Source organism: Cyclospora cayetanensis, unplaced genomic scaffold (genome assembly GCF_002999335.1).
Source record: "Cyclospora cayetanensis isolate NF1_C8 unplaced genomic scaffold, CcayRef3 CcayRef3_contig_118, whole genome shotgun sequence".
NCBI lineage: Eukaryota > Apicomplexa > Conoidasida > Eucoccidiorida > Eimeriidae > Cyclospora > Cyclospora cayetanensis.
The window spans coordinates 54,782-122,162 of NW_020312057.1; the positions used below are offsets into that span (position 1 = coordinate 54,782).

General features: G+C 54.0%; 6 protein-coding genes, 1 non-coding gene and 1 pseudogene across 7 annotated transcripts; 4 read left to right on the plus strand and 4 right to left on the minus strand.

Moving 5' to 3' along the window:
• Positions 1-4,909: 4,909 nt before the first annotated feature.
• Positions 4,910-6,672, plus strand: LOC113147033 (annotated as a pseudogene).
• Positions 6,673-7,906: 1,234 nt separating this feature from the next.
• LOC34623801 lies at positions 7,907-19,507 on the minus strand. The gene is made up of 11 exons (XM_026336160.1): positions 19,373-19,507; positions 18,729-18,829; positions 14,014-15,716; positions 13,668-13,858; positions 13,046-13,496; positions 11,989-12,764; positions 11,615-11,893; positions 11,097-11,385; positions 9,028-10,976; positions 8,120-8,893; positions 7,907-7,996 (listed from the first exon to the last, which is right to left on the minus strand). Exons 1-11 carry the CDS (start codon positions 19,505-19,507, stop codon positions 7,907-7,909), a joined length of 6,738 nt encoding a protein of 2,245 aa, XP_026191945.1.
• Trnag-gcc lies at positions 19,347-19,417 on the plus strand. The gene has a single exon. It is a non-coding gene; the product is annotated as a tRNA-Gly (tRNA).
• Positions 19,508-20,312: 805 nt separating the features above from the next.
• LOC113147037 (Holliday junction resolvase MOC1, chloroplastic-like) lies at positions 20,313-26,019 on the plus strand. The gene is made up of 12 exons (XM_026336169.1): positions 20,313-20,385; positions 20,921-21,244; positions 21,585-21,793; positions 22,166-22,234; positions 22,553-22,870; positions 23,072-23,559; positions 23,692-23,846; positions 23,909-24,079; positions 24,143-24,513; positions 24,566-24,859; positions 24,986-25,656; positions 25,854-26,019. Exons 1-12 carry the CDS (start codon positions 20,313-20,315, stop codon positions 26,017-26,019), a joined length of 3,309 nt encoding a protein of 1,102 aa, XP_026191954.1.
• Positions 26,020-40,999: 14,980 nt separating this feature from the next.
• On the minus strand, positions 41,000-42,453 carry LOC113147041 (trinucleotide repeat-containing gene 18 protein-like). The gene is made up of 5 exons (XM_026336177.1): positions 42,410-42,453; positions 42,089-42,291; positions 41,702-41,950; positions 41,418-41,555; positions 41,000-41,325 (listed from the first exon to the last, which is right to left on the minus strand). Exons 1-5 carry the CDS (start codon positions 42,451-42,453, stop codon positions 41,000-41,002), a joined length of 960 nt encoding a protein of 319 aa, XP_026191962.1.
• A 5,970-nt stretch (positions 42,454-48,423) lies between these two features.
• Positions 48,424-55,338, minus strand: LOC34624541 (histone-lysine N-methyltransferase 2D; the record flags this gene model as incomplete). Its single annotated transcript, XM_026336182.1, has 10 exons — positions 55,123-55,338; positions 54,601-54,818; positions 53,836-54,236; positions 53,583-53,706; positions 53,283-53,454; positions 52,979-53,108; positions 52,479-52,742; positions 51,792-52,117; positions 51,422-51,468; positions 48,424-48,463 (listed from the first exon to the last, which is right to left on the minus strand). Coding segments are annotated over exons 1-10 (1,938 nt in total), but the record flags the coding sequence as incomplete, so codon positions are not given.
• Positions 55,339-55,521: 183 nt separating this feature from the next.
• LOC34621367 lies at positions 55,522-58,808 on the minus strand. Its single transcript, XM_026336192.1, has 4 exons — positions 58,425-58,808; positions 56,814-56,955; positions 55,706-56,112; positions 55,522-55,590 (listed from the first exon to the last, which is right to left on the minus strand). The coding sequence occupies exons 1-4, from the start codon at positions 58,806-58,808 to the stop codon at positions 55,522-55,524; spliced, it is 1,002 nt and encodes a 333-aa protein (XP_026191977.1).
• A 2,639-nt stretch (positions 58,809-61,447) lies between these two features.
• On the plus strand, positions 61,448-65,499 carry LOC34621368 (aspartate--tRNA ligase, cytoplasmic). Its single transcript, XM_026336207.1, has 8 exons — positions 61,448-61,625; positions 61,823-61,981; positions 63,042-63,319; positions 63,550-63,847; positions 64,027-64,190; positions 64,408-64,686; positions 65,109-65,322; positions 65,438-65,499. The coding sequence occupies exons 1-8, from the start codon at positions 61,448-61,450 to the stop codon at positions 65,497-65,499; spliced, it is 1,632 nt and encodes a 543-aa protein (XP_026191992.1).
• The last annotated feature ends 1,882 nt before the right edge of the window (positions 65,500-67,381 follow it).

Genomic DNA, 67,381 nt, shown 5'->3' on the forward strand with positions numbered 1-67,381 from the left:
CTGCCCACACATTTTCCCCGACACGCCCGCCTCGTGTGCCCTCGGCGCTTAATAGTCATACAATTCAGCATTTCTATGGCTCCAGTTGAATAATCCTCGTCGACAGGGGTCACTTGCGCGCGCCGAAGGGTGCGAAGAATTCTGAGTATTTTTTTTCTGTGTAGAAGCTAAGTTTTAATAGCTTTGTGACAACTTTTGCTTAATGGTAATTGATAGTCCTATAAAGGGCTTTGATTTGTGGGGGAACCGCATGTGATCCCGGCCACCTCGCCGCAAACTTCATGTGGTCATTTTCCAGTGTACCTCGTGAAGCCTGCCGATCCATCATGACAAAATCATCATGCTCAAAAGCATAGCTGATCACTGTTCACCATAAGTATTATAAAATATTTATCCATCCCCTGGCCTTTAGTATGCCTGGTCCAAATTGAGGCTCCCTCCTCTAATCCTGACCTGTGCTTGGCTGCTTCTCTTGAGCTTTTCACATACATTCTTGTGCACTGGCCAGCTGCGTAATAACTTATTTTTCTGCCAAGAGTGGCTGCGGCCCCAAGATCACCACTTGGAGGTCCGAATTAAAAGGGGCCTTCACTCTAGAGAGGTGATCCGGAAGGGCAATGGATGGACTCAATTAATAGATGTTTTTATTAACGAACTTAGAACAATAAAGTTTAAAAAGCAAAGCAGTTGAAGTTTCCTGAGCCAAGTGGTGACTTTTTCGCAGTGCAGTGTGCGCCCAATCCCTTTCTCTACCTTAAAGTGGTTCGCAGATGTCATGAAATTGTCGATATATAGGCAGATTGTAAGGGCACGCCAAAGCGCACTGATCGATTCTACAAAGCTTTCAAATAATTTCTAGCAATGCTTAAGCGATATCCTGGGCCGCGATCGATCTGGAGCCAGGGATGAAATGGGCGTAGTGCGGAGTGTGCCGACAAAGTGCATTCTATCCTGCCCCTTGATCTCCGTCACCCCAACAATCGATTTTACAGCTATACCAGTACAATATGCAAGATTGATTGAATAATTCGTGCGAAACCACAGTTTGGGGGAGGCGAGCGGCTTCAGCTGTTGACAATCTGGGCATTGTAGTGAATAGTTCTTCGCCGCGGGAAGCACAGCAGTCTACGAAAACGACCGTGAGAGCTTTTCCTCTGTAGTGTGCCACCCTTGCCCGAAATAGCGTAGCCATATGATTTGACCAGACCGGCAGTGTAGATGATAGGTGGAATGTACAAACAAAGGAGTCCCCACGATGTTTTCAATCCCTGCAGGCCACTCGCATCGTGGAAGTGTTTCACCCTTGTCATTCTGGATTTGACAATTAAAAGGGATGCATGGGTGTCAGAAGCATACGACCAACGCCATGCTCGTAGAATTCGTATATGAAGACAGATAAGAACGGAGGCTCTGCACAATAGTGAATCCCTGCAGCTTCGCGAAAGCATGTGGTAGCACGCTGATGGCGCCCGTGGTATACTTCACTGTAAAGCCGAACTGCAGGAAGCAGCTAAGTCTGTGAACAACTCATGGATAATCAAAGCTTTGATATTTACTCTAGGGCAGATTAAAGAGTGGTCGTCGGACTGGACAGCAAACTGAAGCCCACATGAATAGTAGCGGCATTTGTATCACGCACCGTTTCTTCGCATACTTGTTTTCCTGTTACTGGATACCGCTGCTCGTATTTGGTAAGACGATGTTGAAAAAAATTGGTATTTAAAAGGTGCATGGCCTGTTGGAAGATAACGAACTCCGCCATAGCGTCACTAACATCTGTTGGAAAAATTGACTAGCATCAGGGGAAGCTCAAGCACGGGAGGTGTAAGGTGGCCGATGGGCGACGTTACTGCCGCATCATTTAACTTTGTGCAGGTTATGGATTGCATTTTCTTTTGCAGATCAGGCAAACCAGAGAACAAATTTGAAGCTGAATTCCTGGTGAGAAGATGCAAGTCCATTACTTGTCAGCGCCTTTGCTGGTAGATAAAGGTAAATGCCTCGCCTTGATTGCTTTAGTCTCCACCCGAGATGGCTCACTTTCTAGAGTAGGATGCAGGATTGTTTTAGAGAAATCAAGCACTCCCGTAGCTCCGCATTTCACTGATTGTCCCGCAGCAACTGGAGCGCACGCTGTTGGTGCTTCAGGTGCTTTTCAGCGTGTTGGCTGATTACTTTGACGTCACAGCCATCCATCCACCCTTAATAGATTCACGAACATCCCAACATGTTCGATGTTTCAGATAGTTTGAGGTAATTTTCAGGTCCAAAAAACATACAGGTAAACTCGAGTGTGCGAGCGCGAGTGTGGAACGCCTTTTAGTGCCCCTCATCATGGTGAATGGGGATTTTGAATCATTCTTCGGTGCAGTCAAATGTCGAGTACACTGATGCTCCGTGTAGTTTGTCCGTCGTTTTGCCACCTGTGAAAACATCTGATCCACAGGGATCTCGCTAAGGGTTCGAAATCAGCGCAAATGTGCGTCCTTCCGAGTTTTTTGGTACAAAACTGAGTTATGCCCGAAGGCGCTGGTCGATCCCTGCACTTCTTTTAAGCAAATCGTCCACCTTCCACCGAATTTTATCTTCATGCCTTTGAAGTTTTTCATACACGAGAACGCACTTTGGGGCTGACCCGGAGAGTAGCTCGGTACAGTGCGCTAGACAATCACCAGCCGGCCAGCCTGCTGGCTGCTTGTCATGAGATATCCCATTTGCCGACTTCTGCCTGTCATTTGCCCATTCGTGCTGTTCATCGGCTGAACGTACAACTCAAACCCTAGCTAAGAACCTGTTGCTGAACCACTTAGACCGGAGGCATGCTCAGAAATATCTTCTTTTCGCGCTGCTGAGCTGCCCGCGTAGCGATTCGCCATACCTCGGTGAGGTGCCGACTATACCTTGTCCCCCAAAGGCGATACGAGCGTGGTTGAGGAAGCAAAAAGGCCCTTCTTCCTAGCGCTTCTTGGCATACTAACCTCGATAGCGCGCAGCTGTGGCTACATGAGCGTCTACCATTGGGTCACCTATGGCATACCTAGGAAAGCGCCATCGTGTACGCGTCCAACGTAGACGTCAAAATGATTATTATATGGCACCACTCCGATTTTAAGTAGCATTTGACCGCGGTTCCTCCTCCGATTCCTGCATTATGCCGCCCGTCAGCAAAACTGAGTTTCTATGGAAAAACAGATACACTGAACACCCAGTGAGAAGTGACCCTAGCAGTTCTCTTACATTTCTGCAAACTTGTAAGAGCGCAGAAGCGACCTGTGGTGGGTCTCCAACTGCTGCTTTATCTGCTGTAGTCCGCTGCGCTGCAGCCTGCGTGGCTGCCTTCCTTTCCTAATGTGCCTCCTATGCCCGCCAAGCGACCTGGCTTCGCGCGGATCAGCTTTGCCGTCTAAATTCCAGATTGTACGGCCTAGTTTTCCAGGGTTCACATAGAAGAAGCAGGTGCTTTGTTCAGGGCGTCCTTGGGGCTGCTTAGGACCATGGGTTTTTTCCAGCTTTTTTCCAGGCCCTCCTAAAAATGTAGCCTAGGGCCGGCTGGAACTTACTTTATTTTTAGAGCCCCCCGACAACGATTTGGCGTGTCTTTTTCAGCCGAAGGGCAGAGGCCGCGCTTCTATGCAGCTGAAACCTCAAAAGGCCCAGTTTTGCGGGAACGTCGCCATCCAGTTGTTAAATTGCTGAGTCGCTGGCCATCGTGCAACGACCTGCCGTGACTCTCTGGTTAGACACGAGATGACCATCTAGACAAATAGCAGCTTCTGTCCGTTTTGGCTTTTGTAAGTCACAGATTCATAGGTTTTTGGTACACGCTCTATTGATAGATTCCCCTGTTTCAGCTTCCGTAATTCTCCCACATCTTGCTTCTGAGCTGGTCTCAACATAAACTGATGAGCTACGGATATAAAGGCTTAGAAGACGATCCTCCTATTGGTAGCCGACGCTCTGTGCATCATGTGCAAATCTTTATTGCCGGTTAGTCAGGGCTGCTTCCAAAGAGCCCCACTCTCCATGCTCTGTGCAACGCCGCATCTCAAGTCTCTGTAAAAGGACACTGAGTTCTTAAACTATATAAAACTAATAAGAAGTTATTGAGCGTTTTTAAGAAAGGTCCCTCCTTTCCCATGCTTCCTCCTTCCAAACGTCCAGCCAGCTTCTAACACCCACAGCAAGGTGCATATTCTCTATAGCTTACGCGCTGATAGAGTCGAGTCGCTTCGTACGGAGCTAAATCTATCCTGCAACTAGCAAAAAAAAATGTAAGGTGATGTCTAATCTACAATCCTGCCCATGTCCAAACAACATAAAACTTTTTCTTGAGCAATGGTTTTTGAGTGGGAATTTCGTTTGCTGTTCAACTCCTAGCAGGTTCATTACTAGCATATGGTTTCGTTGGTTTACAACGATTTTCTTTCCGTTGGGATTTAGATTGCTGGATATTCCTGGAGCAGCTTGTCTATTCTTATGTATACTTATTTTTAGAGCTCTAGTATTCAACGGATACATATAACTAAGCCTTGAGAAGTAAAACAACTGCTACCCGTCTCCTGGGCCATGAAAGGCCATGGGGTCAACTATCTTTGGGGCTGCTCCTGTAACTTGCAATTCATTGTGATGTATTTCATGCTTGTAACAGTTCTTCTAGAAGGCCGTATTTAGCCTGTCCTACATTCACAATAAGCTTTTGTAATGCATTTTGTTTTACCATCTGTAGGTCTAGCACTTGCTGTGGTACATGCTTTCTACATGCATCCCATCGGATCTACTGGTCAGAATAGGTACAAGCGTTGCTTTGAAATTCCTTTCTTTTCTCACATCTGAGGGTCACAGATAAATCAATTTAATTGCCTAGCTTCACTTTATATGAGCGCGATTATGCTTTTGTTTGCCAGAAGCAATGAAGCCAGGTAAGCATATTCCTGTGGCAAACTCTACCACAGTGGTACATCCTAGCAACGCTATTTAAAAGCTCTCCCGGAGAGGTCTATTAGTATATGCTGGTTGCATTTGTTCACTATCGTTGCTGTCATGGGGAGTTCGCTTACGTACTACTGTACTGCTCCTAGGTCAACAGTTGTCTTTGAAATTTTTAATTTATTGGAGCATTATTTATTTACACTCGTTGTTGCTTTTGTTGTTGGAGCGCATCTACCTAAAAAGCATTTACTTCTTTCGGAATCTGCTTAACTACTAGAAACTTTGCAAGTTTATATACTTTACTCGGAATTAAAACACTAATCCTCTACAATTCAGCTTATTTACATCGAATCCAGTATTTTACCCCCTACGAACTATTGAATTAGGCGTTTTCCAATTCGAATTTGCCTTTTAAATTATCACTTGCAGGCACATTACTGTAAGCACGAATTAAACTGTAACTGAGTTTTTTTCGATTACATGCTGTAGCGCTAGGAAATCAAGGCTTTTGCAGGCTGACATCAATTGCGTGGAGCTATTTTGACTTAATTGGTGGCTACGCGAGGTCTGTAGGCTGGACATGAATACGAGTTCTTTCCAATTTATTTAGATGTTTCAGAAGCAGCTTTTCCCAAAGCAGTGTGTATTTTACTTCCACTTGTGCCAATTGCTTGGGCTGTAGTAAGTGCAACACTGATTTCTAGATCCGGGTTATGCATTAGTTAGACATATAGCCTCCAGTACATACATCTCAAACGTCATTGGCCCCAACTTCAACAGCGGCAGTTGGTTCAATAGTATTTGATTTAGCTTTTAGCCAATTTAATATGTCTTATATTTTGTAAATTTCCTGGATTCAATCGCTCTATGAGGTGCTTCTAATGCTTCAAAATCATGGTGTCCCCATGCATGGGTCTCTTCAAATAAAGCCACTGTGTTATTTGTTACTCTTTAAATTCTTACTGGCGGATTAGTAATGCTAGTATTACGCTTACTTGTAGAAGTTGAATTCCTCCAAGCTGCATTCAATGATTATCCAGTAGTTCACACCAAAATTTATGGTGGTTTCGGGGACATTCCGAAGTATGTATAATATATTGCCTGCTATTACTGTTATTTCGCAGACATTCTCTACTTCAGCAGGTAAACCAATTTGGGAGGTCATGATGCGATCTGAACGATTGGTTGTATCACCGTATTCCGGGTCTTTAGCATGGACACATCACGTGGTGACAATGGGTGTTAAGATAGATACCAGAGAATTTTCCTCTGTTAGGTGTGATGCTTACTGTTCTAACTGGTCCCAAAACTTTCAGCTGGTGAATTGATATTACGGGCTATTCAGTTAATGCAATACTTCTTGATACTTCAGATGTTTTATGCTCTGTATTCTTATTGACGGGAGGTACCACTGGCGTAGTTCTAGCTAGATGTCGCTCTCCACAGTACTTATTATGTAATTGCTCATTTTCCCCTTTGGTGCTAGATCTTAGCGCGGCGATCCAACTCATCTAAGGATAATTCTATCATCAAGATATACCGTTTGATTATACAGCGGATAGTTTACCTATAATTACATCAGCTTCTCCATACTTGAGAGTATGCTCGAAAGAATCCTTAGGAAATATTTATTACACTTGTGACCTACGCATCTTTCCTAATATTACGGCCCTTAGAACCCCCGATTATCCTGACAATGTCGAACATATGAGAACACAGTGCATTTGGTTGATGAGAATATAGTGCGTTTGGTTGGTTTGCTAGTGCTGAATATTTTATACTCCCTAACCTGGTACAAAAGAGCTGAATGCGAATCCACAAAAGATAAAATTTGAAGATGCATAAAACGTGTCAGTCAACCGATGAAACGGTAGGATGGCTGTGACAGGTCAAAATTCCAGAAGCTCTGGTCCTTAAATTCCATTGAAGCCTCCATGACCACTTAGCACACCCCCTTGCTTAAAGGTTTACTTTGGTACAAAACTCATCGTTATATGTGTGGCCTAGCTGGTCTAAGGGCGTCTTCATGCATTCCGATCTCAATCGGCCAGCTGTATTACAGCACGAGGCATAATGCGGCCCCTTAATGCTCGTTAGGCGAATACGAGTTTTGAAAAATGAACCTATTTTAAGATCATTTAATTATTTTAATACGACTGTTTTGGGAAAAAGGTTCTTGGCTGTATCAACTTTGTGGTGACGGATCTTGGGAAGCTTTAAAAATGTTTCAGCGTAAATGTTATGTTAGAAACAGCAGTCGGTTGAAATTATTTGCGAAGGTAGTTGATGGTGAACCTCCTGCTAAAGAAAAATGGGTCCTGTTGCAAATCGATTTTTCATGGCCAGAGTACGGAAGGGATAGGAAAGCTTAATCGTTGTCAAAGCCAACTGCCACACACATTACTGAAAAAGGTTGAAATTGATTAAGTTCGGTAGTGGAACCTCTATCGTAAAATGTGGGAGGTGCAAGACTCCGCTCTGCTGTTTACTCTTATCAAACAAACAAAGGGAATTAACACGAACTCGTGTGGCATTACCTATTGATCTGAACTGAAGTGTAGTTATTCAGAAAGAGGGAGCCTGACGTGAAGAATCAGTAAGGCTTCGACACTAATTTTCTAGAAACGGTAACGATCAGCTCCCGCGCTCGCCCTTGCGCAGTCTCTAGCATCTCAGCCGTCGGGTACTACACTCGCTAGAGGCTAGTAATGAGATGTGGCTTGGGCAATAGAACCTTTGACGAATGAAGCAGCGATGGTGACTAGGGTTCCCTAGGGAAGGATACATTACACTAATTAGCCCGGTTACGGCTAGACACTGGCCGGGAGGCAGCAAAACAAATAGACAAAGGAAAACAAGATGCAATATTCAGGGACATCATTAAACCAGACTAGTAGACGCTGGGCCTTAGAGAGAGCTGAACTATTCTTTTAAAAAGTTTTAGTGGAGGGCGCAGTCACAGTCTTTTGTGCAGAAGTCAGTTGTAGAGGTCAAGATCTCCAATTTCCTTCCAATTACCTGCTTCGTCTCCAGCACACAAGCTGAGGACACCAGGACGAAGGCATTGCTGCAACAAACATACGCACGAGTACTCTGAAAATAAACTAGCAAAAGTACAGCTCGTCGGTAGCTGCCTGGAGCACGTGCATAGGCATAGCTTATAAAGAATACTCAGGGCCCTTTTACTTACAATGGAAACTAGAACGCCTGGGGACGACAGAAGGGGAGTAACAGCTAAAATCTGGCTTTTAGAGTGTACGCCATCCCGAAGTTGCTGCAGTGTGTGCTGGTCTAGAGAGCGCACGATTCGGCCCGTGCTTTTTTCCACCAAAGCTATCCCGTAATGTTGGAAATCTCGGGTCAGTGAAGGAGAATCCGTGCAGGTGACTCCGTCCCTGGCCTGTGGTTGCGACTGCGCCACATATCCGTCGCTCTCCCATGACTCGCTCATTCCTTCAATGGTGCTGCCGTCACTATCCATGCGGGAACCGTTGTTCCTCTGCCGGGCATAGCTTTGTGTCGCCTCATCGGCCTGCCCATTCAGCAGCAGGGCTTCCGAATCCCATGGGAACGATCTCTTGAGGCGCCCCTCAGCATCTTTGTGCTCGCTCAAAACTCCTCCACACTCCATTGTATCCTCGGGCACTTGCCGAAGGAACTGCAACACGGAGGAGGGCAGCTGGAGCTGGTGCAGAAGCACAAGATTCCCCAATCCGCTAATGGTGTCAGTGCTTCGCTCGCTCCACCTCAATAGCAGCAAAGAATTGTCGGCTGTTGAAAGCAGCAGCAGCCGCTGCATTTTAGCCTCAATGGAACGCGTCACTGTTCCATACGGCATCATCTGAAGGACCTGTATGACCGGGTGCGTGCCGGTGATCGAGCTGAGCCTTGAAGGGGCAATCCGCGTGTATGTGCATCCCGTAAACCACGCTTGAGCTACTTCAAAGCTCGGACCTTTTACGTGCTGCGACATCGATAACGTCCAAAAAACTAAGAACCTCTAGGCTTTTTATGTGGGAAGTCGTGACAAGAGGTATGCAGAATGCCCAGCTACGTTACTGCGGTGAGCGAAAACTCCTCGGGGCAAAATACACTTACTGGAATAGAGGCCATGTTCCAAAGTAGGCGAAGCGGGAGTTCTTTGGCATGGTGCTGTTCTTGAAGATCGGTGGGTGGGTGCTGGAAGAACCTGAGATTGACTGAAAATATTGCGAGCAGCGATGGACCAACGACAGCCCACATGCTTCCCCACAGTGGCTGCAGCCGAATTGTAGAGAGCATTGTGCTGCGGCTACGACTTGCACTTCTCTGAGAGGACACTGCGGGTGGGTCTTCATCAGCTGTACTGTTGCTGCTTGTGCAGTGGGTGCTGGTAAGTGAAAGCGCAGCTGCGTCAACCTGTTTAAGGTACTCGGCGTGCCGGCAAGCGCAGGCCGAGATGTCATGAGACGCAAGGGCCAGGGGAACCCAACCTCGGCAGCCACCTTCAACTAGATCTACTAAGACCACAATGAGCTTGCCAATGTTTCGGCTGCTCGCTTGTGTCCTGCTGTTGCCTTGCACCAGGCACACGACGATAGCAAAATCCGCCGTGAGAGGGCTGGCGAAGGCCACACGCAGGGGCCTCACCGTAGGGACTCGTTGACGCGGGGTGCTACTTTGCGGCTGTTGCAGCTTTTCAGACACTTGTTTTAGTAGGTCCCGTGGGAGCCACTTGCTGGGCGGGAGAGGTTTCTTGGGAAGAAGGCTTGTAGGGAATGAGCGCTCGTTAGATTCGCAGTGTCTCAGGCACTCAGGAAGAGCTGGGAGTTTCTTTATGCCATTGAGCACATTTGGATGCTTGTTGGCACGTTTCGGAAAGGGGATGCCAGTACTGGAAGGAGGGGTGGAAGACGAAGGAGGCAAAGGGTTGTTGGATGGGGAGGCAAGACACGGCAAGCATGTTGACGGCTCCCCAAAGGTCGTCGGAGGATTCCTCACGTGCCCCTGCCGGACGCCGTCTAGTGCGTCTCCTTCTTCAGTCTCCGGTTCAGCACTGCCCGGTGTAGAAAACAAAAGCAGCTGAGCGGCTGAATCGCTGGCCAGGAAGAGGTCATAAGAGGGATGCTTCGCGACAGTGACGAGAGGTGCTCCTTTGGTAGGGCCACAGGCTGTGGGCGGTGCGGTGTTCTCACCACCAAGTGCCTGAGCCACCGACAAGTCGGTCTGTTGTTGAGCGGTTTGCTTCTGCTCGGCAAATGAGCAAACACGCAAGGATTCAGGTCGGAGCTGCTCAGGATTTTGATGGTGTTCTGAAAAGGGTTGCTCGAGATCTCGCGCAAGGGGGTCCGAAAAGTGGATGGAGTACAAGTCCCTCCCCGGGTGTAGAGCCAGCTGGTGCTCTCGACACAACTCATGTTGCGTTGAGCTCTTAAGGGGGAAAAGGCAAGTATTCCAGTACTGCATGATCGGGTGTATTTGATATTCATCTCCCCCTGATCCTCCAGACGCGTTACTTCGCACCTTGGATAAGTCCAGAGTGGGTCCATTCGATATACTGGATTGCAGATCGTCTCTCTCACCACCTGGTGGAGAGGCTGCGGCTTTCTTTGCCCCTTCGAAAGAGCGTAAAACTGATGCGTATCTTTGCCACCCTTTGAAACCACGCTGAAGAAACATGTGCTCCAGCGTGCGTACACCACGACGAAGGGCGAGGCGCCGGCGCACACGCTCCCTCAAAGGACGAAGAATGAACTTCTTGAGGAGGAGCATCCTAATGGCTAGAGTGACAGCAGCCATCTTAATTTTTCTCATCAAGCACGCCCTACGTTGTAGCCAAAGTAATGTGGGGTGAACCTGTAGCACAATACGGGCGGCTACACGCCAGCGCAGCCTCTGTATCGCGGTGATAAGCCGACAGAGATCTTCAGGGGTCTTGAAAAATTGACTAGGGTCAGCCATAAACTCAGTCGCTTCCCCGTACGCGGCACCCTTGAAACAAATGAGTGAGACGCCGCAAATGAAGGATCCTGGTCTGCATTTGGAAAGCAGTCCAAGCGTGGCTGACACTGCAGCAAGGCACGCAAGCGCAACATAAATATCAGACTGTCGTTGGCTGATGCAGGCAAAACTGTGCATTCATCAAGCGTATCGACCTTTTCAGGACGCAGGAGTGCCTGTTCTTTTACCGAGAGTGCGGTCTCGAGTTGTTGCTGGATTGCAGTGCCTCAAAGTCTCGAGGATGCGGCGCTGACGAGCAACTTCCTGATCAAAACTTGCTGATTCTTCGGCTGAAGAAGACTGCTGTTCTTTTTGGGCTGCTAGCTGCTTCACCTTGTCTTCCTGCTCTTGCAGCCGCCTTTTCAAGAGTGGTACGAGTACTGTGCGGAGCTTAGAAGCCACAGGGTGGAGCGGAAGTCGGTGAGGAAAGCCGGAATGAAGGATGTCCACCAAAGCCAAAGTTCCTGAATGTTGGAGCTGCGAGAAAAGAGAGGCAGCAGCAGGAGCTTTGCAGCAGTTGAAGAAGCACCGACGTAGAAAGCAGGGCCAGCATGGCTTGCATCGACAGTCTAATTACCACGGGCTATGTAGAGCTCCAGGTGTTCTGAACGATTCAGCCAAAACGTATACACTAACTGTTTTGCATCTAAAGCTCGTGTCGCGGCTGCTGCGTGTGCTTTGTCCCTCATCTTGGCTGCGTTCTTACCTGCTGCAGTACGACCTTTCTTTCAAAGCTGTTTGGCTTCATGCAGCCGTTTGGGATGAAGCATCGTATGAAGTGTAACTGCATGAGGGGTCCAGTGAGCTCCTGACTGAGTTCCTTAACGCTCTTGACGAAACGCTTGGTAATTGAAGAGAACTGGCCGCCACCTACCGATAGCGAGACTGCGCCTTCCTGCTGCTGCATTGCTTCGTGCTGCTCCATTGCTTCCCGCAAAAAAGACTTTTGGGACTTGGCAACGAGGCGCTCCAGTTCGTGTTCAATCTAGGCGCACAAAAGTCAGCGCAGCACCACTTTCAGTCTACGGCAACGAAGGAAGCAAATGAGACTGCCCACTGGCCTATCTGCATATATCTCACTCTGTCTTTGTTCAGATCCAACCAGCCATCCGTGCCATAGAGAACCGTCCCCGCGAAATGTTTGACCGCAAACACCCTTTCCTGTACCTTGCCTGACCCAGTGTTGCCTATTGCTGCACCCTCAGCTCCACGAGTTGACAGTTGTTGAGCTGTCACAAGACCAATCGAAGAGAGGTCGGAGTGCTGAAGATGCTGCAACAGCTTTCCACTTGCTGCAGCATCTGCAACACGCATACCGTGGAGCCCCTTGAGACAAAAGAGAAGATATTGGTCACATGTTGCTTGCTGTTCGCGGTGAGTATGCAGCATCGAAGAGCTGGCTTTCGGCTGCTGTAGTTGCTGCTTTGACGAGGTGCAGTAGGCAAACAGGTCTCTCCAAAAATGTATGTCGTCTCTTGCTTGGCCCTGAGCTAGGAGCCTGCATGAGTCGTCGAGGCGCCGAAATACCCCCTCTTGTAGATCTCTAAGAAGGACGGAGGTGTCTGGAAGAGAAGCAAAAAGGCTTTGCTCAAGGTTTTTCTTGAATGTGGCATGAGCATTGCCCTGCCGGCCAAGTTGTTGCTGCTCATGGTACCCGTCCTTATGGATGTGGTGGTAACGTCTGTGGCCGACTGTGATTGCTGGATTGCTAATGCCTTCTCTTGTGTAAAGGGCTATCTCCTCTTCAATCACCCGCTTTACAAAAAGCTCCTGTTGTTTCTCATTTGCGTAGTTGATGCAAAGCTGTTCAAGGCCGTTCTCGAGTCCAAAGCATTCGAATCCGTAGATGTCAAGAACTGAAGCGCACCATCCGCTACCACAGGCACCGGCAGTTTGGAGCTTTTGTTAGGATTTACACTTGTACAAACACTCTCAGTAAGCAGCTAGGTGGCGCACGAAGATGAGCACTGTTTAGCGTAGCACTCTGGCTGCTTCAAGCATTTCGGAGCATAAAGCCGCTTTTAAAATCATGCTAGCGACAAGGAAGTCACAGACACTGGCTACTCCAAGTCGAAATTTGCGCATTCTTATAGAGTTCGCATCAGTAGAAATTTACGGCAAGGTTTCCATGCCTTACTGCCAATGAACTTGAGACTTTTACTGTCGTCCTTGTTGAGAAGCGAATTGGTGTACCGCTGCCTTCCCTGCAGTTCTCGAGCGGTGCTTCCGTTGAGGCGATTGACGATGTGATCAAAGAGACGACAGTAAACAAATTTAATAAGCGAGCAGCAGGCACTGCTGCTTTGCTGTTGGCTTCTTAAAGTGACAAGAACGTCTCCCTTTAAAATCATACGTCGGAACTTTAACAGGTCCTCAAGCTCTGTTTTCTCCACCCCAAGAAGGGACGCTGCATGGGTGAGCGCTTCCGTCGCGGTCGTGTCACGTAGCTCTAGAGAATCATCATTGCCTTTGGTGAATGACACGTTGGACAGATGGAGGAGGCCGGCGAGCAGTTGCAAGAGCTCATCAACCTCCCCGGACGAGAAATCTGCACGTTTGAGTGCCTCCACCAATGCTTCAAAATTTTGCTGTGCATAAAGTGGAGCGAGCCAGCAACCAAGCGAAAAAAAGGCAGAGGACATCATTCGGTAGAGCACCTCAGACGCACTGACGTGTTCTCGCGCTTCAGACTGCTCTGCCACCAGCCAAATCTACTGCACAGTAGTCCATAGAGCATATCAAGCCTGCAGCCAGCTTACCTGATCCACCGCCTTTGGAACTTGGGCCGCCTCTTTCGTGGACTCTCCACTGGGGGCTTTGCATGCATCCTGATGCGATTCCTTGAGAAATACTTTCTGCAGAAACTTATGAGAGTCCTGTGGCTGCAGCATGTTGTAGAAATCTGTGTCTTCGTTCAACCCCATAGAAATGCGCAGTTCTTCACTTGCACCTGAGGCAGCAATGCGCCCCGCCGCTTGAAGCAGTAGCAGTAAACAAACTTTGTAGTTCCTCGCCCGCTCTGCTCAACGATGCACCACTTTCCAATACTACTTTGATGTTTGCCGAATCAAGGTAAGGCCTTTACACGAAAAATGCTATTCCTACCTCGCAACAACTGGTAGAAGACATGAAAGTTCCGGTCTCCCCTCTTGTGTGCAGTGATTCGAGCAGCTTCCAGCAAGTACGTCCGCAGACTGCCCCCCCTCAAGAGCCCTCCGTTGTCAAAATGCAAAAGCGTCAGCCGGCCGATTCGGCTGCTGTTGTGGTTTCTTCTGGTGGCAGCGTTGCCGAATGACTCAAAGATCGCGTTACAAGAAACAATACGCTGACGCAGTTCTGCTGCTTCACTCAGCGTCTGCACTCCTCCGGTAAGCGCTGCTGTTTGTCTTCGCCTCTCTGACAGAGTAAGGGCTAATTCTGGGTCGTCTGACGAGCTGGAGGTGCCATCTTTCCAGACTTCCGAAGTGCTGTCTGCTGAGGTTGACGCATGCGTAAGGAAAAGCATAAGCTGCTTGCTCGTCTCTGTTTTTCCTGCACCACTTTGGCCCGATACCACAATGGTTTGGCTGATTTGTGTTCCTACGAGACGCCTCAGAGCTTCCTCAGCTACAACATATGGATGCGGCGGCGGCCTATTCTGCCGTGCCGTGCATTCCTTAAAGGCTTGCTCCGTAGCAGCTGCAAGTGCCTCGGGCTTTCCTATTCCGGTGGTTGCCCCCAGTTCGATGCTGTTGTTCGCAGTCCTTGAACTAGTTTCTGTCACACTTTTCGGTAAGGTAGCGTTTCCTGAGCCTCTAGGAGGGCCATCACGAGAAGGGAGACTGCGTAATGGCAAGATGCCTGGCAGACGGTTCAAAATGGATATCGCGTCACCGGAGCTGACAGGGCTGCAAGGCGACAGCACCTCCTTCGCATTGCTGCATTGTTCTTCATTGAGTTGGCGGCGATACGCCCGAGCGAGTTTCCTCCAATGCCTGTAGAGAAGGATCTGTTGCGTAGAGTACAAGTGCGGCAATGGCTTGTAGGGGTTCACTGCTAGGAGTACATGTGCAGCGTACGTGTAGATCTCGTTCCGGAGGTACCTATGTTGAAGCTGCTGGAGCAAAGCAGCAGCCGAAAGAGTGCCGTAACTAGCAGTGTCGTCAGGAATTGGGTGCGGTGGCATGGGTGGCGCATTGTAAGGCCAGAGGTGAGTGGAGGGGACTGTGAAAGGCGGCCGGGGAACGAAAGCTGCGGCAGCCGCAGCAGCTGCTGCTTCTGCTGCTGCTGCTACTTTTTCCTCTAGATTTGATGCCGAGGTACGGATGCCTTCCGGGGATGCGGGCAAAGAGGAGTCTGAACACTGACATGCTTCTGTGCCGGCTTCCGATGCATCATAAGGGTCATGTTCGGAGTCGGTGTCAGACTCACCCGATGAGCTTCTGAATCTCTGAGAGCCTCTTGGAGACAGAGGGTCGGTGAATGCTTCAGTGGCGGCTATTGGTGCCTCTAGTACCCAGGCACTGCTCTTATTCTTCTTCGGTCCCGTCTTTCGTTTTCCAGCAGGGGGTCTTAGCTTGGACGAATCATGTTCTACCTGTGCATGTGACTGCTCTTTAACACCCGAATCGAGGCTACATGAAGTCTGCCCGGTAGCAGCCAGTGTTTGGGCATCGCAAACTGCTGCAACAGCTGCCAGCGACGCTGCGATACTGGAAGAGCCTTCAGGGTGGACTTCCACGCGAGATAACCCAGTACTCATATCATGACCCAAGACCTTCACAGTTTCAAAACCCTCTTCGGTGCTGTGAGTCCAAGCTAGCGATCCAACGGGGATGAGGTGCACTGCGCCCCCATTCCCTTCCCCGCGGCAGCAGTTCCGGGAAGACATTGCTCAGTTGCTGTCTTGAAGGTCACCACCTCGAACTACAAATAACATGGGGTATCTGCCGTATGGATCCAAACGCTTTCAACATGGAACGCCGTGTTGTGTCGCTCAATTCTTTTGAGAGTGCCTGTTGCAGCCTGAAAAATTCCGAGCAGCTCGAGGTTTTCCACAAGGAAACCTTCTCAACAAAAAGTTGAAGATGGCGGATCCATGGAGTGACTGGACAGCTGTTTTGGTCCTCACTATTCAGGTAGCATTTGATTTCCTGTTAGGCCCAGCAATATTTACGTTTTACCCCCAGACCAGTTTCGGGCGAGCAACCCGGAGAGGCAGCAGCACAAACTATTCTCTCTCATAGTCAAGTCGTTCAAATACGGTTGAATATGAAGAGAAAATTTGCATCATATTCCATGATAAGGGGGGCAGCAAGGATCGCAAGGTCAAAAAGCCCTGAGGCAGTCTCCTTTGTCTGACCTTGCCGAGACTCGCTGTGCTGTTGCCTGGCCCCGGCGCAGCCCCTGCCTTCTGCATGCATGCACATTATGGAAGATATTTACGATGCAGTTTCTACGAAATTTAATTTCAGACACAGGGCGATACCGGGCTGTGTTCCCTCAAGTACTGGTGGCCTATGGAGCCGCTAATTCATTGCTCGCTGTCTTCTCTGGCCAAGGACACTAGTAGTAAATACCTGCAAGAAGTATTTTCCTCTGAAATTATATTGCCTTTGCACTTTTGTTAGGGCAAGTGTGTTGCTTTTCCCAGGCGATGCTCTGAGATCTCAGCTGGCGAATAAATTCTCTCAACGCCGGTGCCCTACGTTGTCCCAAAGAGATCTCAACTAAACTTCTGCTCAAGTGTTTGGACTAAGTTGCTTCAAATTTTTCATTTCATATCCAGCCATCTGGATAGCTGTAGCTCTACTGGAAAATAATCGTTAATGCTTGCCCAGCACATGGAAAGTCCACCTGGTAAGGGGCTATTTGCGTGACCCCAACAGTTTTTGTTCTCTTTAGACCATGTGAGGCGAATGATTTCATTTAAATAATTGCTATGTGTCTAAACTTTCTAATGACATACGATCTCGCTTAAAGGTGGAATGAAAGTCTGTTTGTATTGACCACTTCCTCTCATTATCTCGTATCCGTCATCTACAATAGAGGAAACCGTTCGCTTTTGACAACTCAGGGAATCCAGGCACTAATTAGCGCAAAATTCCTCCGATGTAGGCTTAAATCAGCCTAGAGTGCTCTTTGAGAGTGTGCATCTTGGCACTCGATAGACCCGCACGGGGACTTCGAAAAAGCACGCTAGAATGCAAGCCGAAGTCAAGGTCTCCCCAGTCCATCCGATTATAAGAGTTTTCTTCACCATTTGTCACGAGAGCGGTACATAAGAAGTAATGCTATGTGATTCAGTGGAAACAAGTTGCTTGACAGCTTGACGCAGACCATATTTTTACCGAGATAAGCAAGAGAAGGCAATATAAAAAGCCTAACAAGGCCAAACTACAGAGAGGGATTTTGTGCCGCAGTAGAGTCTTATTTGAGCAGTTTTTGGAAGTGACTCTCTGCCTCAACTGTACGATTTGGAATTTGTTGGAAAGTAAAGTAACTTTTAGGTTTAGTACGTAACCATATAGTGTGCCTGTAAGGTGATCCGAATATGCAGTCATTTTAAGTGCCATATTTTTGTGAGCCTAGGGCTATCAAGGCTGTACTTACACGAGCCCAGCCATGCTACTAGGGGACTAATGTCGACAAGAATTCTTTTGGCAAGCAGGTGAAAATTTTCATCAAACTTCGATCACCTTTACGTTCAGCAGGCTTACAGGGACTTGATTTTACGTGTTATAGACTTTCATTGAATGACTTCTCGAAACCTCAATTTTTGTGAGTGCTTTTATATGCTTCTTTCTTAGCTCACTAGCTCAAACACATTCCAATCAGTTCATCTGCTCAGCGTATATCCCAGGGTCATCCGCACATCAAGAAATAGAAAATACTATGCAAGGCATTGATTGATACTTCAAGTACATTACATGTTCAAGAAGATAAAGTTTCAAATTTCTCCCCGATTGTGCCGCTTGTTGTCGATGACCCCAAAGGCTTCGCGTCCACTTGCATTGAACTTTTTTCCAAGCGACTCTGCAAAACAAGATCAGTATTGAGCAAAGCCCTAAATGGCGGTGAGTGCTAGCCAGGCTTAAGAACATTATGTAGATCTCTGATTACAGTTCTGAGATGTCCACTAGTACCACACTGGCTTCCACCCTAGTAACTCTCAATCTCAGTGGGCGTGTGTTCTGGGCTGGTGCTTTCTGCCATAATAGTTCATGCACATAGTGGTGTATATCAGGCGAAAAAAGAGCCTTAAAATGTGCACTGCCACTACAAACATCGCTAAACTGAAACAGCTCAATGACACTGCATAGCAGCAACCAGATTGCTAAGAGAGCGGCGCGCGGCAGTGTGTTCTGCCAAAATGGCGGGAAGTCAAGATTTGGCGTATATCAGAGATAAGGTAATCTTAACGCCATGCACATTTATTTGCGCATTGGCTTTACACTCCAAAGGAGCCGATTTGCTAAACAAAGCCGTAATGACCAGCCAGCACGTAGGCAACGGTACATTTTTGTATGTCGCTTCCTCGCGTGGCTATTTCTCCACCATTGCCACCAGTAAAGACAGCTCTGAGCTAAGTGTTTCTTTATGATATTTCTGCAGTTGCCGCTTCTAGACCTGCAGTTACCACATTCCATATTTTTGGAGCCCCTCTGCATACAAGCATTGCACGCCGTAAAGGAAAGTGAGCTCATATGATCGCCCTGCAATACCCATACAGCTGTAGACTAGGAAACCTTGCTCTCATATATCCCTTCAGAGAGGCATGTTTACAACGATGGGCTGCATGACCTCTATAAACAGCCAGGATGTGTTCGCCAGAGGGGCACTCGAGAGAATCCTGCTCGCTCTGTGAGCACATTTTGCGTCTTAGCTTGTTACTTAGCTCGCATATGGGTGTGAAATGATGGTGCGACGTTCGTTCTGAGGTCTAATTGGGGACAAACATAATATGAGAGCTGCATTTTGCAAGGGGGTTAAGGGTAGTTCTCACCAAGTTCGTTTCTCAACCTTCCCTCGCCCCTCAGAGCGCCGAAATAAGAGCAGACTTCTTTGACGCACTTTGCCGCATTGTTTGTGTCCTTTTCCACAAGTTGTTGTACATTATATATGGTGCACGCACACACAACATTCGTTCTTATCCCGTCGGACAAACATTGGTTTGTAGCGAATCAAAGCAGACCGACCACGTCGTCACTTTTTGACTGATTCTAAACTAATATAACGGGCTTGGTATGACGCGCCTTGTTTAGGGTAGTCCACCTCAGCAGATAGAGTCTGGGTGCTGCAGGGAGCGGGACTTACGTTCCTGGGGCAAACGCCCTTTACGGTAAACCATCTCTTCTCCATATGCTCGTGCCACGTGGAAAAAGTAGAAAGCATCAATTTGCTGTTCCCTGGGGGCTTAAAATGCAGGACTACAGGAAGAGGACCGTAGTGGCCGCCAGGCGTTTGTGGTCTAGTGGTAGAATACCTCGTTGCCATCGAGGTGACCCGGGTTCGATTCCCGGCAGACGCACTTTTTCTCCGCTGCAGCGCCTCCCGGTAAAAATGTACCAGCTGGTTGAGCGACTGCACTTTGATGATTGTAGTGTGCCTTGGTGGCCATTCTATATGCAAACGAACATCGAGCACCACCTACACGTGTTCATGTAGCAGCAGGAATTCAAGCAGCGCAATAAGGGAGGAAAATGCCAAGGTTGCGTTGAACCAAGAGGTTTCTTCGCCGGCGTCCCAACATGATGGCCTCTTATCCTATTGGAATAGAGCTACTGTGACGCGAAACGCAACCAGCCGAGAACGGTAGTACTTTTACGGGTAACAGCACTGGGTGCGCAGCCTTTGCTCCTAAATCGTATTTCAGTTGGCGAGACTTAAACAAATTCATGCGCCCAAACCATGTGCGTGTGGGACTTGTTTATGACTGAGCTCGCTCGTTCTTTAGGCAATGATCTAACAGGAGGGCAGAACAAGTAGTTGGCTGTGTGTCCCATGTATGTTGAGGAGTCGCAGATTGTCAAGCAGAGAGAGGGCAAACACCGAAGCTCTACATTAATGTAAAAGGGTATACAGAGCTTGCCACGTAGAAGTACCATTAAGCCCAGAACAAGAAGTCGCTTCACTTTGGATTACCCCCGAAGGCTGGATCAGGGGCTGCCGAGCCACCTACACAAAATCATGGACTCTGTCGTGCTGCGTCAGTCTAGAGACTCACATGCCTCAGCACAGTGAGAGAGGCACTGCGAGGGAACACAGTTGATGAAGCATGGTAAGGTAGAGATGTGCGTACGTTGAAAGTCCAACCACGGGCTGGGGACCACGAACCCGTGCACCTACCTTTCAGAGGGGCGTGGTTCTGCTTCCCCGTTGATGGCTCTTACCTTTTCGCAGTGTCCTCGCTGCATCAATCTATGATGCCGCATGATCTTATGCTCGAGGTAACAAATGCGAAAATGACGCCTGGCCTGGCTGGCTTCGCTGCAGTCAGTAACCAGTGAAACGATGAAGCAACGATCTGATCACCGTAGAGTAAACTAGAAACATCCTGCTTTTTGACTTTAAATTCATGTGTTGGCGCAAACGATGTAGACGGAGATGTATGCATGGTTCGTCGGTATCGTGCACATGGGCCCCCTTGAGACCACACAACCAATGAGCGGGAGGGGGGGCCTTCCCACCGCGGGGACGCTCCACGGAGTGAGAAGCTCCGAGAGACACCTCTCCACATTGGATTCAGTCCAAAACGGTAATTCTTGAGCGATTTCCCCCTTGAGTTTGCACAGAACCTCTGCGCTTCGGCCGAGGGTATCTGGCCCACCCTTGGTGGTTATGGAAGGATTTGCTGTTTGCCGCTGCTCTGAGTGCGAAAGCACGAGAAAAAGAAAAAGGAGAGCGGAAATTGGCTCGCCTCTTTGACTCTGGCTGCGCGATGTCCACCAAGTCACCCGAAGTGTCTGCCCATCCTAGCAATACACTTCATGACGAATCCCAACAGCCCAAAGCATCGCGTGATTCGTTGGAGGCGGACCAGCAACGGCACCACCACGGCCACAGAAGTCAGGAGGCGTTGCCTTCCAACAGGCAAGAGCAGGAGCTCCAGCCTCGTGTAGGAGAGCTACAGAGGCATACCGCAGGCCTTCTAGACAAGCAGCAACAACAACTGGAAGGCGAGCAGCGGGAGAACAAGCAACCTGTCTGCGGCAGAGAAGAACGGAAGCACGAGACAGGGCCGAATGGTGGGCAGGAACAAGCGCAGCCAGTAAGAAGCAAAGACAAAGACAACAGGGGCGACGCCAGTGTTATTCTGAGGCGGCCAAGCAGCAACACCAACAGCAGCATCTCATGTGCTCGTCGGCAGGGTGCCAGAGCAGCCTCCAGAAAAGCTGCAGCCGCAATAGGAGAAGCAGCGCAACGTAAGAGGGTTTCTCAAGCAACGAAGCAGAATCGCACGGGTAACCCCAGCGAACCGCCTTCAACATCAGAAGCTGAAGGAGGCAACGCTGCCATCACTGCTCCTGCAGATGACGTGTGCCTCATCAAGGCCATCATATGCACCAACCAGCCGGAGCAGCAGCAGCAGCAGCAGCAGCAGCAGTCTGGACGGAAGAGGAGACAGCAGACTCCGCCAGGCCTTCTTGTGCGTCTGCATCCACCTGCCAACATCGAGGACGCGTATACGGGTGCAGCACCCCGAACGACGGCATCCCCTGTAACTGATGCTCCTCCTGCTGCATCAGGAAGGAAGAGGGGGAGAGGGCGTCGAACTGGCAGCACTGGAAAACCAGGAGATGCAGCGGGCGTGGGAGATGGTATTACTAGTTCCAGGAGACGTAGGGAAAGCACACGAGAAACTGCAGCAGCAGCCGCAGCACAGGCATCAGTGTCGGCAGGGGAGGCAGGAGAGTCTACTCTGCCGACAAAGAACCGAAGGCATGGCTCAACACGTCCCAATCCCCCGCTGCTGCCGCTTGTACTTTGCAAGCCGGAGGTAGGAAAGTGTGACGCCAGCAGTAGAAGCAGATGCTACCGTAGGGGGCGATAGAATGCTGGGGAATTCGTGACACGTTCTCTCTTTTGCCGCTGCTGTTGCCTCGTTAGCGCGCCGTCATGGCTGATACTCTGGCTGCCCGTGCTCCTGTTGCAGGATCCATCAGAGCTTCCAGATTTCTCTCGGCGTGTGCGGCAGCGACTGGTATTCGTTGAGCAGCAAATGCAGCGGCTGCAGCAGGAGCAGCAGTGTCTCCTAGCGGCTCTATGGGACCTGAAGCCTCCAGCAGGAGCTGCAGCAGGAGCTGCTGCTGCAGGTAGTGCTCCTGGCGCGACAGTTGCCGCGGAGGTATTTCCCGTGTTGCGGCACAGGCCGCAGGTGTCTGAGCGTGTGCAGCAGTTGCATCAAGAGCAGGAAGAAGAAGGAGCGTCGCAACAGCAACGCGCTGGCAAACGGCAGTGGTGTGAGGAGGGGCAGCGGCTGCAGCAGGAGCAGCCACCCCCACAGCAAGACTGCGCGCCAGCCGCAGCCATCCACCCGTTGTCTGAGCAAGAGCTGCAGCAGCAGCAGTTCCAGCAGCAGCAGCAGCAGTTTCAGCAGCAGCTGCAGATCATGACACTGCTTGCGGATTTGGAGGGGAACTCCCCGACAGCGGGAGCGGCCGCAGCGGCAGCGGCAACTGCCGCCCTAGCAGCGACAACAGCCAAAGGCGCAGCTGAAGCTTTTTCGGCTTCTGCAGCATCGGCTGTAGATGAGAAACATGCGCGAGAAGCTGCCGAAGCAACAGCGGCAGGAAGCGACCGCGCTCGAGCTGTAGGCGGTATCCCCCCCGCAGTGATCCTGGAAACACCTTTACCAGTGGCGGGAGTGGCCACAGCAGTGGCAGCTGCATCTCCGATTGCAGCCACATCTCCTACACAGGGGAAACAAGCCGTAGAAAAGGCGCCTTCTGCAGCACCAAAAGCCGAAGCACACTTGGAGGAAGTGTCACCACGGCAAACGCAGCACCGGTCAGGCTTTTCTTTGTGGGCTTTTGCGAAGTCTTGTTGCTCCTCGTTGCTCTCAGCTCCAAGCGCCGCGCAAGGAGGGGCCGCTGCAGACGAAACTCCTGCTGTAGCGGCATCCACCGCTGCTCCTGCTGCAGTTGAGGCGGCCTCATCGTCTTGGTATCTCCTGCGCTTGCAGTCCTCGACTGCAGCAGAAGCTGTCGCGGCTGCACCTGCACCCGCTACGGAGGGGGGGCAACCGGCTGCTGCCAAGGCGGCTGCTGCTTCAGACGCGGCAAGCAAAGGGACAGCAGGAAGGGAGAGCGAAGCAGCAGCAGCAGCCACAGCAACAGCTGCCGCTGCTGCTGCTGCAGCTGGTCAGGTGGCTACCCCTCAGAGGCCGTTGCGGAGGGTAAAGGATTCGACGGCGTCTTGGAGCGCCTCTTCGAAAGCTGCCGTAAGAGCGCTCCGTGCGGAGACGGCGCCCTTTAGTGAAGCAACATCCCCACCAGCTGCAGCAAATGAGCACTCTACATCGCCGCAAGACAGCCCAAACGCAGAAACTTCAGCGTCTACAGCGGCTAGAGCCTCAACTACTACCTCAGCACGCCTACCTCCGGCTGCAAATGCGGAAGGGGCAAATCTGGCAGCACCGGGGCAGGAGAGGAGCGATCCTGATGCAGCAGCGTTTGCAGCGTCCGCTGCGATTGTTCCTTCAGCAGAGGCACAACCCGCAGCAACGGCTCCAACAGCAGAGGCTCCAGCAGCAACGCCTTCGTTTTCAGCAGCGCCTCCCCCCCTGACGGACTTCTCCGGTAGCTGCAGCAGCAACTTTGTGAGTAGTACAACACCTCCGCACATCTCAGCACCCGCGACAGCAGCAGCAATAGCGGCAGCTGAGGAAGCGATAGAAGCAGAAGCGGCGTCTGCAGCCAAGGCAGCCTGGATCGCCGCAGGCGAAACGGACTGCGTTGGCAGCTGGTCGTTGCTCTTGTCTCGTGCCTTCACCTCGCTCTTCTCGGACCCTTTGAAGCAGCTGCTATTTGTGCAGCAGCAGAAGCCACACCAAATCAGAGAAGCTCTCAGCAGGCTGCGGAGACAGCGCGTCCGAAACAGAGTGCACTTGCAGCAGCTGCAGCAGACGGAGCAAGGACTGCACCGGCAACAGCAGCCACTGCTGCTGCAGCAACAACGAAGGCTGCAAACAGTATCTGAGGGTCTCTCCTTCCTAGATTCCTTTCTTTCTGCTGCCCTCCGCTGCGCCGAGCAGGGGATCAGCTGCCGCTGTCCATCCGAAGCGTGCAGCCGGAGGGGGCAGAAGCAACGAGAACGGCTGCAGGAGAAGGGAGAACTGTACAATGCAGAGCCTCACAAGGAAACGACGCAGCAGCAGGCTTGCACTCCGGTGCAACACCCGCTGCGTCAGCATACAAAAAAGCTGCTCCAGCAGCACACACAGGCGCAACTGGAAGGGGCAGAGGAGCGGCAGGGGCAGCAGCAAGAGGAGTGCGACCACGGACTGCAGCGGCATGCCGAGCATCAGCAGCAACTGCCGGAGGAGACATCGGACTCGCAACAACACGTTGGGCACGATCCGAAAGGCGTAGGTTTGCTGGAAGCGCGTTGGCAGCAGCAGGAGCAGCAGCAGCAGGAGCAAGAGCAGCAGAACCCCCCCCTCCACCAGCAGCACCAGCTCCGAGAGGCTGAAGACGAGGAGCATCTGCAAGCAGGCGAACAATGCGAGGGCACAGAGAAGCAGGCTGAACAGGAAGAAAAGCAGGGGGAGAATCAGCAGGACGCGGATTCAGAAGTCTTTATGGATAGCTTATCGCCACGGGGGTTTGTCTACAGCCCAGGAAACTACGCCTATTCCCCAGGTAGCTGCCCTCCATCGCCCGCTAGCTATGCAGTCACTCCAAGGAATTCCGGAGAGAATTCGTTTGGGGAGCACGGCGATGGCTGCGTCTATGCTTCGGCGCAGGGGACAGTGGCCAGCAGCAGCAACAGCAGCAGCAACAGCAACAGCAGCAGCAGTAGCAGCAGCAGTAGCAACAGCAGCAGCAGTAGCAGTAGCTCCGAGATTGGGCAATCTGGCCGCAGCTCTACAAGGAAGACCACGGAAGTCGCAGTTGATTTGGTGGATGTGTCTAGTGATGACGATTCCCGTAGCGGGAGGTGTGCAAGCGAGCGCGAATCGGCTTGCGGTCTCGTATTGCCCCCCGACAAACTTGCTGCTGCAGCAAAGAACATGGCTTCGGAACGCACAGTGCCTGCAGGGGATGTGGCGACTCACTTTGCTGCCGCTCGCGTGGGGGTGACACCCTCAGGTGAGGAGGATGCAGCCACGGCATCTCCAGTGCGTGGGCGTGATGAAGCGGTATCAGGCCTCGCCACAGAATCAGCCGCAGCAGCAGCAGCGCACGATGGACTGCGAGCTTCCCTCGGAGAACAGCGTCCATCAGGGAGTGCAGCAGCGACGGCAGGGGGAGGCACTGGCACCTGCTTGCTCCTGCGTGTGGACTGGGGGAAGATGGAGTCGGGGTGTCTTCGCCGTTGGCTGTCCTTTTTCGGTGTAAAGGCGGGAGGCCTCTCTCACCAGCAGACCGTTTCTATTCTGCAGCAGATTTGCCGCTATCTCGTAAGCGGAACGCCGGATACAGTCCCCAAGGGGCTTGCCCCTGCTGTTGCAGCCAACCCGATCCTGCCGCGCGAGGTTGACGGACTCGGCAAGACTCCCCGAAGGCACAGCTCTGCTACCTTTTCGAGGGTGCGACAAACGCAGCAGCACGCCGCACCGGCGCCAGCGCCAGGCGCTGCTGGGGCCGCTGGACCCTTATCGGAAGCGCAAGTGCAGAGGCGGCAGAAGAAGCAGCGTGCTGCATGCGCCGGCACATCGGAACCACAGTTGCGTGCTGTTGCAGTCCCTGCTGCTACCTGCACTATTCCTCCCTTCCCTGCGTGTGGGGGGACGAGACATTCAGAGCCGCCGCTCACGCAGGTGGAGAAGAAAAGGCCAACTACACCCACGCCACAGTGTACCTCTCCGACGGCTTCCCAGCAGCAGTCAGGGAGGCAGCGATGCACGGCAACAGCGCCACAGATCCGCGCAGCACTGATGCGCAGCAACGACCGCCTGAGCGTGTTTGAGCGGCTTTTAGCGATGGAGGCTGTCACCCTCGCTGATATTGAGCAGTCCCTAAAGGGTGAGTGAGCTTTTAAAAGCTCCACCTAAAGAGGCTCCTGGGGAAGAACCCAGCGATGACTCAGTGCGTGTGTCCTGTGCTGCCCCTCTTTGGACTTTTGCAAGTCTTTTCGCTTATGCCTACTGCTGCTAATGCTTCTAGTCATCCTGCTTCTTCGTTGGCTCGCACGTTGGTTTCTCGTTTGCCTTGCTGCATCTGGAATTGTTAACGGTGGTCCGTGTGCATGATGCTGCAGAAGCACAAGTCCATGTCAGTCGACAGGGACTGCAGGATTTTCTGCGGAGGGCCTCTGTGATGGTCGCAAAACCCTGGAAACCACATCAGAGGGGCCCCCGGGGGGCCCTCAGAGGGTCCCTGCATTCGAGGCATGGCGGCAGCAGTCAAAGCCTTAGCAAGGAGGGCACAGGGAAGTAATGGTAACGATCCTACACCAATCGCTACTGCATGCATGTGCATGCACTCGTGCTCCTTGTGTCCCCCAAAGTGCAGTTATCCAATATCGATGGCTCTGCTTCTGCTGGACGCAGTGCTTCTTTGCACACCGTTGTCCGTAAATACTCGAAATTTCTTTTTTTGCATGCCGCCGGCCCAGCTAAGGGCTGTTGAGCACCACAGCGCGATACACTGGCAGCATGAAGACTGGCACACTCACGGCAAGAACAATCGGCGCAAAGAGCAACAGTTTTGCCAGAGTAACCACGCATTACGAGTAGTCTATCCTGAGCGGAATTGACAGTAGGCAGATGTTCTCTGCAACCCCCTCTGCAACCTCCCTGCGAGTGCCTACTCGAGAGACTCTAGAGAAATCCTACTCCTTGGCGCAGCTAGGTCGATTGCATGCTTTAGGTAGAGTGGTTTTATAGCTCAGAGGCGTAACTCCTGAGCTTTTTGAATCAAGGGGATACGGTTCAGCTGGCGACCGATGCTATCTCACCCACTTCCAAGCGAGCCTGTGGCTAAAGAGAGGAAGCATTCTTGCAGTTTTATGTATTAGACTAGTTATCTGAAAGCTTGTGTCGTTCATAACACTTTGGATGCCCGTCTACGCCTAAAAAGCCCCTTTCTGCTGCAGAGTGTGTTGCTGATGCTAGATGCAGGGGGCATACGTAGGGAGTCACCACAACGACCGCCTTCGGTGCAGGTTGTGGCACTGCACACCCGCGGGCACCGGACGATTAAGTCTTCTTGTGAACGCTGACTCAGGCTGCCCCAGTTAAAACTCAGAAGCCCTGCAGTACGCACATGGCGCGGCTGTATCTGCACCACCCGTATAGAGCGTAGGTTCACCTCGACTACTTCGGGCGCAATCTATAAATGAATTTCCCAAGCTGCACGAAGAAGAGAGCCTTCCACTTCCATGGCATTCCTCCTCTCCTCAACCGTTAGAGGGAACAAGCTGAGGGATTTCCTGGACTCTCAAGTAGAGATTCTCTCTTATATTCATGGGGTCTTTTGCATGCCACCAGACCAAGGTGCTAACTGGGGGCACGCAAAGCTTGCTGAAATAAGCTCCAGCGATAAATACAGTTATGTTACTGTACGGTGAGTTCAGGCCCCTGGCTTCACTTTGAACAAATAACAGGACTGCAACCCCCTCGACACGGGCCATACTACATTGCAACGGCCACAATTCAACTAGCATACACTCAAATATGCCACCACGAAGATTAAAACATGTGGTTTAGCTGCTCGCAAATTCATTTATTGTGGATCAGGGCTGATTCACACGCTCTAAAACGCTACTACGTTGCAGTGCTCAATACGATATAGTCCTTCACACGTATCGCTAGTCCTGCTTGTGTTTTGCTGTAGTTGCGAATCGACAACTGCCTTATTCACCTGTTCTTAGCTTCACCGCGGTGGAGCTAGGGGCAATCATCTGTGCTGTTGGCCCGTGCACACATCTAATGCGCATGAAAATGTTCGGACTTTCCAGGCATTGCACCTGCTTACGTCCCCTGGAGCGAGCCAAGGTGCCGCTTAGCACTTCGAATCAGACTTGTCATAATTGTTCAAGATTCTGTAAAGAATCAACTACATGTCTGGGTCTTTGTCTACACGCGCTTCAACAAGCGTTAGATCAGCATGATGAAAATTAATGGTAGGTGCTAATACGCTAGGTGCTCTATGGAGCTGGCTGTAAGTGCTCGGAGAGCATAGGAGCATTAACTCGCACCTTAGTTGTACTTCTCCCCTCGCTTCGGAATCATGAGGAAAAGGCTGTCTTAAAAGGTCACCTAATAACTTTGTGTAAGGCCGTGCATCAACTATGGGCCTAAGTGTCTGCAATGAAAATTCTAGGTAGACCGTTACATTCTGTATCATTCAGTGGTTCGAGGCAGCCTTTTCTTGCTCATCCACCGTTTGCAGGTGCAGTGGAATGTTCGCATTTAGAACTGTTGTCTAGCATTGATTGAACCAACTTTTAAGCGGATATCTCGACCTTTCTCGGGAATGATCGGTTGATGAGACCCCCTGGCGATGGAAGCTGACCTTTGCACAGTGCTTGTTGAGGGCGCAGATACCGGCTTGCAAGCCAGTGTAAATGCAACAGCCCCACAGCTATAGAGAAGTACAATAAGTAATTCACGAACTGTTTCATGGATGTATCAATGGGTTTTTGCCAATGAGAAAAAGATTATGACGTAGCGTAGGGCAAATCCTCGAGTTTTTCATCAGCTGGCTGGAGATGTACCTTGCTTTGTAACACTTGGACGAAGGGAAATAAATGCGGTCGATCGCATGCTTATTGAAGGTGGGGGAAGTTTTAGTAGTGGCTTTGTTCGTACAAAGGACCTCATCTACACGGAAGGAAAACTATTGTTCGGTCTTTCAAAGCACTATACCATTGGCTTTGATGACGAGATCAGCTCGAAAGCAATCATTCGAAAAAAGAGAATGATAGAACATGGAAAGCAATCAATAAACAGGTACGTCCGGAAAAAATGAAAGTTGCGCTGGCAAAGGACACACACCTCTTGCTTCACTCAGTTCATCTAGGGTTTCCCCAGAATGTCATTTCAGGTGGCTGCAGGATGGGGGCGACTAAGCGGTTAGGCTCAAGTACTCCATCACCTGCAAAAGAGCACTCTGAGAGCTGGATAGACGGTGCGGGTGCTGCAGCAAGGATGCGCATGCGCCCCCTTTGAACCCTTTCGTTCTCGCGCTGCCTCCTTATGAGGGTCAATTTTCCTGAACAGGATGCTAGTGACGTAGCAGTGAGTGACCAACAGGATGCTGGTTTTCAAAGCCTCAAATTCTATTTCTTTCCCATTTCACCGGAATCAAGTACCGTTATCCAGTGCGGAAAAGGGAACTCTATGTGGTGTGGATTGGTAGAAAAAGTGCTGGCATGTTTAATCCGGGGCATCTTACTGCCCCGAACAAACATTAGTATTTGATGTACCTTGAGAAGAGTTTTGAGGTCTTCATAACCCCTAAGTTGTTCGTTCGATTGGGCACTTTCGGCAGCACGAATTTATGTGAAGTAGCTTTGGCCATCGCCTAAGTTATGGCCGACGCGCCCTAGCCACTCCATAGAGGCTCACTATTGAGCAACAGAGCCACTCCTGCCCGTAAGGAGCTTCTGTTCTTGAAAATTTGTGTGATACCTTTGCATTCGTTATTATTGCCACATACAGAACACCCCAAAAGATGAGGCAATCCCACGCTGAGGATGAACTGCACTGTGCTCTGCATTGCCGCTTTGTGCAATTTGCAATTCACTTGATCGTGCTCTTTTACGCGCTGGTGGGAATGCAATCAGAGGCTTTTACGATCCTTTCGATGCCTTGGGATGCCCCCGTGGGCGGAGTAGTGTGCACCTCACCCGGATAGCCAACAACAACAACTGAAGCCGAGCAATGATCGTAATCCTGGCCTTGCCCAAAGCCTTCCAGCAACTGAAAAGCTGTGGCCTCTACTGTTGGACTGATTGACGTCAAGGGTGAGGACATTGTAAAGGTGCTATTGACAGACCAAGCAAACGTGCCCATTCACCCATTGATCCAGGTCTGTCATGACAAAGAAAGTCGTTCATTTATTCTTAGCTCATGTCTGGACGCTTTCCGGATTCCCCACGAGCAACCTTACCAATAGGGATCAAAAACTCGTTGGTGGTTTATGGAGCATTTTTGGACTCGTCCACACATTGACCAAAATAATGACAAATGAGAACCATCCCGAAGCAGACAGACAGAGCGGACCAATCGCGGTTCTCCGCAATATTTGTTGCTCTATGCTCACAAAAATCATAAATGTCGGGCGTTATTATCTTCCTTGTGCTGGTCGGGTCTAGGATACGACGGGTAAGCTCGTCTGCCCGCCGTTTTCTAGTATGCCTAGTCTGCATACCGGAACTCCTCTCCGACCTGGGTCTGTGGGATTGCAACAGCCCTTGGCTGCAGAGGGGCTCAGGGCACCTCTGGCCTGCACGCGTAGAAGCATATCCAAAGCTCCAAGAAAAGGAAAACGTAATTATTTTGTGTAGAGGTCGGCTGTTTGCCTAGCTTGGCGATGTGGCCTTGGTGGATCGGCATACTTTACGAGGCACACTGAAAGGTATCCAAACGATGACGCTCAAGTCAGGTGGCTGGAACTCATTTGCAATTCTCCCAAGCCTCAATGGTCTTTCGTACTCTATCAATTTTACCTTAAAGATACGGCTGTTCCAGAACTATCTCCATTGGCTTCTTAAAGAAGTTCTCCAGCTCCCTAAAATATTCGCGGAGCTTTCCGCGCAAGCAGCTGACACTTGTAGAGCGGGATGATCAACACGAAATCGTAGAAGTGCTAAATTCTACTACTATTGAGTGCTGAGGATGCAGTGGATGGGAGTTTCTCGTGAAAAGGAATGGGTCAAGACAATCTTGGTGATTGACGGAGGAGCAGCTGCGAAAGCCGCTGTTTGCGAGATAATTTGCGGCTCTCCTTCGTTACGATACTAGCTGCCTTGGAAAAAACCCTTTGTTATATCGTAGTTTCCTGTGCATTGTGTCCCTAGGATTTCTATTTACATGGTGGTACCCACATTGTTTTCCCACTTGCAAGGATTTTCACATTTGTGTCTGCGTGTTGAAACACAAGTAAACGGGAATTCATCCGATGCCCCGCACAAAGTAAGCGTCGACGGACAGGTGTAGAAGATGAGGGCGTGTGTTTGGATGGGAGACAGGGCGTAGCGGGGTAAGCTACACTACACCACTTTCTATTAAACGAGTTGTATCTGTTAAAGTTAAGTAAATAAGTGGTCGACTGGCTTCCTACTCATCTGTCTTACATCTTGCAGGTTACCATTAGCTCAATACGAGTAGATACATTGTTTTGTGCGTGTGGGCTAAACAGCTAGTTGGGTTCGCTCCTAGTGCCACTGAGGTGCAGCGGGGCACGCAATAATTGTCTTCTTCTCCCCTTCTGTCGGAACTCGGAGGGCCGCTGGCACGGGATGGAGGGTGTTGTTTCGGGAAGCACGCAATAAATTTTTAGTGTGTCAGTATTTGAAACTGGAGCTGCGTGTCTACCTACGGAGACCATGGAGGGAGGGGAACACAGCAGGTGACAGAGCGGAGAAGAGTTGCGGAATGCGAATATTTTGAGCGTCTGTGTAATGCCTTGATATGTGACGACAGGTACGATATGGAGGCGTCTTCACTCAATCGAAGATGCACTGAAAAATAGAGCGCTCCAAGGACTGGAGCACGAGGCGGCCCTTATAATATGTTAGCCTAAAGCGGAGACAGTAACTTGCACGATTTACAGAATGTTGAAAGAAGTCGGCGGCTTCCGCGGCCCTCACAATGCCTCGCAGGGCATGGAAACGGTGGATGAGCTAGCCAGTAGTACCAGCGTCTCGGATGATCTAGACACACAATCCTTTGAGTGGCTCTCTACTGGTAGCCTAATGTGTTGCAGGTACACAAATATCACAGCCCCGACAGCGAAACGTGGCCGATCCCCCTATACTTTAGGGGGCCTTCAGTAGGCAATTCCGGTGTAATCGAAGCCCAAAGTTTACCCAGCTGTATATCTGCCCTCGCTAGCCGCCAGACCCCCTGTGTCTGGCGAACCACAATACGCATAAAAGCAGGAAATTCATCTTTAAAGGATCCGAGGACAGCGGGAGCGAAGGCGGGGCCGGAGCGACTTGGCGTTCCCCGGGGTGTGGAGAGGCGGATTGCGTGAGCGGTAAGTACGCTCTATTGGTTTTGGAGGGAACACCCCTTGTATTGTTGCATAGCCTTGATAGCAGCGAAGCAGAGTCCATTCGCACTAAATTTGGTTCAACAAAGATGAAAGATGTCCAGCAATAGAGGTCGCTCGCCTGGCAACGACCGCGCGCTTCTGCTGGAGGGGCCCGTAGGTGTCGTCGGCAGTAGAGAGAGAAGGGAAGGGGGCCTTCCTTCCGAGCCTTTGCTATTTTTCTCCTAATTTTTATTCAAGTATCGCATTCGAAAGGCCCCGGCACTCTGAGGTACGCCGAAGAGGGGCCGAACACAGCGTCACCTCGTAGATTCTTTCAGCCACTCATTCGACTCGCAAGTCCTCGTCGCTCTATGAGTGCGGGCCCTTCGATTGGATAGCCCCCAGGCGTGAGTCGCCTAGAAGCTCCGACATTCGGAGCTTCTAGGGGCCTTAGGAGTACAGGTGAGGGCCCCCTAGGTGTCTCCGACGCAGCCAATGGTGCAGCCGGACCAGCAATGGCTGTTGAAGGCTCATCCACCGCACTGATGGCGGTGGTTGAGTCTGTACACCCCAGACTCTACGCACTCAAGGGGCTACTTGTACAGTGCCTGCTTTAGGGGGCCCCAGAGAGGCCCACGCGCTACCAAGAAGACCTTCCAATGCAGGGGGAGCAGTCGCCTCCCCAGGAGGCCTCGCGAAAAACCGACGCGTCCGGGGCTCTTATCGATGATCGAGAAGGTGGTTGCTTCGCGAGCGACTGCAACAATAGCAATCACAGTGAGAGGCGTGCTCACAGCGAGCTGACTGGCGGAGACTCCCAACCGCACCGCATGTCAGCGCAGGAGGCCCCGCAAAGGGCCCGGCCCGCCAGCCACGCTGGCTGCACTCAAGAAACAGCTACAGCGGCAGCCGACTCAACAGCATTCGCTCGTGTCAGCAGCAGTAGCGGGGACGGCAGTTGCGGGCTCAGTGAGAGCAGCAGCTGGGAGTGTAACGGCAGCAGCAACTGCAATAGCAGTCGCTGCAGTAGTAGCAGCAGCAGTAGCAGCGAAATATTCAAAGACTTCGACTGGGGGCCCTCCCCTCACAATGCTGCTGCAGATCGACACGTTGCTGGCCAGTCGAACTCCCGCGCATCGCCTAGTAATAGTAGCAATAGTAGTGGCAGCAGCAGTGGCGGCCAGAGCAGTTTCGGAAGTAGATACAAACAACGCAGCGGCAGTGTAGACATTTCTGACGAGAGGTCTAAGGACGCTGTCACTGGCAGCAACCGCAGTAGCAGCAGCAGTTCCAAGGGAAGCGGCAACAGTAGTAGGAGGAGCAGCAGCAGCGCAAGCAGTGGGATCAGCAGAAGCAGCAGCAGCAGCGCAAGCAGTGGGATCAGCAGAGGCAGTAGCAGCAGCGCAAGCAGTGGGATCCGCAGAGGCAGTAGCAGCAGCGCAAGCAGTGGGATCAGCAGAAGCAGTAGCAGCAGCGCAAGCAGTGGGATCAGCAGAAGCAGTAGCAGCAGCGCAAGCAGTAGGATCAGCAGAAGCAGCAGCACAAGCAGTAGGATCAGCAGAAGCAGCAGCAATGGTGATCGCAGCGAAAACAGGAGTGGAGACGATGGGAGTTCGGCACCTCCGCAGAGACGAGCTGCTCATGGGAGCTGCTGCGACGGCTGTCGGGTAGCAGCAAGGGCAGAAGTGCTGCTGCGTCATGCAGCAGTGTCTTGGGTGAGCGGCAGCAGTAGGAGTCCAAGCCGCAGTGGCATCAGGGGAAATGGTGAGAGCAGCAGTATTCTTTTGCCAGACACGAAGAAAGGCTTCTCCATGAACGCAGGGCCTGCCGTAGTCGCGCGCAGTTCAGCAACTCCGGGGGATGCAACACCTCCTGGATCAGCCGTTATGGCTAATGCAGACGCGGAATCGGGAATTCAGATGCAAGTGGCCTTGCTGCTGCGTGCAAGAAGCGAACTCTTGGTGAGAATATGCACGGGTTCACCCCACTCCTGTTGCTCCGTGTGCTGCTCCTTTTCTGCGACTTTTGGTGTGTTTGTCGTTCTTGTGGCGAAATTTTTGGGAGGACGTCATGATGGTGTGGCTGCAGGAGCTTGGGAGCAGCGTACCGCTGCAGTGTTCTTCCTTGGTGCGGCTGCTGAGGCTGCTGCGGCCTCTGCTGCTGTCTGCACACCCGGCAGTGCGTGTGGCTACGCTGCTGCTGCTGAGGCACTTGCTGCTCTCTGATCGTCTGCTGCAGCAGATGCGCCGACTCTCCATCCCGCAGTTGCTGGCAGCAGGCCCCCTGCTGCCTCCTAAGCAGCCGCAGCAGCAGCACCTGGAGGAGAAGGAATGGGCAGAAATGGAACGCAGCAGTGCCTTGCTGCTACTGTTGCGGTGGGGAATGATGCTGAAGGGAGGCACATGCAGGGTGCCCCCTCCTGCGTGTCTCATTGCTGCAGCAACAAATCTCGCGGCAGCTGCAGTTGCTGCAGCAACAAGTGGCGTGGGCATCCAGCCCGAGTCGCGAAGCCCTCAAGAAGGCACCACGGGAGTCGAGCTGTTGCTACAGCAGGAGCAGCAGGCCTTGCTGCGCCTCCGGATGTGGCAGTCAAAGCAGCTGCAAGTGCAGCAGCAGCTGCTGCAAGTGCAGCAGCAGCAGCAGGGGCAGCAGCACTTCTGGCCTAGCTGCATGACGATTCGAAGCGAAGTCTCCTCAGGACACAACTTGTGGCAGCAGCAGCAGCAGCAGCAGCGGCATCATGTGCAGCAGCACGTACGCCAGCAGTGGATGGCTTGCTGTGTTTCAGTGCTGCTGCACTTCGCCCCCACTGCCCCTGCTGCTGCTCTCCTGAGGCGTGGCAGTTTCGCCGTCCTCCTTCACGCAGCGGCAGCGGCAGGCCTGTGCCGCACTCACCCCCAGCTAACGCCTGGCCTTTTCAAGTGTCTTTGCAGCTGCGCAGCCACGCTGTACGCTGCAAGGAGAGCAGGTTCGCCAGAGACGGCAGCGGATGCTGTCGAGAAAGGAGGGCTGACTGGACAGGCTTTTCCAGAAACAGCCGCACGAATTGAGGAAACGGCAGGTAGCAGCGCCTTCGCAATTTCTAACAGAGACGTTTGCAACAGCGACGTCGACTGGCCGCTGCTCGCGTTCGAGCTCAGCTTGCTGCCGCGTATAATTTGCTCCGACGGAACTGCTGCCTCTTGGGGGCTACCTGGCGCCTCCGTCGTTGCTGGTTTTTCTCGCATACCGTCCATGGCGGCGGGGAGAGGCGCAGTCAGCAGCAGCAGCAGCAGCATCAGCAGCAGCAGCAGCGGCAACCCTACAACTGCCGTCCGCGCGAGCAGCTTCCTTCTGCAGCAGCAACAGCAGCAGCAGCACCGACTGACGCTGCTGCAAGCAGAGGGGCAAGGGCTCTCTTCAGTTTCATCGGGAGCTTTGAGGGCGCTACCCACGGCTGCTCTTGGAAGCAGCGGCAACAGCATCGCGGCTTCCGCCGCTGCTGGAGCTCTGCGCAGGCCGTCAGCCACGCATCTTCAGCAGCAGCAAGTGGCAGCGCATGCTCTCGCCGTCATGCTCCAACCCATCTCGGGACTGCTGCTGCTGTGCAGCAAGCCGCAACCGCTCCCTCAACTCTTGCGGATGCAATTGTTGCACCCAGAGACGCCGCAGCAGCACCGCTGCTTCTTGCTGCAGTTTCTCCACTGTCTCCTCTCTCTGGCGCTAGGTTTCGGGGGGCGCAGACTTGCCGCTGAGGACTGCAGACAGCTGCTGCAAACCAGCTGCACGAGAAAGCAACAGCAGCAGCAGCAGCAGCAGCAGCAGCAGCAGCAGGCCGAGAGGACGCCCTCCTGCTGTAGCGGGGTGGAGAATGCGCGAGCTCGACTGCTGCTGCTGCTTTTGCTGCGGTGGCACTTACACGCAGTGCTGCTGGAGCTGCTGGAGAGTGGCGACCAGGGCAGCAGCACCAGCGTTTTATCGGTTGCAGCGGAGGATTCAAGCTTATGGACGGGTTTACTGTTGAGGGGAAATGATCTTTTCGCCACAGTCGGGGGACCTTGCACGCAGGGGGGGCCTTTCCTTACCAGAGGTCTCTCCACAATCTCTCTGAAGGGTTCTCAGCAACAGTCTCTGCGAACAATGCAGTCCAGCGCGTCTGTATCACGGATGCTGCTGCAGCAGCTGCGGCACCAGCCCCTCTTAGGCCACGAGAGTGCGTGCCCGTTCCCGCTCTCCCGGCTGCAGAAAGAAGTCGCCCAGCTCCTGTACATAATTTTGTTTGCTGCTGCAGCGCTGCTGCCGCTGCCGTATCTCGAGGAAGCTCAAAACACGCTTCGCTCAGTCTCCAAGAAGCCCTTCGACGAGGAGGACGGGATTCTAGCAGAGGGCCAAGGCGCCTCTGGGGAAGGTGAGACTCTCGCCTGTGCTCGAAGTGCTGCACTCTTAGAGCCGACAGCTTCCACTTTCGCTGCAGCCTTGTCACAGCAACAGCAGGAGCAGCAGCAGAAACAGCAGCAGGAGCAGCAGCAGAAACAGCAGCAGGAGCAGCAGCAGGAGCAGCAGCAGAAACAGCAGCAGAAACAGCGCGTGGCGCAGCCACGTTCCAGAAGAAGCAGCGAAGGCAACAGTGCGGACTCTCACGGATACAGGGATGGCAGCAACGCAGGAAAAATTGGTGGCACTGAAGAAAATCGCAAGCTTGAGGGCCCATGGGAGCGCCTGTCTGTCTTCAGCGAGGCGCTGTCGGTTGCAGACACGCTGCTCCCCGAAACATTTCTTTGCAAAAGCCGAGCAACAGGAGCAGGAGGAGGTGGTCACCATGAAGACCTTCTGGACGTCTTGGGGAGCACCGCCTTGCGGTGTACATACACTCCATGTCCTCTTCTCTGCCGAGCAGCCCACGAACTGGGGACCTTCGCGACTGCAGCTGCAGCCGAGCGAGTAAGACTTCTTGATGGAGGCCTCTCCTGCGCTGCCGCCTTGAGAGCCACCCGCCGCTACTGCTGCTGCTGCTGTTGCTGCTGCTTTCGCTGCTGGGGAGTGTGCGGCTGTTCGCTGCGGAGGAGAAGCAAGCTGTGCTTCTGCAAGACAGAATGCTGATCTTTGACTCCAGAGAAGCTCCTGTCCGTTCCCTACAAATCGTATGCTTTCGAGGGAACGGGGTTCGCGTGCTCCTGCTGCTTTTCCTGCGTGGAAGAGTTTTTTGCAGCGTCGGTGCAGCGGCTGATGCGCGTTTTTTGCGTATGTATATATATACATATATATATATGTACGAATGTATGTATGTATGTCTGTGTGTATGTGTATATGTACATATATATATATGTATGTATATATATATGTATATATATGTATGCATATATATATGTATGCATGTATGTATGCATGTATGTATGCATGTGCTGCTGCTGCAGCTCCTGAGGCATCTAGAACTGAAGTTTAAGGGGTCTCTGCAGCTGCCGGCCCGACTGGGCGGTCCTTTGGAGGGGGCGACAGACACTTGCGAGGGGAGGTTTGGTTCCAGTGGCTCTCCCGATATATACAAGCAACTGGAGGCGACGGGGGTGCTTGATGAGAATCAGGATTGCGATCACTGGTCCGAGACGTTTTTGCTTCTTGGAGCGTGCTTGTTTCGATGCTTGCATCCCCTCCCCTTTGCTTTGCGCCTGCCCTCTTGCCGAGCTCTGTGGGCATGGAGCGCAGCGGCTTTTTGACTTTAGGGGGTCTTTTTTCGAGCGTGCGTGTGCATGTGTGTGTATGTGTATTTGCTTACTTTTAGGCAATGGCGTTTGATCCTAGAGCAACTGCTCGAGGGCGTCGGCGGTTCTCGACTGCTGCTTCAGCAAGGCCCCCCTGGACCGCCTCAGCTCTTCCTGGAGCGATGCATTTCTTGCTTTTTTCCCTCCTCCTCAGGGCTGGTGGCTTTGCTGAAGGGGCCTCAAGGGATGTATCTTCAGCCGACAGCGCGTGCCCTCGCCGTGGTTCTGCTGGTTCTGTTGCCGCATGCTCTGGAGAATTCGCTGACCCCCCCCAAGCCGTGCACTGCTGCCTACGAGGCGGCTCGCTCAGCAGCTCCGGAGCGCGTGGCGTTAGCAGCGGGGGGGGCGCACGGAGGCATGCACAGGCTGTTTGGGCTGAGGTGTCTCTTGGGGGAAATAGCTGAATTTCTGCTCTATACCGCGCGGCGTGACGGCAACAAACGCGGCACGCCTTCGGCCTCCGTGTGGATTGGCAGCTGCAGCACAGAGTGCACCGTGCAGTCCTGCCGGAAGGGCAGCTGCAGCTACCGAAGCACCTACAGCGGGAGCAACTCTACCACCGACAGTGGCAATCTGTACAGCAGGAGCACCGTGCGGAGCGTGACAACTGGGGGCCACCCCAAAATGGTGGAAAGTTGGTCTCCTGAGGCTTCCACCACGCTTTTTTCGAAAGTGCAACTGGACGCAGGGGACCAGCAGCGAGCTCTTTTTGCGGTGTATGGAGAGTTCGTTGGAATCCTAAGCAGGCGACGTCTTGGCGTGCAGCTGCTGCAGCAAGAAGGTCTCCTGCGGTTGCTGCTGCTCTTGTCAGCTGCCGGCTCTCCTGGCACGGCTGCGTTGGCGACTCTCGTCCCTCAGCTGTCGCTAGAGTTTGACGCGAACAGGGAAGTTGTCGCGGAGGCGCTCCAGCATGGCGCTCCCGAGCTTCAGCTGGCTATTCTTGCGCATTGGAGCTGCCAGCCGTCCTGCTGCTGCATGCAGCAGCAGCAGGCGCAGACTCCGGAGTGGCACTGGAAGCTACAGCAGTTAGTGGGCCTGCAGCAAATGGACGGGCAGATACATCTCCATGTCGTGGTGTCTCAGCAGGTGCTGCTGCTGCAGCAGCAGCTGCTGCTGCGGCACGGCGCAGCAGCAGTCGAGTGCGTGTTGCAGCAGCAGTCCGTGCTAGCCGCCGCCGGCGCCTCAGCGAAGATCCCCGAATCCCTCAAGCTGCTGCTGCTGCGGAGCAAGGAGGGCGTTCGGCAGCTAGCGGCAGAGGGCTGGGTGCAGCTGCAGCTGCGGCAGCAGTCCTTGCTTTTGTGGGGAGGGGAGGGAGACGCTTCTCCGGCTCCAACGGCCTCTGCTCAAAGCCGCGCATCTGAGCACCGGGAGAAGGGGGAGCGGCAGCCTTTGCCTCCTGAGGAGGCGCTGCAGCGGGGAGGCTTGGCAAGAATCTTCTGTGGACTTCCCGACGAGGTGCGCGCGTGTTTTCTGCGTTCAGGGCAGAGAGAGGCCTCTTGGGCACAGTTTAGACGGGGAGATGCGCATGCATGTTGGAGGTTGAGCGTTGCTCGTGTGAGTTGCAGGCTTTGAAGAATAGTGGCGTCTGGCCAGTCGACTCAGCGCTTGTAGGAGACACTCTGAACGCCGCAGTCGGGCTGCCGCACAGCGCAGGAGGAAGCGACGCAGTGGCGATGGCAGCAGGCAAGCTGAATGCAGCTCTCATTGCAGGTGGGCCCTTTGACTGGAGAGCTCCTTGTTTTTCGCCTCTGACTCCAGGAGGACGGCATCGGCAGCTGCCCTGGCCAAAGAAGGCTGCCGGATGCGGCTGCGCAGGAGACGCTCACTGCTCCGCGGCTTGCAGGAGCAGCAGCTCCTGCAGCTGCGGCAGCTGCTGCTCCTGCAGCAGCGAGTGGGCCTGGCTGGCCTGCGTTCCCTGGGAAATTTCCCTGCAGCTCGTTGATTTCGGCACGCAAGCGCTCAAGCAGAAGCCCCCCGAAGCAGCAGCAGCAGCAACGGCAGCAGCAACGGCAGCAGCAACGGCAGCAGCAACAGCAGCAGCAACAGCAGCAGGCGCGCTGGCGAGCGATCAGCAGCAGCACGCGGAGCAGCAGGCATCGACGGACTCCCACACGTCCAGGAAAGGGCCACTCGTGCTGCAGGAGTTCGCTCTTTCCGCCGTTGCCTCTCGATGCGTGGGAGACTGGGTGTCTCAGGCCTTCTATTCGCAGCAGCATCGAGAGCAGCCGCAACATGGCGGGGTTCCCTGCCGTGCGGCGTCGTCGGCTGAAAACAGCGAGCACGGCAACAGTTTCTGTCCAAAGGCTGGCGAGACAGCGACTGCTGCTGCAAGCGCCAGCAGAAGCTGCGCCCTCAGCCCTATCCCAGGGCTCCCCCCTTCCCTCTGCGGAGTTGTTGAGGGGAACTCCATAGCTACGGACTGGCTGCTTTCCGCCGTTTGCAACATTCCACTCTCTCCCCACCTGCGGGGGCATGCGGAGCCACCAGCAAGCCACGACGTCCAGGCAACAGACGGTGGAGCAGCAGACGCGGCCTCAGAAGGAGCAGCAGCAGCAGCAACAGGAGGAGCAGCAGCAGGAGGAGGAGGAGCAGCAACAGGAGGAGGAGCAGCAGCAGGAGGAGGAGCAACAGGAGGAGCAACAGCAACAGGAGGAGGAGCAGCAACAGGAGGAGCAACAGCAACAGGAGCAGCAACAGCAACAGGAGCAACAACAGCAACAGGAGGAGCAACAACAGCAACAGGAGGAGCAACAACAGCAACAGGAGCCACAGAAACAGCAACAGGAGGAGCAACAACAGCAACAGGAGGAGCAACAACAGCAACAGGAGGAGCAACAACAGCAACAGGAGCAACAACAGCAACAGGAGCAGCAACAACAGCAACAGGAGCAGCAACAACAGCAACAGGAGCAACAACAGCAACAGGAGCAACAACAGCAGCAGGCGGAGAGTCTGAAGAAATGGAAGGTTTAGATGAGGAGTTACAAGATATGTGGTCCTGGAGCACTACCTCCTGGTGGCTGCCAGAGAGGCCAAAGTTGGAGCGACCTCAAACGGATCTTGGATTGCGCGCTGTGGTGAAGGTGAAGGGATTTGCTGCAGGGCCCCATGGGCATTTGGTAGAGCCGTCTGCGCAGGCGGCGTTTGCCGTGTTGCGATGGTCAGAAGACGGAGAGGAGCTGCAGCAGCAGCTGCAGCAGCAGCGCGAAAGCGGCCATCTCTGGCGCTGCAGCCTTCGAGCAGGGGGGGGGGGCCTCTTTCGAAGGCGGGAGGTCGCCTCTCCTCGCTTCCTCGAGCAGGCTCTTCGCAGACGCGGGAAGGCGTCCTTAAGTCTCCGCAAGGAAGCGCAGGCAGCGATGCAGGGCTCACCACGCTTCAAGACGAAGACGCTTGTTTGCCAGTGTACTTACAGCGCGGGAGTTACCGCTGGACCATGTGCTGCCACCTCGCGCCGTCTTCGCAGGCGTGCCAGCAGCAGCAGCAGAGTGGAGCGTCCCGTGTGCCTCTTTCTTTTGTTCATATGGTATCCGTAGTCGCGGAAATACAGCATGGTCGGGGATTTCTGAAGCGCACAGTTCCTCCAGCTTCCGTGGCAACTACGCTTGCGCGGACCGAAGAAGGTAGGGGAGCGAGAAGGGCGGTGTTTTTTCCCTTGGGAAGAGAAGGAGGAGGCCTTTTCTGAGTGTGGGCTTTCTTCCGGGTGGCTACGCTCTCCCCTGCTCGTAGGCGTAGGGCTGGTCGTGGCCTCTTCTTGGGGTACTGCAGTTGCGCCGTGTTGTCGTGCGTGCGTGCTTGCTGCGCGTGGTGTCTGGACTGCAGGTCGAGCTGTGCTGCGCGAGAACCCCTTCTTTCTTCCCGGGTTGTGGAAGGCTCTGGTAAGAGGGGGTTCCCTCGAGCTTTCGGCAGGCAAAAGTTCACCAGACGCTGCAGCAGCCGCGGCTGCTGCAGCGTGGCTAGCTGTCCAGCTGGCGGCGAGTTGCGGATCTCTGGAGAACGTCAGACAGCTGGATCCCCCCGAAACCGTCCTGCAGCGCCCCCCCCCCCAAGGGCGGTATCTGGAGAGGCCTCCGTGGCTGCTTCACCAGGTGTGGTGGCTGGCAGCCACTGCGGCAGATCCAGCCGTTAGCACTGCAGCTGCTGCAGCACTTGCCGCGCTTCCGCCAGATTGCGAGTCCGCTAGAGCGTGCTTGTCTTTCGGAAAAGGCCCCCTTGTGCCTGGTCTGGACGTGCCGCCTGCGCCTGTGGGCTGGCCGTTTTTGACAGGCAGAGGCGTCTCAAGAGGAGCGGCAGAGGACAGGCTGCACGGCAAGAAGAGTCACGCGCGAGGCTGTGAGTCGGGCTGCATGCGCAGTCGAGGGCTCGGCTTCGCCTTGCTGTCGCGAGAACTGTCTCTGAACCAGTGAGTTACAGATTTGCATGCTGCGTTCTCTTCCGCTTGTCTTCTCTGCCAGCGCCAGCATGTTCTGCCCAGAAGATGATGGTGCTGCTTGGCCTTAGCCAGTCGGCTAGCGCTTGGCGTTGCTGTGCAGCCGCGCGCTGTGTGCAACCTCGTTTGCTCTGCTTGCTCGCAGAGTGATCTGGGGACCTCCCCTCGTGCCTGCCATCAGGGGGCGGGGGGGGGCTGCATGCAGAGGCGGCTCCGGAGAACGCCGCTCGGAGGCAAACGTGCGACGCAGCTTGCTGGCACCTTGGGCTTCCTCTGACTGGGAGCTGTGGTCTATGTCCTCCCTGCAGAGCAGCAGCGATAGTGAAGTGCGCAGATGCTGCTGCGCCGTGGAAGCGGGGGGGCACACACAGCACACTTGTAGAGGCCTTCGGCGTTCAGCTCTGCCCGTGGCAGGAGGAGCTGCACAGCAGCAGCAGCAGCAGCAGGAGCAGCACCAGCAGCCAGACCTTCAGGTGGTCCAGCAGCCGCTGTCTGACGACAGCGATCCGGCGGAGGAAGAGGAAGAGCAGGAGCAGGAGCAAGAGCAGGAGCAAGAGCAGGAGCGGCTCCTGCAACAGCAGGAGAAAATGCATCAGGAACGCTTGCAGCAAAGGCAGCAGCATGCACTTCAACGGGCCGTGTCTCTCCCATGTGCTATCGCAGGAGGCCCTTTAGGATCGACTTCGAGGCGCATTAACAGAGCCTCCGCGTGTGAAGCGTTTGGAGCGATTCACTTCCACGTGCTGCAACAGGTACACGTCGAAGAGGCTGCAGCAGGGCATGCTGCGGCTGATGCTGCAGGAGCAGCAGCAGCTGATGCTGATGCTGATGCTGCAGCTGCTCCTGTTGTGCTCTGACACACAACTGCTGCTGTGATGAACTTCTGTCTGCTGCTGCAGCTGGCGCTCCTGCGGAACACTGTGGCAGTGAAGACCGAAGGGACGGTAGCAACGCTGCGCAAGATGCGGTAGGCGACAACAATCGAGGGGGTGTCAAACAGCCCCTCGCGTGTTGTGCTCTTGCTGTGTGTTCACCATGCGGGGCATGAGGGGTTGCTTTCTACAATTTGGTTTGTCTGGAATCAGCGCTTTGGCCGGCTTTCCTTGGTCCGCCTCCTACCCAGGCGGTTGTGATGCTGTTGCTTGAACCTGCCAATGCTGCCCCTCCCAGGGGTTATACATATACATGTATTTATGATCACGATAAAGATGTGACGCCTCGCGTTTCGAACTTCAAAACAAGCGATTAACTAGTGATTTTGGCTGGTGCGTGGGGTGTTTGTCCAGCAAAGAGCTACCTGCAGTCTTCCTGTCTGTCGAGCTATGGTATCGTGCGCAACTTCTCAACGACGCACTCCCTTCTTCCCCAGATATTCTGTAAGTTCTGAGCCCTTGTTTTCTTGAGACCTTCTTGTACCAGCGTCAACTTCCCCTCGGTTTATTTATTTATTTCTTTCTCTTTGCCTCTCTCTCTCAGTCATGAATCATGATGGCTACCAGGGTTCAGGGGTCGTGCGAAACCTGTGATATGCATGCGCAACAACGTACACAGGCACTTTTGCCGCTTCTTGTTTTCGGAAACGCTCAAGACACCCGAATCTCTCTCGCATCTCGACAAAGTTGCGGCAGCAGCACAGCAGCGGCAGTACATGCAGCTGCAGCACCAGCGCCAAGAGCCGCAACAACAATAGCAGAGGCGACAGCAACAATCGCACCAGAAACGGGACCGGTGGCGGCATAGTAGGAACACACGTATGAAAATATTTTGGAGGTTTCTGCTGCTTTGTGTTAGTGCCGCACAGCATGCGGCCCTCTGAGGCTGTCTCCTCAGGAGCCGCAGCAGCAGCAGCAACACCAACAACAGCAGCTACAGCAGCAGCGACACTCCATACACTCACCTTTTTGGCAGGCAAAGCCGTAGCGGCTTTTATGCGTTTCTTGGGCAGAGACTCCGAATCTTCTGGACTTTATGATACCCAGGGAGGCATCTTACAGGGGATCAAGGACATAGAATCAGCAGCACATGCTGCTGTATCTTCCTACGTATTCATGTATCTCGCATTTAGCCTTCAGGCCCAGATTAATGGTGTAATCACTCTTGATTTGCTTGGACGGGAGGCCCTGTACGAGTAGGCATTTGCAGTGGCAGTAAAAGCAGCAACAACAAGAACTGCCACTGCAGCAACAACCCCAGATGCAGCACATACCAAATTCGCTACGCATGCCGTTGCCTCACGTGGCTTCTTTTTCAAACAGGGGCACGCTTCCCTGCATCGCATAACCAGCCGTACGAAGTTCCGAACAGTAATAGGTGTTTCTCGACAAGGTACTGTAACAATTCGTTCTGCGGCAGCTTAGTGCATAGTTCGCCAGAAATAGGAGAAAGAAATGATGGGAGGCGAAGGGATCTGCGTTCGTGCATGCATACGCAACACAAGAGTCGTATCCGCATGGCCCCTTTGGCCATGGCAAGAAGGAACAATGAAGGGCAAGCAGCGCCCGATCATTGCCATAGAAAAATGCTTCTTCAGTCGGCGCCAAAGCCTTTGTATTCAAATGCGATCGCTGCAAGTCTTCAGGTATCTCGTGACTCGCCTTCCACAGCAGCATGGGTTAGGTTCTTAGGAGAAACGCTCGTCCCCCTACGCTGGTTGCCTTTCTTTGACGAAGCCGATGCAAAACAGGGATTCTGCTGCTGTCCTTTGCTGAAAGCATTCAGTGGCGCTTTACAAAGCTTTTTATGAAGCGTTTCGACGGGGGTGTTGGATTTTCAGCGGCGGAAGTAGAGGGGGGCGGCTTTGAGTTCTGGCCTATTGTCGGGCTGCCTTCTCGAAGCCTCCAGGCAGCACCTGCCTCCGAATCTTCCTGCGCTTTTTGGCAGTGAAATAATCCCTTCTACCCTTTTAAATCATATATTTAAGCCTAAAAAGCGTTAAACGCTGTGGTTCAGGGAGTACGAAGTAGCTTTTGCGCGCAGATGTGTGCCGCCGACTGGTCCCGACTGCACGTGGGCCTGGTAGGGGAGATATGCGCCTTCTTGGGGGATACTGCCTCCCTTGTCTCCTTTGCTACAACGGTAAGAATGGATTGACTTAGAGAGCTTGATCTTTGACTCCACCCAGCCTGTAGAACCCTGTGCCCAGAATCGAAGATTTAGTGTTTGAAGCCACACATAGGGCTGCACCTGTCATGTAAGCCGTCCTCCATCGGATTTGCCGAGTTCCTTGGGAAAATTCCCTCTTCCATGAGAGCCCTGAAGGCTACTCCGCCGCTGGGGCCTCTCTTAGGTCCGCCTAGCCTTTTGGCTAGCCACCGATAGCGGCTTTTATCCTACGGCCATTAGAAAACCAGTGGCGAGGGGTTCTGAGGCTTTCTGGCTAAAGAGTTTCCTCCACCGTTTCCTGATGTTCTTCATTCTAAAAGGATCCTCAGCGCAGCGCTAAACGTGTTCTCGCTCGTTTTCATGGTTGAGATGAGCAATAATTCCCTCCTGGGGCGCCTGCGACAGTGCGTGTGTGTAGGTTGCGTGTGCATGCATGTGCACCTCAGTGTTCTCAATGGCGTGACGCTGCAGGGCAGGCACTGGGATGCTCTTTCTTTTGGAAGCGTCTAGAGTTCTTCTGCATCAACGCAGCCAAACGCCGGACAAGAAGCGCCCTTCTAAGAAGAGATGCCAACAAATGGGGCAGCTGCTGCCTTCTGAAAGAACACGAAGAAGCCTCCAGAGCGGAGTGTTGGCAGCAGTCCAGAGAACCGGCTCACGCGGATCAAAAGACACAGGCTATGAAGACTCCACCCACGTGGGGCCCCGCGCCAGAGACTACGCTGCTGCAGCCTCTCGAACTTCTCAGGCTACTTCCCCAACTGCAGTAAGCCTCCGAAAAGCCTCTTCCCTAAGATTGAAGCCAGACATCTCTACACCCCTCAACTGGGTCGTTGCCGCGCGATTCCAGAGCAGCCGTGCTTTTAAGTGCTTGCTTGATGCCGTCCATCATCCACTCGCGGGGGCATGGCGCACGCCATGCAGTGCGCCTTGCCCCCCACCCCTCCTTGGAAGCCTGCTCACACCTTGCCCACTAGCTAGCTGCGAGGGTATCCAGCTGCAAAGCACCCAATAAGGCTGCTGCTACTCAGAGCGCTCTAAACAAGGCCCGCCCTCCTTGTTCCCTCATCGACTTGTTGGGTCTCTCGAGGTCCTCCTTTGCACTGTGCTACTGCGTCTTGTTCGAAGCGCTTTCAGCACCACTGATTCTTCTTGAACCTATTCAGTGTGCTTGTCTTGCTTTTTCCCCAGCCGCGCATCCGTTTCTTCTCGTCTGCCTGCCGTTGTTGTGCATAGGCGCTTGAGCCTGCAGGTGCCTTCCCAGGCTCCTGAGCTTGCCGGATTTCTGGGGCTTTTCTTTCTGCGAGAAGTGGAGCTGACTACCCGTCGAGGCTTCACGAATGCCGAGATGCAGCAGCTCTGCCAGCAGATGCCTCAGTTGGAGACGCTCGACATCCGCATTCGAACGAGAAGAGTTCCACACACAAACGACTCCACGGGGGAAAGTGTGGCGAGGCACTCAGTCTTCAGAAGACCTGAAGGCGGCCCTCAGAGACGGCCGCCTACAGGAGAGGAAGCCTCGGCGAGAACTCCCAACTTAAAAGGCATTAAGAGATACTTGAAGCTGTGGACGGAGGTTAAGCGGATTGCAGTCAGCTACGACAACACTACAGCGAATCTGGAGGCTCCCGACGGCGGCCCTAGTGCCGTGGTGTACGCCAGGAAGTGCACACAGGAGACAGAACGGACTCCTCTCTCAGAAGTCACTTGTCGCAGTGCCTCTTATCAAGGTGCAAGAGGCCCTGAAGTATCACTCTCTCCAGTCTAGTAGCGCCCGCGAAACCCTGCGCTATAACTCTGACGTTTCCCGTGAAACGCACTTTGTATTTTTAAAACCACACTGTCAAATTTAGAACACACTACCGTACCACCTGGGTGTGCCCTCCTTAGCGAGCTAACTAGCTAGATGTCTGTTGTCTCATCCTATTTCGCTACGGCTGCTGACAAAGAGTATCGGGCAAAGAGATCCCCAGCCGGCTGGCATGGCAGAGGTCCCTGGAGCGACGGCGTTCGTCAGTCGCTCCAAAGACATCAAGCACGTATTCAAAACATTGAAAACTCACAATGTCGCATACGTTTACTAAGGCCCATGAGCCACCGTGGCTAGTAGTAAGAGGTCCTTTGAAGGTGGTGTCTTCTAGTCAAAGAGGTCCTCGCTGAAGGCGGCCCCCGTTGCAAACACGTCGAAAGCGCGCGCGCCTCAAAGGCGTCCTTGAAATAAAAGTCGGATGCTTCTTTCTCTAAGCGTGAGGTGACATACTGCGGGTTTTCTTTTAATCGAAAGGACTTACCCCCGATGACTTAGCTGATTCAAATTCGTCTGCAAAAAAAAGCACAAGAAACGGAAGAACCCCATGAGGATGAGCTGCTAAGCGTGCAAACTTCGACCCTAGAAAAGGATCCGTCAAGCACCCAAACCCTAGGATCTTTAAAGACGGCTTTCGGCAGATTAGCCCCAAACCACTGCAGAGAGAGGAAAATGTACCGGAAGCACCATTGCCGGAGCTCCTCTGACTGCTGCTGATGGCGCTGTACAACAAAAAATCGCAAGAAACAAAAATGGAGACACTTGGCGAGCAGCCGGGGTAGCAACACGATCAGCAAAAGGAATCTACGAGGAGCAGTTGGTACCAGTGCGGCTGCAGACAGGCATCTACAAAGTGAGACCGGCATAAGCAGCAGAGACACTTGCATACTGATCAAGGTGCTTTCTTTTATTGACCCTGGTTTTGAGGTTCCCTTCAGTGTCTTCTATCGAATCCTCATCGTTGCCGCTGTTGCTGCTTCTCCCACTACTAATGCAATGGACGCCTTCTTGGGGGGGGGGGGGGGATCCTGAAGGGCCCCCAAGAAGCCTCGCCGACCGTCGCACGCTACCCTCCTGCAGCTGCTGTTGATGCTGCTCTTCCCGCTGCAACAGCCCTTGCTGCCGCTCCAGCTCCCTCTGCTGCAGCAGCAGCCGCTGCTTTGCCTCCAGCAGCGCCAGGGGAAAAGTTAGTAGCGGCGACTCCTGCGGCAACGAAGAAGCGCAAAGCTCTGAATCAGCGGCATTTACTCCAGGAGACAAACACGTTAAAGAGCATCAGGCCTTCAGCACGTGAGAAACCTGCAGAGCAACTGCAGGGACTCATGCATGCATACCAGGTTGCTTTGCTGCTCCCGCTGCTGCAGCAACACCGCGTCATTAGCTTCCTTAAGCGATGCATGCAGCGCCTCAGCCCTCCGCTGCTTGCAGATTGACTGCGCTGCCGACGGTTCACTTTTGACTACACCTGCAAGAGGAACAGCCGCAGCAGCAGCCGCTGCTGCCTCGATGCGCCGCAACGCCCCCTCTGCCGCTTTCAGAGCCAGACGCTTGGATATTAGGGGTCCTGACGCTTTCCGCATGCCGTCAACAATAGATTCTGCAGACAAAAAATCGCACAGCCCAAGGAGCGCAAGCCGCATACGAAGGCCCTAAGAATGCCCGTTGGAGAAATTCCACTGGCTTCACATTGCCTAAACTGTGCTTGCCGCGCGAGTTTCGAGTTTTGTGTTTACTCAGGATGCGTTGAGCGACGAGGAGCAGACATTCGACAGTTTCTGGATCCTCTTTGAGGTGCAGCTGAAACAGCGACTGCTGAGGCTGCTGATCCTGCTGTTGCAGCTGCTGCAGTGCCGTCTGACTGCTGGCTGTGCTGCACTGCCTCGAATCCTGAGCTCCTCCTGCAAGCGCTGTTGCTGCCGTTGCTGCTGCCGCTGCCGCGGCGGGAGCGTCTAGCCACAGCGAGACGACTGCAGGCAGGAGGTCCAGAAACTTGGTGCTTTGCTGCAGCAGCAGCAACGGCTGCAGCAGATCTTCCGTTTGCAGCAGGAGGAGGAAAAGCGTCTCTACAAAGGCAGCAGAAGACTGCGCTAGGGCTTCATTCGGAGGGGCATCTCCTTTTTCTCCCGTAGGAATTCCTCGAAGGGCGGGAGGCGCAGCCTCGGCCACAGATAGCTGTCTCAAGGAGCTAAAGCAGAAGACAAGCAGCTTGCGCAATCCCCTCAACATCTGAGGCAGAGGGGGCACCATGTCTCTCGATTCGTCTGCTGTTTGAACTGCGGATGCGGCAGCAGCGGCGAGGTCTTGCAGCGCGTCCGATTTGTCCACCTGAGCCTTCGCAGCCGCTGCAGCCTGCGCTATTTGGAGACTCGCCGACGCATCGGCATGCTTGTGCTGCAGCTGCTGTTGGAGCTGCTGCTGCAGCAGCTGCAGCGTGAAGACGCCACGAAAGCCACGCCGCAGCATGCGCTGCGTCGCAGCCGCAAGCGCCACTACGGCAGTTGCACGCGGACTCTCTGGTCCCCCCCCTGGGAGGGACGGAGAGAGGCAGAGCGACAGACAGCACGATACGAAGCTCTTGTCTTCTGGAGAGAGGCCTCCCAGGGTTGGCGACATGATCTGCAGCGCTCACAGAAGCCGCGTGTGAGGAGCAGCAGCAAATGCAGCTCCTTAAAATCCGAAAAAACAGCGGTTCTGTAGTGGGGAAAAGAAGTTGGTGGGCTGTAGAAAGCAAGAAATGCTTTTCATGCAGAAAAAGCGGCTAGACGCGCACTACTCACGTATTTCACGTGCTCTCTGTACTGGTTCTGCAGTACGGGCTGTAAGTACAGGAACTCGAGCAGAATTTCCAGACGTTCTCCGAAAATCAGCTGCGCCTTTTCCGCATCCTCCCGTTCATCCCCGTTCTGCTTCTCTTGCGCGAGGCTTAACAGCAGCAACTTCATGAGGACGCGCAAGGCGAAAGACTGCAGTCGCTTCGTGGCTGCTTCCGACGCGGTGACAATCTGCCACAAGAGGTCGAGGAGACTCTCGCCTCGACCCGCTGAAGCGACGTTCTCCTCACCGCCTTCCAGCTCGTGAGGATGAGACTCCTGCTGCTGCTGCTGCTCCTGCTGCGGCCGTTGCCTACTCATTTCGCGGCGTAGCATGGTGGTGTGACAAAGCAGCAGATCTCCCAGGAAGCACACGTACAGCTCACACCTTTGCGTATGTCCAGCGAAGTCTCGCTCGTACTGCAGAAGCAGCAGCAGCAGCACAAATGGCATAAATATAATCGGCCGTTCACGAAGAAGCCCTATCAAGGGTGGCATGCCTGCTTTGCCGTTGAGCTGTCTGCCTCGCTGCATTGTCAAAAAAAGCGCGACAATCCATCATCTCAAACTCCGATCCACAGGGTCGTTTTGTGCATCCTATTTTCGGAGTCTCACCTGTTTCGACTGTACCGTTGCATCGTGAAGCTTCTCCGTTGCCTCGGCGGCTGCTGCTTGCGCTTTCTCGATCTGCTGCTGCAGGTGAGCCTGCTGTCGCTTCGAATTTTGCTCCTCTGTCGGCTGCTGTTCAAGCAGCTGCTGCAGCTGAGCACGCAAGCGCTGCTCCAGTGCGCTGTGATGGCTGCGGTGCAGCTGCAGCAGCTGAACCTCGTGCTGCAGCTGCTGCAGCGCAGTCGCGGCCGTTTGCATCTGCTCCAGAGACGTCAGCAATGTGGCTTTGTAGGCCCTTAGCTGATTCGTGATTTCCTGCTCTCTGCTGCTCAAAAGGCAGAAGCAACCGAGGCTCTTGCTGACGAGCTGCAGCGAAAAGGTATCGCAGGCACCGCAGGCACGCAAGGAAGCGCTATCTCATTCTCTCACATTTCAGCCCGAATCGCTCCCGTTCTAACATCTCTACTGCTTTATCTTTCTACCAAGAGAGCCTAAAAGAGTGAGACACACACACACACACACACACACTCACACACACAGAGGGATGCTCAACGGACAAAATTGACTTACGACTTCGCATAAATCATTGTGCAGCTCGTGCCTTGGCAACACGCGGTACAGACAATCCCGCCGCATCCTACTGTCCCTTTGCCAGCACTCAACATCCCCGCTGCTGCTGCTGCTGCTGCTGCTGCTGCTGCCGAATCCAAGGCATGCGTTGCAGCAGCAGCAGCGAGCTGCAAGCCCCTCCTCATCGCCGCAGAAGAATTGCAGCGCTGGAAGCAGAAGGGACAGTGGAATATCTGTGAGAGCGCCATCAGCATCCGGACTGCTGCTGCTTCTCGCAAAGTAGGCGTCCAGTGCAGCGACAACTCGTAGCCAACGCTGCGGAGACACACACACAATGCGCGGCAGCAAAGTCGCAGCCTTCTCAATAAGAAGCCTTGAGAGCCTCCTGGCTGCTGGCCGTATTGCGTAGCAAGTTTTGCATGCAGGCTCTAGGGCTGGTGGGAAAAACATGGGGATGCGCCGCTGCCATACCTGGTGCAACTCGCTAGTAATCACGAGGTACACAGGCGCAAGGCGGCCATATGTTTGTTGGCTGTTTTTGATTTGCTGTTGCAGCGCGTGGAGCACTTGCGCATCGCCTTGTTGCTTCGGCTTCTTCTTCTTCTGCTGCTGCTGCTGCTGCTGCTGTTGCAGCAGCTCCGCAAGCTCCACGGCCTTCTGCTGCAGCGCAACCAGCTTGTGCTGCAGCAGCTCCTGCTGCTGCTGCAGCAGTTGGGTGCTACAGAGACGAGGACTGAAGGCGAAAGGGTCGCCTTCAGCGGCCGAACAAATTTCCTGCAGCACCTCTTCGTCCTTTCCAGCTGCAGCAGCAGCAGCAGCAGCAGCAGGCTCAACGCAAGCAAGCGGCAATACATATACGCAGTTCGCTCTGCTACGCACAAAGAGGCGGCGGTCTTTGCGCCGTCTCTCGCGCGTGTGCTGCAGACGAAGACGCCACATGCAGCCCTTCCGCGAGGCAACGACGCCCTTTTCTCAACTCCAAAAAGCCTCTTCTGCTCTAGCTCCCAAGCAGCAGCAGCAGCAGCAGCAGCAGCAGCAGCGGCAGCAGCAGTCTTGATACGCGTGAGTCAGCAGCAGGCGTGCTCCTTCCAAGCGGCACAAGCACACGCATCACCCACGAATGCAGCCCGAACAAAATGCAGTCAGAGACCGTCGCCATACTTTCGAGGGGTTCATGCAACTCCGCGAGAGTCGCGCATATTTTGGCGGTAAAGGCGCACTCCGCTTCCTGGTGGTGAGGCTGCTGTCGTTGTTGCAACTGCTGCAGCAGCTGCACAGCCGCGGCAGTTGCAGTGTTGCCAAGCCAGTAAGCTGGCCAAAGAGAATATCCGCCTGAACAGACACTGCTTTCGCGCCGTCCAGGCAACGGGTAGATACTTTGCTCCGGAGGATTCAAGTTGCGAACCAGCAATCGGCGCACATCCACTGCAGCAGCACGCAGCAGAAATGCAGTAGATCCGGTAAGCCGCAAGGCCTTTCCCGAGGCGCAACTTTTTTTTCGGATCCGCAACTTCGCCCAACCCCCTCGCTGCGCAACGAGGGAGGCGCTGGATGCGGCACGCAACGGCAGGGCGCCAAGAGAACCTCCGCTTGCAGAAGAAGAACGCAGCTCCCGCAAGACGCGGAGGCGAGCCTTAACAACCCTCCAATCTACGGCTTACCTAGCGGGGCAGCCGAGAGAGTTTGCTCGCAGGCGTCCTCGAGAAGGCGGTCTGTCTCTTGCGTAGATACACCCGAACAAGACGCCAGCAACAGCAGCTGACGCACGCAGCCCAGCAGCGTCAGCTGGTGCTGCAAAACACAGCAGGCGCCTTTCCCCAAAACACGAAAGTAGATCTTCACACCCCCCTAGACGCCTGTAATAGCGCCAGCCGACGAAGCGACTAAAACGGTGCCCGTGAGCCTAACCAAACCCCCAACAACACAGCACCCCCATCACCGTCCGAAAGAGCAGCTCAAACGCACAGTTTCAGCTTCTCTTCGCGCCTCCACAAGAGCCGCTTCGCACGCAGCTCCAGGAGGAGCTGCCGCCGCCGCCATCTGCTGCAGCAGCTGCTGCTCCTGCTGCTCTACCTGCTGAGCTGCCCCCAACAGCCGCATCAGCAGCGCGTGCAACTCCGTAAGGTCGATGCTGCTCCTGCTCGCACTCGCAAGCCGCAACGGCAAGAGCGGCAACCGTGCAAAACACCTCGCGAAAAAAAATCCGTAGCCAAGAAGACTTGTTCACGCTCAAAACGCAATCGAGACGAGACCTTAAGGCCCTACTTCTCTGCGGGTGTCGCCAGATGCTCGGCAAAGACGCGAAGGAGGAAAACAGCCCCAGGCGTGAAGTCGGAGAGACAATTAGTTCCGCGACTTTCCAGCAAACACCGTATGCCTTCAGCTGCACCTCAAAGGCCGCAGCAGCACACGCCAAAAAGCAAAGGCGCATGTTAGTTTGAGCTGCACACACCGCAAGGGGGCTGCCCATCGCCAGCAGCAACGACTCCCAACACAGCAGCAACACACACAACAACACCTTCCACAGCAGCACCAGCACCATCGATACCTTCATTAGAAGACGCGAGGAGGAGTTCCTTAACTGCAAGCTCAATCGCTCCCTCTCCTGCTGGCAGACACTCCGACAAATCCTCAATGAGGCCTACGAGGCCCCCGCACTTTGCCATAAAGTCTCGTTGCTGCTGCTCTTTCTGCTGTTGTTGCTGCTCTTGTTGCTGCTCTTGTTGCTGCTCTTGCTGCTGCTCTTGCTGCTGCTCTTGCTGCTGCTCTAGCCGCTGTTGCTGCTTCAGCAACAGCTCCCGCTGCTGTACCCAGGAGCGGAGCATTTTGAGGCAGCTGTCGCGGACGGAGGCCGCGCGATCGTTTAAGCCGACGAGCGCCAACTCCACCCTTTTATCCGGACTGATCAAAGCCTCGCATCTGCGCAAGAGGCATAAATATATACATATATATATGCCCCAAAATTTCGCACAATGAAAGGTGTGCATGCGATCCGTGAAAAAGGCTGCAGGGGAAGGGGGTCGGTTGGGGTCGTGAAAGTGGATTGCGCGAAGGACGCGCCGAGGAGAAGCCGAGACGCTGAGATACTTTTGACATTCAGCACGGGCGTACAACGGCAACACACAGCTAGCCGTGAAGTGGGAAGATGAGGTGCACCTTCGACGGGAGACACGAGTGGGGGAACAGCGGCGGCAGAACGGGGGCAAAAATGAGATGGGGAGGGCTGGCTGCTGCTGCTGCTGGGCATCTCTTTTATCAAGACTGCGACTGTGTGTTCTCTTACGTGGCAAGTCTCCTGTACAAGGCTGCTCGGACTTCAGCGGCACAGTCAAAGGCTCGCGTCAACAGCTCCTGCAAGGCTGCGGCAGTCAGTAATTCGCTTTCTTGCTGCTGCTGCAAAGCTGCAGCAGTCGGTAGCAGCAGTCGGCTGACTGCAGCGCGACGAACTGCAGGGGCCTCGTCAGTCAAGGACTGGAGAAATACGGCATGCACAGTAGCATCCTGCAGCACCGCGCAAATGCTTCTCACATAGCCTGCTTATCCTTGGCTCCGAATGCCTCGTCTATGGCCTCCTTGCCTTCTGCCCCCTAGCTCGAAGTGAGACGAAAGCAGTGGCTTAAAGGGCTTGAACTCGGCATCTGTTGCGGCGTCTAGCCCCCTCTTCCCCCTCCCTCCTTTTCAACCCCACAGACGCAGTACGTCGGCGGCTTGCATCTCGGTCAGAGAAGCGCTTTCGTGCATTGTGTTCGCATGGCAAAATTCAGAAGGTGAGACGGGAAGGGGGGAAGAAGGAGGGTAAACTTGCTTCTTGAAAGGGATCCAACAGCAAGAGGGCAAGCCTCCTTTGCTGGGGATCTCGCCCCTGCTGCATGAAGGCCAAACACTGCTGCACATGGCGCTGCAACAGCGCAGCTCGGGTGTTCAGACCGCAGCCTCCTGCTTGCAGCTGCTGCTGCAGCAGCTGCAGCAGCTGCAGCAGCAAGCAGGCAGTACCCAGTCGCACTGCTCGCTGTTTCGCCATCAGCAGAGGCAACAATCGCTTCCAGAGAGCCTGAAAGACACCATCACCCCCAGCAGCCACATCAACACACTCAACAGAGACGTAGCCTGTACTGTATGTATATTTCTTAGATATCTCTGCGTCTGCGGAGTCAGCAACTGTCAGGAAATGCAGCCCAGCAGGTGATGGTGATGCGCACAGCCCTTACATGCAGGAGCGGCATGTTTTGTCCTCGAGACGCCTCTTGCTGCTGGCTTGTCTGCTGCTTTGCGTCTTCGTGTGCTTCGGCAGGGGTGTTGCAAAGTTGATCCCCACCGCTGGCGCTGCTGCTGCTGCAAGCGCGAGCAGCAGCAGCAGCAGCATCAGCATCAGCATCAGCATCAGTGGCAGCAGCAGCAGCATCACCACGAAGCTCATCTGTCCGGAGGAGCACTTGCAGTGGCAACGCAGCAAGGCGCTGCCCCTCCCGTTGAGATAGGCGGGGAAGTACCAAAGCCAAACGGAAACAAAAACGAGTCACACACTCTGTCAAATGGTTCACATCGACTTCGCTGGTGTCATTGCTGCTGCTTTTGCTGCTGCTTTTGCTGCGTTGGCTGCGCTTGCACGGTGCCCCCGCAGTTGCTGCCTGCTGCAGCAAGCCCGATAGCCGCCTTAAAGCCACAGCAAGAGACAAGTCGCGGTGTATGTACAGCTTGAACGTTCCCAGCAGCAACTGGACCCAAGAGGGGAGGCGTTCTGTGGGGCCAACAGACTCTTCATCTCCAGCGCGCGAAGACGCAGCAGCAGCACCACCTTTCACACGCTGCAGCTTCACTTGCTGCTGAGGCTGTATCGCTTCTTCATACTTCACGAGCACAGAGCCTACGGTGTTGCTGCCGCTGCTGCTGCTCTTGCTGCTAGCGCCCTCGTCACTGCTTGAAAAGCTGCTATTCCGCCTGCTGCTGCTGCCCGATAGCAAAGGCTTCTGCCGCTCTGCTGCGGCCACTTTTCCTGCTTGCTTTGCTGCTGCTGCTCCTGTAGCAGCGACCCCCCACTTCCAGTGCTTGCTGTACCTTCTCACGGTGCCCCTCAGGCGACAAACAAACATTGAGCTGAAAGCATAGGCCGCACTTTGTATACGTTCCACCCGAAGGAGCTGCGAGCTTCTGGCCTCGTTGTCACGCAAGGCGTGACTCGACGAAGAGGGGAGACTACGGGGAGGCGGGCTGCTTCTGTTGCACTGCAGCAGTACTCCCCAAGACTTGTAACGGTTTCACTGGAAATCTCGAGAGAGAGAGCGAGGAAGCACTCGAAGCGCAGTACGCATGCGACAACTCCGTGCAGCCTAGCGGCCTCTAGTAGACCGTCCAGAGAGGGTAGGGCCCCTGGAGGGGGGTGTTCTAAGCGACCACTGCCAATTTGCGGCTCCCCGGATCGGTGGAAGTGTTATTTATCAGCGCCCTCTCGCTACTTGAATCAAGAAGGATCTTGAAGTCTAAGGCGTAAAGTTCTACAGATTATTGAAGACGCCATCCATGCGAGGCGGGGACTAAGAAGCCTGGGGGGCAGCTGGTCAGGAAGGGCCCCTGAGGAAGGAGGGGGGGTTGTTGGGGTGGTTGGGGCGGTGGGGTCGTTGGTGGCTAGAGCACCCTGGCACTACGAAGCACTTCGAGAATTGTATAGTTTCTTTAAAATACTGCAGAAACTGCTTTAAACGAAAAATGAAGTACATATATATATGGCGGTAAAAAGCCGCACTCCCACGGTGTACACCCACGCTTACAAGAAAACACCCCCATGCTTACAAGTAAACATCGCGGCGCTGTTGTTGCGCGCAACAACAGCAATGGAGGTGTCAACCCCAATGAGGAGCCTTGAGGCTCCTCTTAGGCCTCCTTGATAGGCGACGTTCCAGCAGCAGCCACTGCCGCTCGCGCTGCTGCTGAGACAGCTGCAGTCGTTCCCAGAGCAGGGAACACCCACGCCAGCTCCGCGTGGCCCCCCAGAAGACAAATCAAAAGGGGGTGCCCATAAATACAGATAGCAGCCAATCTACTTCCTCTATAGGTAGCCAGGAAGGGGCGGCAGCAGCACCACCCCCCTCGCATCTAAAAACACGATGACTGTTGACAGACAGAGGCCGCAGTTCCTCCTGCTGCGCTGTCGCTTCACTTTCCAGTGGACGCGCCCTCCCGACCTGCTGCTGCCTGCAGTCGTCGCCAGGCAGCCACTGTCTTGGCGCGCTGCCACTCGTGCTGCAGCAGCAACAGCCTGCCCACCTCCCCAAGCCTTCCCCTCCGTTTGCTGCCCCCTCCACTGCCAAGAGCTGCAGCTGCCACAGCTCTAGGAGAGCCTCCCATGTCCTCGAGCAGCAAAAGCAGCAGCGTGGGATGCGCTACGCTGCAGCAGCCGCCGCTGCGAGCCATCCGTCGCAGCAGCCGTCGGTACAGAATTATCACACGCGACCGCTCTACTACCGAGTCTTTCGTAAGGTGCATGCGCCTCCTCTGCGCGCCACTATAAACCTCCAGCGGGGACGCTGCAGCCGCCACTGCAGCCGCCGCTGCAGCAGGAAGCTCCCCCGTGCAAGTCTCGCCGGCAGGAGGCGCCTGGCGCAGCCCTCCGGATTCGTTGCTGCTCTCCGTGGACAGTCTGCTAGGTGTCGTCTGCGTGGGAACTCTCCTTCTCCTAAACGCAGAAATCGAGGCGATACTACTGGGTGGCTGGAGAGTGCTGCTGCTGCTACTACTGCTGCTACTACTACTGCTACTACTACTGCTACTAGTATTGCTGGTGCTGCCGGCCTTGCTCCGCGTCCTTAATCCTAAGATACGGCGCGTAGGGTGTAACAGAGCCGAGCAAACACTTGCGCTTCCCGCAGAGAACATCTGCAGCAAACTGCCCCCCCAAGACGTAGCTCTGCTGCCTCTTGTCGGAGGAGACTCGCCAGCAGAGACTGCTCGGTTTGCCGCTGCACCGTTCGCAGCAAGCGTTCCCGTTGCACTGCTGGTGGTAATCCTGGGAGGCTCAGCTGGTGGCGAGGCAGCAGCCGCAAACGCCGTCGAGACTGCTGCTGCAGAAGCAGAGGCAGCAGCAGCAGCAGCAGCCGCCCCCCTCAAAGAAACCTCTGTAGCGGCATTCGCAGCGGCGGGGAGATGCCTCAAGGCGTGCCTCGTTGCACTAGAGGCCTCAAAACTGCAGCGTGGAACGGCCTGACGCGGATGCGCCTCTGCTTTACGGCGTGTAAGCCAACCAGCAGCATCTTCCTCAGCAGAAACACCTCGAATTGCTGGAAAAGAGGCTGCTGAGGCCATGTTCTCGGGTTCCTCCCCAACCACAACACACGATGCCCCCGTCTTCACAGCTTTTCTCGAGTCGGGGGGTCCAACTTGACTGACGCAACACTGCTGCCATGGCTCCTTCACTGCGGCTGCACAGTCCTCCGCTGGCTGCTGCTTGCGCCTTTTCCTAGGAGGCCGACCATCAACTACCCCCCCAGCAGAATGCATTGGAACTGATGCCTCTGTAGTAGTAGTAGCCGAAGCGGATGCCTCTGCAGTTGTGGTAGTTGCTGGAACTGATGCCTCTGCAGTTGTACTAGTTGCTGGAACTGATGCCTCTGCAGTTGTACTAGTTGCTGGAACTGATGCCTCTGCAGTTGTAGTAGTAGCTGAAATAGATGCCGCTGTAGTTGTAGTAGTAGCTGAAATAGATGCCGCTGTAGTCGTAGTAGCTGGTGCAACAGGATGGCGAGCAGCGGGGAGACAGCGCGGTGTAGCTGCATCACGATGGAGGCCACCCCACGCTGCAGCAGCCGCTGCTGCAGCTGAGCGAGCGATCCTTCGATCGGGAGAGATCGACGAGGAAACCCCCACCTGCTTCGCTTCTGCATTTGCTTCTGTGCATGCAGCAGCTGCCTGCCCCCTCCTGCTGCACGGCCTGCTCGAACGCAGCTGCGGCTGTGGTGCTACAGCAAGCCTTCTGCGAGACAGCAAACCACGATACCCCTCCCGCTGCCAGCATTGGCTGCTGCTGCTGCTGCTGCTGCTGCTGCTACTATCGCCAAACTCCTTAGAGGTGCAGCAGTAGCGGCGGCTGCTGCTGCTGCTGCTACAAGTCTCTTCACATACACCCGAACATCCCTCGGGGGTAGGAGAAGAAACTTCACTGCAGTCACAGGTACTGCCACTGCTGCTGCGAATGCTGCTGTTTCTCGCATGGGGTGTGCTGCTGCGGCTGCGACTGCTGCTGCTGTTGAGATCTATGGTAATGCAAACATCGTCTAGTCCGCTTCCCTCGGCGTCTGAGCTGCTGCTTCTGCTGCTGCTGCTGCAAGAACCGATATGACTACCTGAGTGCCGCGTCGCTGCTTTCCTGCAGCCGCTCACAGCTGCAACAGAGATATCTGATGGAGAAGCAGCTTCTGTCGCTGCTTTTTCACGTCCTCCTGCGCCTCCTGCTGCTGCAGCTCGGCTCCGCAGACTTCGCAGCCGGTACGGAGAGGCCTCCATCTGAAGACCATGAAGACTTGCCCGCTGTCAGTTGAGGCAGCTGCAGCAAGCCTAAGCCTGCTACTGCAGTGTGTAATAGAGGGCTGCGGCTCGCTCCTGCTGCTGCTGCAGTGCAGGGAGCCTGCCCTGCTGCAGATCTTTTACAAGCGTGGAGAAAACTTGCCGACAATAAACACTTCCGACGACACCGCTCTTGCTGCTGCTCTACAGGATACCACCATACAGCGATTGATCCCCCCAGTATCTCAGGCTTCACGACATTTCGCCTTTCTGTCAGCTCAAACTTGCGTTTCTTGAGACGGAAGTACGCCCAGCAGATCGGCAGGAACTGCAGATGGCCACCCTGCTGCGCACTGCTTTTCGCGCAGCCTTGCTGCTGCTGCCTGTGTAGTCGTAAGAGCCGCTGCCGCAGCTGCAGTGCCGTAAACAAGAAAATAAACGGGTTCAAAGCGCAGTTGCTGCATCCAATGTTTATCCAAAAGTGTCAATTCCGAGAAATTCCGCTTGTTTAGTGCAAGTCCCTTTCCACCCGCTCGCCTACACCAGCCGCAGCTGCTTCTGCTGCTCCTCCAGCCCACACCACGAGAACGGCCAAGTGTAACAACGCGTGCAGGGGATGCCGCGCTGCAACTGCTGCTTCGACAAAGCAATTCGGCGGTCACGCTTTTAGAAACTTGAGCCATAAAAGCTCAAATAGAGCAACTAACGCAGCAATTGCCGCGCGATAAATAGCTATCGCCGATACGCCAAAGCTCCTCCACTCCTGTGGCCGCTGCTACACAGGCACTGCTGCTACGGCTGCTGCTACGGCTGCTGCTGCTGTTGAGGCGAGGCTGGTTGTGTGGCTGTGATTTGCCCTTTACGCGCGGCACCTCTGGTACCAAATGGGAAATTATTTTCTCTGGCGTGAACTTCAGTGCGCTCGGAGAGTATTTAAGGTGTGTACTGGCCCTCTAGCGTCTGTTGCCTGTGTGCCGCTGTTGCAGTGCATGCACTCTCGGCGGATTGCAAATCTATAAAATGCAGCATGGGACAGAGACACTGTGGGCCCTGTGGCAAGAGGGCGCCTTTCTTCGTCATTAGCTGCTGCTCGCGTGCTCATGCAGTTGCTAGGCGTGTTATTGCTGCGTAATGGTGTGGCTGCGTAGGTTCCTGTGCAGCAGCATGCATGCGCTTGTTTCACATGTGGCCAAGGGACCTGAGCGACGGCTGTTCCTACACTTGCGCTGCGCGTGTGCTGCAGCAGCAGCAGCAGTCGAATGCTGCTTGCGAGGTGGCCGTCAAGCAGTGCCCCATGTCTTGTACTCTCGCTAGTCATTAGGCAGCTCTGGTTGCTGTGGGTGTTGCTGCTGCTACACTTAATGCTTGCAGGCGCCTACACCCGCAGAGTCTCTCAGCTCTTTCTGTTTCCATCACTCCACAATAGGCAGAACCCCCAGCAGCTGCATCTGCAGGTTCAGCAGCAGCCGCCGCTGCCCTCCCTGCGGCAAACCAGCAATTGCGCGTTTGGGCAGCTGTCCATACACCGTGGCTGTCTTTCAGACAAAGCCGTCGCATCCCCTCCCCCCCGCCGACTTCTTTACGTTGCTTTCAAGAGGGGAGCAGGCGCAGAGACTTCCTCAACGAACAGTGCCACAATGAAGCGCACAGAAGGGACGCCTGCTGCGTCGGGGAACTGCCCGCCTCCCCCCGAGCCGAAGGAGCTTTCCCCCGAGGAGCAGAAGCTCAAGGCAGAACGGGAAGCTCGAAAGAAGGCCAAGGAGGAGGAGAAGGCGGCAAAGGAGGCCGCCAAACTCGCAAAGAAGCAAGCGCAAGGTCAAGTGCTACACCCGAACCCTGTCCCTCAAGACAGCGTGCCTTTGAACACGCAGGCAGCCACCAACCAAGCGGGAGAGAGAGCGACTGAGCGTTGTGTCAGTGCGTAGCCTTGCGGTGACCCCACTGCGCGTGTAGGAGGAGCAGTATTCTTGACCTTGTGGGGGAGGTGAAGGCTTTGACCGTGTTTTTCGCAGAGGCAGCGGCTGCGGTGCTCGTCAAAGAGTCCTCTGACTTCGAGGCAGATAGCTTTGGCTACTGGCCCCTCGTACAATCAGAAGGAGGCCCCTCCTCTGGCCTTAAAGCCGCCGCCAAACGGCAGTGGGTGCCGGTTGGGCAGCTGGACGCGAAGGAAGGCGAGAGTGTCTGGGTCAGAGGACGCCTGCAGGATTCTCGATGCAAGGGTGTGTGTCTCCTGTGAATGAGTGGGCTTGGAGACACTTAGGGAGGTGATGGCTTCAGCAGCGCGCTTGAGAATAGCGTCCTTTTTTCTGCCTCTGGCCTCCCGATATCATCTGGGGCCCTGTCTGTTGCCGTCCATCAACGTGCCTTCCGGGTTGCGTCTTCACCGCACTGCGCATTCCCACTGCTCCTTTCATCTGTCTGTCTGCCGCTGTTTCGAACGCTGTGTCTGGGGGGCTTACAAGAGAGAAAGAACGGGGAAGAGAGACACTGTGGTGGGGTCTGCAGAGAAAGTGGCCTTTGCTTCTGGTGTCATTCCGCCTGTCTTATTGCCGCCTCTCTGAATTTTCTCGTGTGGTGTGCTTCCCGTCTGACAGCGGCGTGACTTATGGTTCAATCCTCCTTCCCCTTCGGGCATCCTTTGCATGCTGCTGCTGCCGCTCCTCCTGCTCCTTTTTCTTTGCACGTTGGCGAGTTCCAGTGGGATGTGTAGGGGCTTTATTTTCACATCATCCGCAGTGGTTTTTGCGTCCACTTTTAACCCATGCATCCTACGTGTGTGTCGTGTCTCTTTCTTTCGGAGTCGTTCCACGGTCTCCGCTTCCCTCCCCCTTTTTTCCATCCTGCTGTATTGCCTGCCTGCTCCCAAAAGGCGTGTGCAGCTCCAGTTTTCTCTTGGCCTTCCTGCTGCCTGACCTCCCTGTGTGTGCTCCGCATCCCCCTGCTGCCCCTCCGTCTATTTCTGGAAGGGGGGAATTAGGCCCTGCAGCTGCCTTTTTAGCCCCCAGCGGAGCATGCGCCTTTCTCGTAGACTCGCTCGCCACCCATGGCCCCTGCATTCGTGGTGGCTTGCCCATGAGGCCTCGTGACTGTTTTTCTTTTGTTGTGCGTAGGGTAGGGAGGGCTTGTGCATTGCGAAGGAGTCTCTTTCCTGCTGCCACGCCCTACTAACGAGTCGTCTCGCCTCTCCCCGCAAAATTTCCCGTGCCTGAATCTCAACTTGTGCGTCTGCAGGGTCGATTGCCTTTGTCACTCTGCGGGAGGGCACCGAAACGGTGCAGTGCGTCTTTGGGGATTCTTGTTCCAAAGATCTGCTGCGATGGCTGGCCGCAGTGCCTGCGGAGTCTCTCATCGACGTCTGGGGACGCATTGTCTCTCCCCAGACCCCTGTGGCGTCCACAACTCAGCGGAAAGAGCTGCAAGGGGAGAAAGTCTTCTGCGTTGTCAAGGCAAAGAAGGAGCTTCCCTTCCAGCTGAAGGACGCGATGCAGCCGGAGGACGAGCAGAAAGAGGTCTGCCGGTGCTAAGCGTTTTGAGGACGTGCCTCCGTTTTTATGAGGGGGGGTAATGGTCCTGTTGCTGCTTCTGCTGCTTGGCGCCTGTTTGTGCTTCCAGCCGGACCTTGGATGTTTGCCGTGCTGCCCGGCTGTCTGTCTGTCTGTCTGTCTCTCCCCAGCGGCTCGATTCTCTTCGTGTAGCGCAGTTTCCTTTGTGTATGTGTGCGTTTGTGCCGCATTTACAGGGCCAGATCCGCGTCCATTTAGAGACGCGGCTGGATAATCGATGCCTCGACTTGCGTGTCTCGGGAACGGCTGCAGTCGCCAGAGTCACCTCCGAGGTGTCTCGATACTGCAGGGATTTCCTCCATCAGCACGGCTTTGTGGAGATTCACACCCCGAAGATTATTGGGGGGGCAAGTGAAGGAGGGGCTAGCTGCTTTCGCGTGCCGTATTTCAACAGAGACGCCTGCCTCGCACAGAGCCCGCAACTGTACAAACAGATGTGCATTGCCGGAGATATGGGCAAGGTCTATGAAATCGGTGAGAGGGGTTGCTGCTGCCTTTCGCGTAGACAGCTTGGCTAGCTCTGGGTGTCGCCTTGCTGCTCGCTGATGCATCTTCTTCCTGTTTCTTTCTAGTCGCATACTACGGCTTTCCCCGACGCGGCGACATGTTCTAGGGCAGTGGCAGTATTCTTCTTCTTGCTGCTGCTGCTGCAGGCCCAGTCTTCCGTGCAGAAAACAGTAACACGCACCGTCACTTGTGTGAGTTTGTTGGCGTTGACTTGGAGATGGAAATCAAGGAGGACTTCTTGGAGGCCGTCGAGGTCATTGACAACCTCTTTAAGAGTATCTTCAAACGGCTCGAGGTCGATGCCGCCAAGGTTTGCTGCTGGAGTGCTTCCGGGCTGTCTGATGCAGCTGCTGCTGCGTACTGCTGTCTGGTTAGGGGCCCCATATGCGGGATTCTCAGCTCCTCTCCGTGTCGTCTTTGGGCATACCGCCTTTTCCTAGCCGTTCAAAGAAGTGAATACACACCCTTTTCTGAGAAGTTCTCCCCGACCTTCTGCTGCTGTTGCTGGTTGCCCTTTTGTTGTGTAGGATTCGGCCTTGATCCGCGCACAGCATGACGTTCCTCCGTTCGTTTTCCTGGAGGAAACCCCGCGCCTCACGTTTGCTGAAGGCATTAAGATGCTGCGAGAAGCAGGCATCGGAGTAGACACCATACCAGAGGACCTTGCGGAATTCGACCTTTCCACTGAGCTGGAAAAGGCCCTCGGACGGCTTGTTCAGGAGAAATACAAGACGGATTACTTCTTTCTTCTGAAGTATCCGGCAAAAGTTCGGCCCTTCTATTCTATGCCCTGCCCCAACGACCCCGTAAGGCTCTTCAGGGTTGCCTGTCCCCTCACCTCGCACGTCCTGTGGGCAGTGATTTATCACGAGGCAGCTACTACCCACCCCTCTCTTTGGCGAGGTAGCCGCGATAGACACGACGTTTGTCGATTAGCTGCAGGAGGCTTCTGGGGAGCGATCCACTTTTCTGCGTCCCTGAGAAGACGCCGCTTCCTGGGGGTCCTTTGTGAAGCAATTTCCGTTGTGGCGCGGTGTGCTTGCCACTCCTAGTGCAACTGGGAGAAGATTGTTTGCTGCACCTGCTGGAATCTGTGTGCGCGTTGTTGCAATCTGCGGGGCTCTTCTCGTAGCTATGTTGGCTGCAGTGAATTCGTATCCCGCAGTGGCCGCGGTGCCCCGCGGTGTATGTACACCTACGCTCTCTCCTATATGCACCTCTGTTGCAGAAATACTCCAACACGTTTGACGTATTCATGCGAGGCGAAGAGATCGCCTCCGGTGCGCAGAGAGTCCATGACGCGGGGCTTCTAAGGCGGCGCTGCGAGGCTTTAGGCGTTCCTTTAGAGCAGCTGAAGAGTTACATCGACGCAATGGATTTGGGAGCTCCGCCGCATGCCGGCATGGGTGCAGGACTCGAACGAATTGTCATGCTGTACTACGGTAAGCCACGCATGCATCGCGGAATAGACTGGACGTGCCGCTAAATATTTATGGGATAGCAGCTTCACGGTGGAGCTGCAACGGTACGGGTTGCCCATTTGCGGGCTGCGTGCAGGCCTTGGAAACATCCGCAGGGTGTCTCTCTTCCCGCGAGACCCTAAGCGCCTTGCCCCCTAGAACAACACTGGCAGAAACCATTGCAATCCTAGTAGCAGCACGCAGGCATCGCGCTTCCCCCCTTCAATGCACTATGATGGCTTAAAAGAGACTTCTGCTCTTCCGTTCACCGCAAGCCTACAAGTTCGCTATTTGGTTGCGCCAGCGGCAACGGGACCTGCTACAGCACGATACGGCACCCATGCTCTTCGAAGAGTTGTTGCAGTGTATGCATTGTGGGAGAGCGCTGTAGAGACTCAGCCCAAGCCTGAAAGCCACACCTCGCAGTACCAACCCTTCAACCTGTATGCAAATTAGGAGGTAGCTTCCCCATAGCTTTAAGACATAAAGGACATCGAAAACTGAGGCCTTCTAGCGGTTTGATGGGCTGCCGCTGTTACTGCGGGCTTTCCCCGCGCAGGATATCTTTCTAATCTAAAGTTTTAGGTTGCCTTCTCTTTTCGCCACTTTGAAAGGAATGCCCCCTACCTGCAGCAGCAGCTCCCTCTCCGTACGCGTCTGCCTGCTGCAGGCCCCATTATGCTAGCGGCGTCTTTGAGCCTTCGTATGTAGAGCGAAGGCGTATAAGCCTCTCTAGTCAACCGAATCCACCGACACAACTCTCATAGGCAGCACGCTTTAAACTTCTGTTAAAAATAGTTGCGCCTGTTCCCCAGGAGGAATTGATTGAGAGGCCGCTGCACAGTGTGGTCCCTTCTGTGTAAGGACCTGCACTGGTAGAATCTACAATTCAGTAAAAATAGCGTCACAACTAGCAGCACATGCTGTTGCCGCTGCCTTCTGCACATACATCTTGGCAGGCACAAATGTGCCCGCTGTACTGTGGGATATTACTCGTGTAGCAACCCCGCAGCAAATGGCGTCAAAATACGCGAAGTGGATAGGCCGCAACGACCGATTCGTGCTCTACATTAATTTGCTGCGACAATGCGACGAGGGTGCCCCAATCAGATCATGACCGAAAGCCAGCTCTGCCTCTGGCTGCCTTGGGATGGCCTTTTTTCATAAGCAAATAACGCCCGAAAACAGTCCTTTACAAGCTGCTCGAGCACAACAGCTCCATGTGCGGCTGCTGCTCATCTAGTTTTATCTTTTCTAATGTACAGGGTGTGCGACATAGTGGCACATTTCTGGCACCTAACGTTCCGCGGTGTGCCTAGATATCTACTGCATACACTTCCAACGGGCGTGAATGGGACACTGCATTGAGGCGGGATGCTTGGTCTGTATGCTCATAGCTCCTCCCTTTTGTTAACTCGAACGAAGTTCCTTCTCCCCGCTGGCCTCTGGCTCCTCTCGGGTGCGTCGTGGTGCTCCATGGAGGTCCACGCGCAGGCTACTGAGGTGGCGGAGATTCTGGGGATGCGTGTCTGGTCCGAGCAAAGTACTTTTAGCTCATTTGGGTCGCTGTTCATGGTTAGGGTGTGTCGCTTGACTATATATCTTTCGAAGATCCCTCGTCCTCTCCTGATGACTTATCTTTCCGGTGGGTTTTGGACTTAGTGCTGCTTCCACCGCTGGGAATTTCCTTGCTCTTACGAGCCTCGTGAACCTGCTTCCAGAAATTAAGCACCACTGGGGGTACATGCTTGTCTCCATAGTTGTTCCCTTTGTCGGAGTCCCTAAGCTGAATATCTTGAAGGCCTTGATCGCTGGAGGCACTGCCAGTGGAATCTTTGCTGCCTCTAGGAAGCCTCGCATCCTTTTTTAATTCATCCACCACCGTAGGTGGAATGCGCTGTACTTCACCCTCTGTACCTTGGTCGGACTTTGTAGATAGAGTGCTTGGATGACCTTGAGCGCTGGAGGCACTGTCACGGGGATCTGCGCTGCCTTCACGAGAGCCTGCACCTTCCTTATCCATATCCAACACCACATGGGG

Coding starts and splice junctions, on each gene's coding strand:
- LOC113147037 (XM_026336169.1), top strand. CDS start 20,313: ATGCCGCATGATCTTATGCTCGAGGTAACAAATGCGAAAATGACGCCT. Junction 21,245..21,584: donor CCAACAGCAGCATCTCATGT/GCTCGTCGGCAG, acceptor ATACGGGTGCAG/CACCCCGAACGACGGCATCC. Junction 24,080..24,142: donor AACAACGAAGGCTGCAAACA/GTATCTGAGGGT, acceptor TGCGCCGAGCAG/GGGATCAGCTGCCGCTGTCC.
- LOC113147041 (XM_026336177.1), bottom strand. CDS start 42,453: ATGCTGGCGCTGGCAGAGAAGACAAGCGGAAGAGAACGCAGCAT. Junction 41,556..41,701: donor GCCTACGAGCAGGGGAGAGC/GTAGCCACCCGG, acceptor TGTGCGCTTCAG/AAATCCCCGACCATGCTGTA. Junction 41,326..41,417: donor TGGCAGCACATGGTCCAGCG/GTAACTCCCGCG, acceptor TTCCTTGCGGAG/ACTTAAGGACGCCTTCCCGC.
- LOC34621367 (XM_026336192.1), bottom strand. CDS start 58,808: ATGCATTCTGCTGGGGGGGTAGTTGATGGTCGGCCTCCTAGGAAAAGG. Junction 56,956..58,424: donor CTGCGAATGCCGCTACAGAG/GTTTCTTTGAGG, acceptor AGTGCTTCGTAG/TGCCAGGGTGCTCTAGCCAC. Junction 55,591..55,705: donor GTGGTGATGCTGCTGCTGCT/GCCACTGATGCT, acceptor AAGCACACGAAG/ACGCAAAGCAGCAGACAAGC.
- LOC34623801 (XM_026336160.1), bottom strand. CDS start 19,507: ATGGCCACCAAGGCACACTACAATCATCAAAGTGCAGTCGCTCAACCA. Junction 13,497..13,667: donor TTCCAAAGGCGGTGGATCAG/GTAAGCTGGCTG, acceptor CTTTATGCACAG/CAAAATTTTGAAGCATTGGT. Junction 8,894..9,027: donor GGAACATGGCCTCTATTCCA/GTAAGTGTATTT, acceptor TCGATGTCGCAG/CACGTAAAAGGTCCGAGCTT.
- LOC34621368 (XM_026336207.1), top strand. CDS start 61,448: ATGAAGCGCACAGAAGGGACGCCTGCTGCGTCGGGGAACTGCCCGCCT. Junction 61,626..61,822: donor CGCAAAGAAGCAAGCGCAAG/GTCAAGTGCTAC, acceptor TGTTTTTCGCAG/AGGCAGCGGCTGCGGTGCTC. Junction 61,982..63,041: donor GCAGCTGGACGCGAAGGAAG/GCGAGAGTGTCT, acceptor GTGCGTCTGCAG/GGTCGATTGCCTTTGTCACT.